Source organism: Gossypium hirsutum, chromosome D09 (genome assembly GCF_007990345.1).
Source record: "Gossypium hirsutum isolate 1008001.06 chromosome D09, Gossypium_hirsutum_v2.1, whole genome shotgun sequence".
Taxonomy (NCBI): domain Eukaryota; kingdom Viridiplantae; phylum Streptophyta; class Magnoliopsida; order Malvales; family Malvaceae; genus Gossypium; species Gossypium hirsutum.
The window spans coordinates 42963816-43033043 of NC_053445.1; the positions used below are offsets into that span (position 1 = coordinate 42963816).

Consider the following 69228-nt stretch of genomic DNA (forward strand, 5'->3'; position numbering starts at 1 on the left):
TTTTTTTTTTGTATTTAATATTCATTTCTTCGGGTGATGTGTTCTTTGGTATTATTTTGTGTTATATTTCGATTAAATGATGAATAATTTTGTTTTTATTATTGATTTTTAGTCTTAAATTAGCTTCTTCTTTTTTTGTGAGATGGTGGTTTAAAAATGGAATGTGAACATAAATTTGATTTTATTTTGCTTGAACGTTGAGTAATGTTTTAAATTTACTTTTTTTTTAAATTTAATTAACTTCTTTTTAACATGTGGACTTAAAATGGAACGAGGATGTTTAGATCTATTTTGAGTAATGCATTTAAATGTGTTTAAATCTATTATTGTAATAATAACGATGTCTATTTTGACATATCTGACCTACCTCTTCTATGGTATTTTAATACTACGTGTTTTAATTTTTAATGCTTTTGTTACCTGCATTGATAGTTAATTCCATAATTTAAATTCATGAAATAATGAGAAGTGTTGAATTGATTATTTAATAAAATTAAAATTAATTATATATATATAAATGTAACAAAATAAAAAGACTGGACTAACATATTTACTATACTTGGTCTTTGCATAGACTGAATGTTGCAAATGAATGAAACAGTAAGAAAGAAAATTCAAGTCCATGTTGGATCAAATCTTGCCTCCCAGGACCAACAATTCTACATACCAACCAACCATTAAATTATATGCCCTTAAATTCCTGCATTTTAATTTGTTGAACAATACAAAAACAAAATTCCAAATCATGTTTTGAAAATTCTTCAAGGTTAATTGGATATTAAATCATGGGTAAATTCTTAATTTTAAGAAGACAAATTCTAAAGTTCTGGAAATTTGAATTTTATTTATTAGGTAAATAATAAGAATGAAAAGGAAAATTATTTGGTACAGTTTTGGTAGGTTAAAGGGTTTACAAATATTTTATAGAGACACACTAAAATATTAAAAAAAGAGACACATGACAATTTTATAAGATTGTTTGTGAAAAAAATAATATTAATTGAAAAAAATATAAATACATAGATTTTTCAAATCTAAAACTATTTAAAGAATTTACATCAAACAAATTTAAGGGAATAAGAAATTATCATAAATATTAATTTTTAAATAATCTATTATTTAATTTATATTATTTTTAAAATTTAAACCCAAACATTGAAATCCTAATTTTCAAACATTACGTAAAGAAATTTGAGTTAGTAATATTTGCTCTTTTATGTGTCTAAAAAATTGAATACAGTAGTAATCAGCGGTAAAAGTTTTGTAGTTGACTTGAAAATATGGATCGCAAAATGGGAGAATAATCGGGAGATTTAGACCAGTTCTTGAAGCAAAGGATTGTGCAAAAATTATTAAAATCAATTACTTGGATCATTGTTTTAGAAAATAGTTAGCAAACATTACTTAAATTTTAAAATGATAAAAATACTTTAATCAATTGTAATATTTATAAGATAATTAAATGATGTTTATGAATATGGGTTAAGTGGATTCTATATTTAATATGTATGATTATGTTAAATCTGTTTATAAAATATTATCTAAATTATGGAAAGAGAGAATAAATTTCATAAAAGAAAAAACAGAAGCTAAAACAAACCCAACCATAATGATTTATAAAGTAAAGGTGGTCGTATCTTCTCCTTTCCTATTCTTTCTCTCTCTCTCTTTTTATTTTCTTCCTATTTTATGATTGGGTTGTTCTTTAATGGACCTTTAGCATTCCCTTGGGGTTAAATAAATAGGAAGAGAAGGGGAATTTACAAAAGCTCTAATTTTTGTCTTTTCGTGGCATTTCCTTGATTCCTTTCCTTTCTCAAGAATTCTCCAAAATCATATTTTTGGAGGTAAACCCGTGTTTTTCGTCCTTGTTGTTTATGCATTTTTATCTTTTCTTTAATTTTAGGACCCATTTCTCATCTGGGTTTCATTGTTTTATGTGTAAAAAGGTTTAATTTTTGTTTAATTCAATGGATTGTGTATCGGTTACACCTGTTCATGGAATATTGGTTTTATTATTTTGCTCATATTTGTTGGAATTTATATCCGTTATAGTGTGTTTTACGTTTAACCAAATTGTATATATTTCACATGTATGTTTTTTCATTCAAGACAATTATTCAGGGCCCGATTTTGAATGGTTGGAGTGGAATACTTGTGTAAGATTATCCTATGGTTGAAGTTTCTGAAACATATTTTTAAAACTTGTTGCTTCATTCGGATTAAATTTGTGAAAAGACCAAACATAAATGTTTGCTAATTTTCAAAAAATTGGATATCGTTTCTGTTATTTGTTGATCTTGTCTGGTAAGGACAAAGAAGGTTGAATTAATCGGCAAGGAAAAGAACTGTTCACTAATTTTTGGGAAAAATAGTGTTTGGATGTCGACATAGTTTGTATTGTGGTTTAGTTGAGTTGAGATTTATGATTTAGATGATAGGTATTGTTAGCGCATTGTGCTGATCACATGAAGGTATTATCCTCTTTGGATGTCACTACATTGAAGAGCCAACATTGAAGAGCAACAATCCTCAAGCTTTTGACTCCGGCTCTAGAGAGAGCCTAGGGGCACCTCTTGAAGCTATTGAGAGAGGAATCCATGGCCATCAAAGTGCAAAAGTGCATGTTGCTTTGATCTCAAGACCTCTAGGAATATAGAGGTACTTTGGGCAACCATGTTACCACTTGGACTCCAAGTTAGAACTACCATGTACTCTGCTGTTCAATGACCATGGATTTTGCTCTTCAGCTGCTTAAGAGGTGCCCCTAGCCGGAGTCAAAAACCCTGTGGGTGCATCACTCTTCAGCAGTCGCTATGTAGCACGACACTCAAAGAGGATAATACCTTTGTGTTATGAGCATGGTGCTTATTGCTCTAACAGGTATAACAACTTTCTTGTCTCCCTCGAGAATAAAACCTTTTTGTAAGGACATCTTTTTTCTGTATTGATATTTAGTCTATTTTAATAATATTAGCTTTAGCTTTGCAGCTTATGAATTTTTGGAAGTTAGATGTGGTCAGGTTTTCAATATGATTAGTTGCAGTCATGAAGCTAAAGAAATAAAAGAAGGTTTTATGTTTTAGCAGGATATAATTGAGTTTTATTATGCTTTCTATAAATTAAAATTTTTGGGGTTTTTAATCATGAAGGTTCTGAGAATGGAGACGCAGAAGCTAGACAGTCATATGCAATCAGCTGCAGCTTTTGTGCAAGGGGGAATCCTGGATGCCAATGACGATTCTTGTAGCATATGCCTTGAGGAGTTTTCTGCTAGTGATCCTTCTACGGTAATAGCTAAACCAACAGATTCATTTTATTAACCCCTTACTTGGTAATGGGATCTTATGCGCTATTTTCCTTAATCTTAAATTTGTGTGCAAATGCCTCATCTTGAATTCTTTGCTACCTTTTCTTGCAGGTGACTAATTGTAAGCATGAGTTTCACCTCCAATGTATTCTTGAATGGTATGTATCTTGTAAATCTCAAAATACTTATCTTTTTCACTCTATTTGAATTCATTGTTCATGAATTATATATACTAAGTCATGTTGTTGCTGGGAAAAGAGGAAAATAGAGACCTCTAGAAAAACCTAAGAACAAATGAATGCTTTCTGCTACATTAAAGGTTTAATTTTTATGTCACAAGTCACAATATGTCTGGACAGATAAACTTGACATATAAAGTTATACGGTATGACTATGATCAATTGACCGTTTAATGAATCCGGTTTAGATGTGACTATATGATGTATATCATTCTTTGTTCCATTTTTTATATTTATTTTGAGTTTGATTGCCTATCCCTTGTTAACTATAGTGTCAGTTAAATTTTGCTCCCCTCTCAGTTTTTTCTTTGTGACAACTGTTACCTGAGTTTTGATTGATGAAGATGACTTAGTTTCTTGTTTGATTTATCCTGAGTTTTTTTTTCCCTTCAACTTCTAGCAGTTAGTATTAGACGTTGCTTTAAAATCTTTGACAGTTTTTAAGATTTTAGGATATCTCTTGTACAACCACGAATGGAATGTCAAATTAATACCTATGTTTCCAACAAATCAAGCACCAATAATAGCTGATACCCTGTTTTAGAAAGAGAAAAAATATAGATACAAAATTTTAACTTTAGGATTTATAGTTCATAATTAATTCACCATTTTGTTTGTTATCATTTACCACATTGTGTGAACATGTTGCTGATTTAATCTGGTCTGGAGACGATGTCTCGTCATGCAAGTTAAGTTTATTTGGATTTCGGAAGTATACACTCTGGAGAAGGAAGAGTTCTCCGAAAAAAAGCTTAATATTTAACACATAATTTTTTGATTTGTAGGTGCCAGAGAAGCTCACAATGTCCAATGTGCTGGCAAGCCATTAGCTTGAAGGACCCTGCAAGGTTTAACATTTATTAGAACACGTCTTTAGTCTTGAAAGTTTTTTCATTGTAGCATCTATGGAGTAAGCTAATAACTTGTAAATTGTGACAGTCAAGAATTGCTTCAAGCAGTAGAAACGGAAAGGAGCATTAGGGTTACTGCACCAAGAAATACTGCCATATTTCACCATCCCGCCCTTGGTGGTTTTGAATTGCAACATGTATGCTGCCTTTAAGTGTTCATGTCAATAATTTATTATTATTTGGTGATAAACTTGTTATGACATTCATCCATTAAACTGAACTTACACAATCTTTGCTTTGTAATGCAGTTGCCGGTTGGTGTAAATGACCCTGAACTTGAAGAGCGTATAATTCAGCACTTGGCTGCTGCTGCTGCAATGGGAAGGACCCACCACGCTAGTAGGAGGGAGGGCCAGAGAAGATCTGCTCATAGTCACCAGCACTTCTTGGTGTTTTCTCATCCCAGCACACAGCACCCTGGTTCTGGATCATCAGCTCAGACACAGACAGCAGGAGAATCTGAAGCACCTGCAATCACCGTAGCCAGGCCATCCGGTCTACTATCATCTAGAGATGAGGCTTCTCCTTTTCCATCTAGTCAGAATACCTCAGCTTCTGGATCTACCGTCAGTCCTGTGAATAGACGAGGATTTTCCTTTAATAATCAGTATTTATGAATTATCCTTTCATGCATTTTAATATAACATGTATTATTTTTTGTTTGCAGCACTTGTAGTCATTTTCTAATGGTGCGTGTATTTATTATTTGTCTTTGTTTGTAGAAGCACTTCTAGTAATTCCTCATTGCCAAATCAAGAGGGAGCAGGACCATCAGAGTTTCAGTCATTTTCAGAGTCTATAAAATCCAGACTTAATGCAGTGTCCTTGAGGTATGGTGGAAGAATCCAAAATTCCTCTTATAGCAACTCTTTAGAGGTATGAAACTAGAGAATGCATGATTTTCCTCATACGTTGCTAATTTATTCTTAAAACATCTTGAAATGAAGATATAGGGAGTCAATTTCAAAGAGTACAAGAGGCTGGAAGGAGAGGTTGTTCTCACGTAGTTCTTCTATGTCTGATATCGGGAATGAAGTTCTTCGAGAAATGAGTGCAGGAATAGCTAGTGTATCTCGTATGATGGAGCGTCTTGAAATCAATGGAAATAGCAGAGAAAACCAAGCTGCTTCTCTGTCACAACATTTGTCTGAATCTTCTGTTACAGAGCAAGACAATCAGCGTAATACAGGGCCGCGTGGCATTATCCCTTCACGACCTCCGCATGCCACTAGTTCTCTTTCTAGATAAGAAAAATTATTTCTGCAAATTGAATCTATCCTCAGCTTTTCATCTCTGTAGGTGAGTTATCAGGTTGCTTTGCATCATTTTGCGCATTATGTTATTATTATTATTATTCAGGCATTGCGACCCACTGATAAAATATATTAAACTTGCTTCCACCATCCCTATTACTATCCAGCAGCCACCTTTTTTAGTCCTGTAATGTTTCTACCGCTTGAATCATGTGATTTCAGAGCCATAGGTGACACTGGCAGAATTTTTTGTTCAGACCATTTTTGACCTACATGAGTAGAGTAGCATGATTTTCTAGCACACTGCAATCTTTTTATTAGCTGGAACCGATGCATCTTCCCATGATTGTTGATTCACTTCAATCCTTGTCGAACATTGAAAGATTTTCGTTTGGGTTTCCAGGTTCTTGTTTCTCCAGAGATGACAATCTGAGGAAAAGACGGTCTGCATTTTTTTATTCTCATGGACAAAGATTCCTGGAGGTTATTAAATGGAAGAGGGCATTTCCATCTCGATATATATAGAGAGAGAAAGCGAGACTTTATATGATTTTATGATGTATCTGTATATGTAAAGCCTGCTTTAGTGCAATATATGTATTTATGTCTGGTGACTGATGGCTAATTTGAGTGCGTGAAAGTTGGAGGGAAACAATGATACTTGATGGATTATGAAACAACATCCTTCAAATAATTTGCTAAAAGGTCTCTCTCGCTTTACATTGCAATCCATAGCTATGTTTAGCCCCAGTTTTCTTTCTCTCTTTCTTGTCAATACGTTTATTAGTTAAACCTTCTAAGACATTCCATGGCTTGTAGATTCTGGGTTTGGATTTTGGAGGGAGGTTTCAAATTTTCACAAATTTCCCACCCAACTCAGAATTTGCGCTTGAACATGTCTTTAACCTTTATGTATAAATCTGGGGGTTTGAGCTGGAAATTGAATGGCATATAAAAAAGAGACAAAGAAAGGTCCAGGTGGTTGATTAGAAAATAAAAGAAGAGGAATATGGAAGTGGGGTGTGGGTGTCTTTCATTGCGGAATCCGATGAATATGGGACCTTTAAACCTTTATATGTTTGTCACTAACCTTTCTAGTTATGTCAAATATCAAACAACATTCCACTTCTTCAATTATTGCAAAAAAAATTTTCACATCACTTTACTCAACATAATTGAATATTGAAATATTAAAAAAGGATGTAAAAAAAATGAAGAACAGATTCTGTACTGCAGTAAAACATTTAGACATGATATAAGTTTTCAATTACATTTTCACACGTGGGTTTGAAAAAATATATTCTATTTTAGCCCACCAACTTAAAAAGATGCTCAAATCTCATCTTTTAAATGTGGATTTTCTTTTTAAAACTATTAGTTATCATCATCATCATAATGCACCGTCATTCACGAATGAGCAATAAAATAAACTAGGAAAATAATGTATCGAAATTTAATTGCATTATTTGAGAATGAAGGGTTTGATATGAAATTAGGCTTCACTTGTTAGGGTGTCTTTGTTCTAAGTGTTCAAAAAAAAATTTTTGAGAAGAAAATATATATTTTAATAAAATGAAAGAATCATCTCAACTTAAATCTACGCGGCTGACTTGAAATTAAAAAAACAAGCAATCTATTATAAAATAAACTTAGTCTTATGTAATTACTATTTCTTTTTAAATGATAATAGTAATTATATTCTTGTTTCCTTAAATAAATTTTAATAATGTTTATTTTATGTGTTACTGTAATTTTTAGGATGGAAATCCAAATTTCATAGTTAGGTTAAACATATTTATAAACAATGTTAAAATTTATACATGATTGGGTAGGTAGTTTTAAGAGAGTGTGGAAGAAGGTGCAGGAACTGGGAGTGACTTGGAGGGGAAACTGAAGGTGACACCCAATCTAACGGTGGGACTTGGGAGAGGTTGACGCCACCGGCAAGACTTTGATATATCATTTAGGTAAAATTCTTCTATTACCCCCTCTACTTTACACAAGTTATGGATTTAGTCCTCAATTTTAATCTTTCAAATTTCGGTCCTCTAACTATTAAATTTGTTAACTTTTGCTATTTCAAAAATAGGATGTGGTAATATTATGTCAGCTTATTGTTTCTGTATATTAGTCATTAAAAATACAATTAACGGATTGATGATTGTCTATCATTTCGAAATTTGGAAAAAGTATTGAGACTTAGAATGATTCAATTGGATAATATGGATTCAATATATAATTGTACGCATAGTACTAGACTAATAATTACAGTACTAAAATATCAAAATCGAAAAAGAAAAGAGACTAAAATTGACTAATTCGAAAAATATGATGACTAAAATGAATCAAATTAAAGCATAGAGACTGAATCCACAGATCTTTCAAAGTACAGGGACTATTTCCAGAATTAAACCTATGATATATAAAATAATAGCAAGACTCTTACTTCTCTTTGCGTTAAAACAAAGGGGCACCAATTTTGTATTTCCCCTTTTTCAATTTTTTCTTCGTTTTGGGACACCGACAGCTTGCTATTGCCTTAGCTTGAAGCCAGCCAGCTTTTGTGTCGGGAGCCTTCTCCTTCACATGCCCCTTGTTTTTTGCCCACCGCATTTATTAATTGCTTCATTAACAAAATGGGCAAGCTCTAATTAATTGCTGTATCTATTAATTATCAACTCTAAATATTGGATGTTGATTAAAAAAATACATTTTGATGGACGAGGTATGCATAATTTGGACTTTTCCAAAAGCTTAATAAACTAGCTAAGTAGGTTATCCTCAAACCCAGAATTGAGTACCAAAAACGATGGGAGTTGTGTTCAACTCCTTTCTTTTTACATGTGAAAATTCTTGTCTAGAAGAAGAAAAAGAACTTAAAAACCTTGGATGCTCTTATTTGATAATAATCCTTAACCACAGCCACAAAAAATAGTAGAAATGCAAGCAAAAGGTTCCAAGAAAGATAAACCCCACCACCAACCTAACTCCCTATCAACACTTTTTTATAGTCAAAAGAAGAAAATAGTATCAAGTAAGAAGGCATGGCTCAAAGAACTAAGAAGCCGAGCCGAGCGAAACAAAGTCCTGACAAAGTGACAGAAGAGGTCGCCTTCTTCCCCCGTGTGGTCCCCTCTTCCAGGCTGTCTTTAGCTCAACCCTTAAAGAAACTTGTCTCTCCCTCTCTTTCTCTCTCATTCACAAGCTTATTCTCTCACTTCCCCTGCGCCAGCAAACCCCCAAAAAGCCAGCCCACATCCCTTCTCTTCTTCCTCTCCATTGCTGCATTATTGATATTACCACCTCTTCTGTTTCTTTATTTTCTAAGCCAAAGCAAAGCAAAGCAATAGTCAGTCCTTCACCAACCTCCTCACTTCACTCCTCCTCCTCCTTCACCACCCTATCTTCAAATATCTCTATCTTATTTGAGTTTGTTTGTTTTTCAGTTCCCTTTTGAGCACCATGGGTTCTTCCATCTATGGTGTCTCTTCCTCCCACATCTCCCTTTTCCTTTTCTTCTCCTTTCTTTCGCTCTCCACGGCTGCATTGCCTCAAAACCCGTCTGGGAAATCCTCACCTTCTGGTCAGATCAACTCCAACTCCGTCCTTGTTGCTCTTCTTGACTCGCATTATACTGAGTTAGCTGAACTCGTCGAGAAAGCTTTACTTCTCCAGACGCTTGAAGAAGCGGTTGGCAAGCACAATATTACCATTTTTGCCCCTCGCAATGAAGCCGTGGAGCGTCAACTCGACCCCGAGTTCAAGCGCTTCTTGCTTGAACCTGGGAACCTCAAGTCCCTCCAAACCCTTCTTATGTTTCACATTATCCCCAAAAGGGTTGGATCCCATCAATGGCCTGATCCCAAAACCGGTCCTGTCAAGCACAACACCCTTTGTAACGACCATATACGCTTAACTTCCCAATCCACTGGCAAAAAGACTGTTGACTCAGCCGAATTGGTCCGACCTGACGACGTGATCCGACCCGACGGAGTCATCCATGGGATCCAGCAGCTTCTCATTCCCCGTTCTGTCATAGAAGACTTCAACAGGAGGCGTAATCTACGGTCAATCACGGCCGTATTACCTGAGGGTGCGCCGGAAGTGGATCCTCGCACCCACAGGTTGAAGAAGCCAGCGCCGGTTCCAGTTGGAGCTCCACCGGTACTCCCAATCTACGAAGCTATGGCTCCAGGTCCTTCTCTGGCGCCGGCCCCGGCTCCTGGTCCCGGCGGACCTCGCCATCACTTCGATGGTGAAAGCCAAGTCAAGGATTTCATCCAAACTCTATTACATTACGGCGGGTACAACGAAATGGCTGATATTCTAGTAAACTTGACATCTTTAGCAACGGAAATGGGGAGACTTGTTTCAGAAGGATATGTTATAACAGTCTTGGCTCCCAACGACGAAGCCATGGCAAAGCTTACTACGGATCAGTTAAGCGAGCCAGGGGCGCCGGAGCAGATTATTTATTATCATATCATCCCCGAGTACCAGACGGAGGAGAGTATGTACAATGCGGTTCGGAGGTTCGGTAAAGTGAAATATGACACACTGCGGTTGCCGCATAAGGTAGTGGCTCAGGAGGCTGATGGTTCGGTGAAATTTGGGCATGGTGAGGGTTCAGCTTATTTGTTTGACCCGGATATTTATACGGATGGGAGGATATCGGTTCAGGGAATCGATGGGGTTTTGTTCCCGGAAGAAGAGACCCAAACTGTTAAGAAACCGGCTGCTGTTAAGGTTGCCTCCAAGCCCAGGAGAGGTATGTTCTTTTTCTTGTACTTTTGATGTTAACCCCATAACTCTTGTTTGGTAATTGTTAATTAATTATTTTTAGGATATAAATTCATAAATGTAATAACGCTGACACATACCCCCTTAAGCATATATACGACAGTCTCTTAGCTTGGAAAAATTAGTTAAATGGGGTTTATATTTTATAAGAGGATGAAAAGAATGGAAATTTGGAACTTGATAGTGGGAATTCAATTAGTGGTATGGAATTGGTTCTGGGAGTGATTATTAAGTTAGAATAATTTGGGATAGCGTGCTTTTTCCGATGGTTGATGTTGTAGGTGGTGGGGACATATAGGCATCATGGATTACGCGTTTATAAATCGTGGCCTCCTTTTGATGATGATGGGGGGGGGCGGGTTAACCTTTAAGCATATGCGAGTGTATGGAAAGGAAAGCTGGGAGCTATCTTTGCTTAGCATTGCAGCAATAAGCCAGTACCGCTATGCCATATTAAAGGAATAATTAGATTAATTTTGTCAAAAGTGGTGGAGGATGACACAAAGTCGATAGGTATCGGCATCCTTCTCTGGCCGGAAATGCTCTTAGTTGTAGTGGTGAAGTGTACAAAGTTTTGACAGGAACTACTTGGTTTCACTTTCGAATAAGGGATTGGATTTGGGCAAGTGGGAACTTGTAAATGGTGTAGCAAAGCTTCTCAGTGCTTTAAGCTCCAATATACTAGTTATTTGGTACACGTATAGAAGTGGTTAGTAGGAGGAGGATCTTTAACTAATCATTTCTTGTGCTCATTGCCTTGGCCACCGACGAGTCCATGTGAAGTAAAACACCTAAACATAAAAGCTAAAAGTCCAGGGATGCCCAGCTGTTAGCCACATTTGTCTACCCCACCACAACTTCATTGCCAACAATACCTGAAATATAATTAATTCCCATGCCGTTAGTATCATATATAAATTTTACTTATCATTAAAGCTTTTGCAGCTAGCTGGCAAGATTTGTTGTCTGATTGCTCTCTCTATACTATTTTGTTATTTGACCTTAATTTTATATAGGAATTTGGTGGTTGCTAAGGAATACCATTGAATTATTCAATTTATGCCACTTAATTGCCTGATTTAATGTGATGTAGATGCTTAATTACGAGTTAGACATTAACTGTGTTTGGTAATTGATAAAGCAGGTAAGTTGTTGGAAGTGGGATGTTGGATGCTTGGCAGTCTTGGAGGGGGCTCAGGATTCCGATGGTGTCAATGAATATAAAAAGAAATTGGTAGTGTGGAGGTGAACAATACTTTTTCCGGGTAAAAACATGCATTCTCATCTCATCTGCGGTTTTAGGGTTAAGATTGTGTCATAATACAGTGGAAGGGAAGGGCCTAGCCTGGTGAATGCTCGTTTCATATCCTCAAAAAAGCAGACGAGAAAAAAAAAAAGTCCCCAGAAGCAAAAGCGAAAAGTTTGGTGTTATTTTGTCATAAATACTGTAATTACATACCATTTTTTTAATTTTTTTTTTGTGTATGAATCATTGCCTCTTATTATATAATGCATAATGATAATAAATATGAACAACCTTGGAAAAACCTAGAACTTTTTTTTTATCATCACATCAAAGGTTCTTTTTATTCTTTGTTGGCCTGTGTTGTGCATTTTGTGCTAGCTTTACCTACTATTCTCATTGGTTGCTTTTCCTTGCAATCAAATAATAATCATCATCAATTATGAAGACTTTTTGACAATTTGGAAAATACTGGACAGTTTTCTAACTTATCTATTGGGTTAATAGGCATTTTCAGCAAGCGTTACCTGCACGGTGGGGAAAAGAAAATTTTTAAGTGAATTTTGGGCTATGAATCTGGCTTTAGTCTTACCTTTGGCAAATTTGGTATAATAACAAAAGAAAAAAATAAAGGCAAAAATAAAATGGAACATGGAGTTAGTGATGCAAAAAAGAAGAAGAAAGGGAACATGGAGTGTTGGTAGAGCGATGAGAGTCAATGCTGCTTTGCCCAAAATGTGGCTGGAGACAGGCTGTAGACATCGGCTTGGCTCATTGGGTTTGGCTGTCTGTCGTGTGGATATTAAATCATAACCCGCCCCCCCCCCCCCCAGCTCACATCTCACGCCTTGGAAATTTGCTGACACTTCAGACAAATGGGTCGAATCTAAATCACAGTATTGTTGGCTCCAACATGAATTAGCTGATTTTTCCTAATAAATAGAAAAAAGCATTTGCAAGAAAAAAAAAGGATATGTAAAATCTCATATATCAACAATATTCATACATTCATGGATGGGATTTGTGACCTTGTGCCTGCGTCCTCTGTTAGAGTTTCGAAGCTTACATTATATGTCTATTATTGGCTCTTTAATCACATGTTTGTCGAGATTGAATTTTCAAATCAGCATCTTTTCTATAAATTGTAAGAATCATTGTCACTTATAGATTGTTGGGTTTGGGGAGTTGATTTAAATCCATCCACCATACATTTTATTTTCTTTCTAAAAGACAATTACTTTGTATTGAATTTTAATACAATTAGTATAGCATTTGACACATCTGAATTTTCATATAAAAGAATCGTAGCTTAGAGTATAAATTTAGGATGTGTCAAATGTTACTTGGAGTCTTGTTTTGTAAATTCGGCTTTTAGGGTGGCAGCAGCCAATGCCTTCTGCACAAGAGACCCTTTGGGACCAAAAAGAAAAAAGAAAAGGAAAGAAAAGGGTTTGCACCTAACAATTCATACCACAACACTAATAATCAAAACATAATAAGTGGGGGTTACTACCTTTAATCAAAGCTAGGAAAAAGAAGAAAAAATTATTGGGAGGGTCCACCTTCCCCTTAGTTGAGCTTCTTAAGGAATTGCAGGGGGGTTTATTTTATACAAAATGGTCAAAATTCATGTGCTTTATATCATGAGAAATGGTAGGTAATAAATTGCCAAAAAGTTAGGATCACGACAACGTGAACTCGTTGAATTCTAACCCCTCTTCCATTATTAATGAAGTGAATTTGATATTAGATATTAGGCACCAAAGCCTTTTTTCTTCTTCAAAACAGCTTGAATTGCCATCAAAGTTGCACTACTTTATCCGTCTTAACTCCTAAACATTAATAATTATTTTGTAAATAAAATACAACACAAATAATTATAATATTCAATAAGAAAATGTATTTTATTAAATGATACAAAATTTAATATAAATTCAAGGGTTACATGTCCATATCTCATCATACAATAGTATTTCATTAAAAAAAAGTTCCAAAAAGTAAATTTTAACAAAATTTTCGATATTTACCTTCTTAGTAACCCTCCGAAAAAGAATGCCATCATCAACTTACAAATGTTATTCACAACAGCATGAAACTTGAATCATAATTATGGTTTTGGTAGAAGCATTATGTTGCTGGTTCAAGGATGGGGCTTGAACAGTCACCATCTGAAGGGTTGTTTTTGCAGCAATGCTGGTCTTGTGCCTTCCAAGCTTGGCGATATAGCACGCCTTGTTGGCATCTATGACAATTACAATAGATGTTATATGATTGTAGTATAGATGTACATTATCCCCAGTGCACGTGAAGGTAATAGTTTGTATGTTAAAGAAGCAAGTGATGGGGTTAGCTAACAACCTAACCTAGCCAACAATACATCGTCTCAGTTCAGGCCACAAAAATTTAACCCGTAATTACAAGACCACATTGTGAGTGAATGCAGAGTACTTTTTATGAAGTTGTTCAAGGATATAGTATGAAATAAAAGTTTGTTGATGTAGCAAAGATACCTAATGATGACGGAGGATCAACTTTATTTAAAAAATTCAATAATGAGATTTTTTTATAAAAAAAAATTAACATTAAAGAAGTATTTAGATAAAATCATACATGTAAAAACCATCTTAGGTCGGTGATCTCAAAGTTCGTGCCAAAGATGAATGCTTGAAGAATTGTTTTGTAGAATTGATTTTCAACACATTGAACAATGCCTTATGCACAACGGACCCATTGGAACCAAAACAAAAACAAAAGGGGTTTGCACCTAATAATTCAGATCACAACACAAATAAGTGGGGATTTCTACCTTTAATCAAAGCTAGGAAAAAGAAAATAAGATGATTGGAAGGGTCCACCTTCCCCCTTGTTAAGCTTCTTAAGGAATTGCAGATGATAGTAATAAATTGCCAAAAAGTTAGGATGATGACAACGTGAACTCGCTGAATTCTAGTTAGATTAAGAAATCTCCCATTAGTAATGAAGAGTTGATTGTATTTCAACAATGGAAGTTTCAAAAGCATAAACTGATTGGATTTTCTTATATTTAAGTTGTCGATTAGCTTTAGTTCGTGCTATGCCTTATACCATAGGTTTTCTTGGAAAGTTATTATACTTGTATGTAGGGTCAATCTGAGGAAAGTGGGTGTAAACAATTGTATATCATGATATTGCTTTTATCCTTTTTGGGTGATTTAAAGCTTTAAGTGTGTTTTGATAATTATTTAATAGATTCCACCCAAAAAAAGTTAAATCAATTTAAAATTAATATTTTCAATAGTTTATTTTTTGAACTTATTTGATAATTTATAATCAATGTAAAATGATAGAATTCTTTCATGTGAAAAATGATAAATAGATAAGAAACTATTTATCATTTAGTGTAGAATATTTTTTAATTTTAATCTTATTATAAGTTTTTATCATATTTGTTTTTTTGATACAATGTTTAGAACTGCTTATAACCCCTCCTCAACACTTAAATAAGAGGATAATGCGCTTCAGCACACTCGAACCCATGTCCTCCTATACTGGCAACAATGTCGATACTAATCGAGCTAAAACTCAATCGGCTATTTTAATTTTTCTTTAACATTGCAATACCGTTTTAAAAAATTTTTAAGTTTAAAATTTATATTTATTTAAAATAACGTGAAATATTTCAAAAAAATATAGATGAAAACAAAAAGTAAAAGTTTTCATAATTTAAAATTTAATTTTATCAAATATTAAGTATTTAATTTTAATTAATATATGAATAAACTTTATAGCTTAAATTTAATAATTAATTTTTTATATAGCTATATATGGTTTCGCTCTTTAGCAATTTGGTCTGTAATTGCTTCAAGAGATAACATGAAGTAGGGGAAAACCTTATGGCTAGAACTATTAACAGGCTGGGCTATCCGTCCAAATTCGAAGGTCGGTCCGAAATTTGAGAGTGTTTCAGTAATAATATTAGGCACATTTAAAATATAGGTTGTGCTCGGGCTTGAATATTCAAGGCTCAAGTCCGGCTTGACCCGACCTATTTTAAATTTATAATACTTTATATTATGTTATTTTTATATATCATGTAGTTCGTGATTGCTCCTTTTCTAAAGCTATATGGGTAGTAGTGGTTCCAAGGCAAGATCAGAGTAACTTTTTTTCTCTGTTGTTTAAGGAGTGACTTTTATGTAATTTGCAGAATAAAAGCAACTTGAGTAACGATAATATTGATTGGCAAACCCTATTTGTAATATTGTGTTGGCTAATTTGGAAAAATAGAAATATGGATGTTTTTTTTTCTAGTTGTCACAGGTGTACCCAAGCCATTGTGGATATAAGTTAAAATTGGGCCAAAAATTATTTGAATTCGGATGTGAAATGAAACCGCCAAGATCCATAAGGGCATTTTCGAGTTGGTTGCCTCCTAAAATGGGTTGGATAAAGATTAATTCTGATGGGGCGGTGTCAATTAATGGGCAAAGTGCTTCTATTAGAAGAGTGTCAAGAGATTCGAATGCAAATTGGTTGTAGGGTTATACAATGAGCTTTGGTAAAGAATCAATTTTTAAAGTTGAGACAAAGAGCGATGTTGGAAGGCCTTTTTATAGCTTGGGAAAAGGGGTTTAGAAATGTTGAAGTTGAGTGTGATAATGCTCTATTGGTAGAATTAATATTGTTTGGTGGAGGAGTCAATAGTACCTTAGTGGAATTACGGTTATTACATCAGTTGTTGCATCAAAGATGAGAAGTTTGCGTCTGACATATTCCAAGGGATTAAAAAGGGGTTGCGGACCACATGGCTAAATGTGCTAACATAGGAGATTCTTTGCTTCGTTTGTCTGTAGTTCTTTCGGTTTTTGTTAGAGACTTGTTGGGTGAAGACCGTTATGGGTCTAGATCCATTTAACTTATGAATTGGTTGTTGTAATCGCTTAGTATTGTCTCATTTCTACAAAAAAAACTATACTAAATATATAATATTACTCTAATGTAAACACTAAAATAATCTTAAGATGATTATATAAAAAATTTCAATAAATAAAAAATGTATAAAATTATTAAATATTAAAATAAAATAAAATAAATATTTTTAAAAAAAATTAAAAAATAATATGGGCGGGCCTAAAATGAGCTTGAGTTAGTCTTTTACAAATATGGGCGGGTTTAGACAAAATTTTAAGTCCAAATTTTGAACTGGGCAAAACCTGAACAAGTATAAAGTATTTTAATATCATGCTTAAACTCGACCCGAACCGACCATAAGCACCTCTACTTAGCGGTGCACTTTAATAGTCTTTTTTTAGCCCAACAACATTCAAAGAGACTTCAACCTTGTTTTGTGGCAAAAAATGAGACTTGAATACTACTATCTTTCCTATATGATAGGCTGATTCGGATGTGCATTTTAATCATTTGGCATGCATCGAAATGTTTTAACCTTTCTAACATGTTTAAGTCCATTTTAGTCCTTATGTATGGTTTTTTTTTGTTGTTTTAATGTTATTTTTTTCTATTTTGCTATAATTTTACTATTATGGTACTATTATTTTATTGTTATTATTTGGTTGTTAATTTTGTTATTATTTTAGAAGCATTTGCTTGTTAAGTTGCATCTATCTTAGTGTTATTTAAATATATATATTTTAAAATTTATTTTCAATTTGTTGAGAAATATTTATTTTAATGTTTTTAGTATTTTTGATATATTATATATATTTAAAAATTATATAAAAAAGTTAATAGGGTGAGTTAAGTCAAGTTTAAATTTTAGCATTTTTATCCGGACCGATAAAATTTTAAAACCATTTTTCGAGCAAGGCCAACACCTCTAATTATCACATAACATTAATAATTTTTTTATTATTTCAATTTTATAATATAATTAAGTCTGCAATTTTTATTTTCCAAATTTGTGCTTATATCTATATCTATATATAAGAGCATCGAAACACTTAAAATAGCAATATGAATTTAAAAAGTGATACACTAGAGCATAATTTGTTGATTCATACACTCCTATGAGATCAGCATCTGGCTCTCTTCTTTCATAGTGAATTGCGGTAGTATTTTACCCTAAAAAACAAGAATATGAATGGGTGTAGGGAATGGCAAAATATGTACAAATATATGTAAGGAAACCCGACATCTGGTCATCAAAGGATTGCGCCTGATAATCCTCAAACTTTGAAGAGCTAAACTAAAGCTAAACTCTAAAAAGTTGGGAAGAAACTAAAGAAAAGAAAAGGCCCTATGTGACGCCTATTTGTCAAGAACCTGGCAATGCCTCCCTAAATCCAATGCTCAAACCCTTACCCTCACGACCCCTCTTACCAACTTCAGGATTCCCTTTCTGCATCATCGCTACAAATTCGTTGTAATCTATCCGGCCGTCCTGAAAAAAGTACACAAAAAATGAGTCCAACACCGAAACTTGTTCAATAGAAAGGAATACCACTATTTTCATGTTTTGAATCCTTCTCGTTTGGCTTACATTGTCCTGATCGACTTCACGCATCATTTCATCCATGCGGATATCCTTGATGCCAAACTCTTGACAAGCTTTTTGAAGCTCATCTAGAGTGATGTAACCACTGCCGTCTCTGTCGAAATACGAGAAGGCAGCCATCACATTATCTTCATTCTGGATCATATTTAGATGCAACGTTGCAGCTATGAACTCCTGATAATCGATTGAACCACTGTTATTTACGTCCGCCTGCCATTTCCAAACAAAACCAAAAGGAGGTTGATTAGATTAAGAGGGATGCACAAATAGCATAATCTTGTTGTCTTCCTGGTAAACAACAATTTCAATCAAAGAATCTTTTCTTTTTTAACTATTTGATGAAGCATTAATGAATAAGGCCTAAAAAGTGACAGGATTCTGAAATGAAACTTACAGCCTGCATTAGAGCTTGAAATTCTGATTCAGGAAGACTAGCACCAAAGCTTTGCAATCCAGCTTTGAGTTCTTCAAACGTGATTTGACCACTATTATCCGTGTCTATCATCTTAAACATTTCCTTCAATCCCGCTATTTCTTCTTGAGAAAGCCTTTGTGCAATGACCTAAAAAGAAAAAAGGTATAAGTCATTTTAGCTACTGAGATTTGTGCATTGAAAGAATTTCACTTAATATACTCGGATATGTTTTTCTAACTTCTTTCCTTATATTTGGAGGATCTTACTCCCATACCCATATATATGAAAGAGATAGGCCTATTCTCACGGGTAGAAACTTACTCTTAAGGCCATTTTCTTGAGCTTGTTCATTGAAGAAAATTGCTTCATGCGTCCTAGGACTAAAGAATCAAGTGGGCTGTCCGGTGCCACCCCATCAGCCTGAACCCAACTGTGTCCTGCAAGGAACCAAAATCGAGTTAGCTTCGCCATTCTGATAAGTAATATATTCTTTCATACTTTGTCCCTATAGCAACCTAACCCTAATAATCAGGCATCCTTTCATTGACAACAACTCTCCCACAAGAATGGTGAACAAACAAAGATATTGATTATTTGGGTTATCAACAAATAAAACTATATCAACTAAGTTCAGAACTACTCATCCAATGCTATATAGTAAAAGGGGACTTACGTAGTACTTCGTGTGCAGTTATCCGCTTCTTGGGGTTTCTAACAAGCATTTTTGCCAATAGATCTTTCGCACTTTCAGATATACTAGGCCAAGGATCAGATGTGAAGTCAGGTTCACCATTCAAAACCTCATCAAATATTTCTTCTTCCGTTTCTGCACCAAAACAGCACAAATACACCAAATTTATCTTAAAACTGCAGTGTTGAACAAGAACGATCACATATTGTCTCAAATTGATAAGTCTTACCACCCCAAAATGGAGGCACCCCACACAGGAGAATGTAGATGATCACCCCAGCACTCCACACATCAGCTTCTGGACCGTAACACTTGTTTAAAACCTCAGGTGCTACATAGTATGGGCTTCCAACCACAACAGAAAAGGTATCCCCTGAAATTTTAACACCTTCATTAACAAAACTACTCATTGCTTATTGCATACGCAGCTTCACAATATTGTGGAAATTCCTCTAATTTTGTTTTCCTGTTGGAACCAATTCAACAGGCTACCAAGAATACTTAATTCAATTTGGTAGATGTAAACTAACATCGAAGTCTGCTACATCCAATCCTAAACATCATTTTCAACTCTTACAAGATTTTTAAAATATCACTTGGGTACTTCAATATTTATTTGTTTTTATTCCATATATATAATAATGAAAATGAGTACACAAATTTAAATATAAATGTTCGTGTAAACCTAAATATAACATATGTTGTTATTCATGTAAGTTGAGAATTTTCAAAGAAAAATTTTCCTTTCATCAAATGCAATCATCAAATACAAGTAGTTTAAGAATAACAAGAAGAAATACCTGAAGTTGTGAAACCAAGCTTTTGAATAGAGATAGATAGATAGATATAGAAGAACGCATGCAGTTTCCATTCTAATTTTAAGCTAGCCAATTCATGGAAAGTGAGCAAATTAAGCTTTAAATTCAACATGAACCATTCACCTACAAATGTTTACTACAAATTTCCCAGGGTGACGTAAGGCTAAATTAATCTTTCAGAACAGCAATTGAGATGGACTAAAAAGAAACCAAAAAAGCAAAGAATTTAGAACATACCAGGCTTGAAGAATATTGATAATCCAAAATCAATGGCTTTAAGAGGTGAATCCTCCTCGTCATTGACAAAAAGAAAATTTTCAGGCTTAAGATCCCTATGCATTACACCCATGGAATGACAGGCTTCAACAAATCCAACAATGACCCTTGCTAATTCTGCCGCCTTCCTTTCAGAATAATGCCCTCTCTTAACAATCCTATCAAAGAGTTCCCCCCTGCACACAAATCCATAACAACATGAACCGCCATGGGATCTTCATAAGCCCCTTTGATGGTCACAACATTAGGGTGCCATGACATGTGATGCATTATCTGAATTTCCCTTCGCACGTCTTCAACATCATCTAGAGTTGCCAGTTTCCTTTTAGCAATCGATTTGCAAGCAAACTTATTCCCAGTACCTTTCTCCACACATACAAAAGTTGTCCCAAACTGTCCATTCCCTACCTTGGTCCCCAAGCTATAGTATTCCTTCAAATGACCTGTTTTGGTCTGTAACACTGAATCTATCTTCAGTCCTGCGCATGACTGCCTCTTAACATTATGGGGTCTCCTTGGTGGTTTTTTAGGCTCAACCTTATGCTCTTCCTCGTTCTTTATAGCAGTCTGTGGTGTTACCTGTGTTGATACCTGTGCTGGTTTGGAATCAAGTCTTTGAAGCTCACACTTTGATTGTTGCATCTGGGTTTCTTCTTTAGATTTCCCTTCTTGTTCCCTTTCTGTCCCTTCCTTAACAATCTTTATTTCTTCAGGGGCTGGTTCTGAACATCAGAAGCTCCTTTTTCTTTACTTTCTGACTCAGCAGTTACATTTGGAACCTCTTCTTTTTCTTTCTCCTTTTCTTCTTCAGATGGTCCACAAATGGAATTTGAGATTGTTTTAAAACAATTATTTCCCATCTAAAACTACTCTCGATTCTAACACCTTCTCTTATATATGTACATCTATAAAAGAAAGCTTTCTTCTATCCCTTAGGCTTTTAGCCAAAATAAACCAACCCTAGCACCTTCAGCACCATGCAACCAATACCAATGATTCAATGATCTATGATCAATAAAATGTATCAAAGAGATGAATTATCCCACACAAAAACAATTTCATCAAAGCCCAAATAAAAAAAAGAAGAAGAAGAGAAATCTCAGAAAACTTCCCACGTAAATAGAATGTTCAATGGTCATAAAAAAAGAAGATGAAGAAAGAAACTTCCAATAAGGCAATGCAAACAAAAGATCACAATAGGAAAATTCAATGTGAAAAGCAAATATTTGGAATCATAAATAATGGGAAAAAATATAAACATCTTGGGGAGGTAGGGATTGAGGTTTTTGGTTAATCCATTTGTATATAATCAAAGACAAAAAGGAAAAGAAATGATTGCTGAAATTTCTGCCTTATTATTTCCCGGGGAAGAAAGAGAAAATAAGGAAAGGCAGGTTTATAAATTGGCGTTAGATAAGTTGAAAATTGAACGGGTTAAAATGGGTTCCGAGAGGGTTTAGCTAACCAACAGTGAGGGTTTGAGTGCTTATTAGTTATTACAACATTACTGTTGGCCTCACATGGTGATGGACGGCTTACATATTTTCAGTTTTGTGGGTTGTTGGACCGGCAGTAGTGAACCGTCACTTTCTTTCTAATTATAGCAAATCTGCATATTACAAACTAAAAATTGTTGGGGCTGAAGCAAGGGATAAACTATAATCAAGACACAATATCTCTATTAGTGCATGATAAACCAACAATCTATTTATCCAAGGAGACTGTTGAAGCTATAGAAACTATACCCATTGGTCAAGAAAGGGGAAACAATGATGGGCAGTATTCATGCTGTGAACTTAGGAGCCAAAAATGGGGGCCATCTTCTTCTCCTACAAACCATTTAAGGGCTAATGTTTCTGAGCTTTGGATGTGATAAGTGACACAATTCAAATGAAAGTGATTCAAAACTTTATAAAGGTTATATATTATAATTTTATATTCCTTTTTACCTAATTTAGTTCTTATAAAAAGCTTTATAACCTATTATAAGTTTTTCTCTAAATTAGATTTATATAAATTTTTATAATTAAAGTTAGATAGATCATTTGCGTCGTGAATCCAAATATCATGTGATAAATGCTAGTTAATAGTTATGCAAAATACAAAAAGTTTTCTTATACCATATCGTGGGGTACGATACCATTTTAAAAAAATGGATACAGACATAAGCACCGATTCGCAAACTTTTTTAATTTGAGACATTTAAAACTTCGAAATGTGTTTGAGAGAGCATTTGTTGTTTTAAAAAATATTTACCATATTAACAACAACACCTCAATATAACATAAAAAATGGAATTATATTTGTATGTTGCATACTTCATAACTTCATTCTAAGGTAAAATTGAGATTATCTATAACTTTGAGGAGCACATGGAAGAAATAGATATTTATAATCTTAATGATGATGGTCAAGGACAAACAAATGATGAATAAAGAGTATATGTTAAATGTTAAAAGAGAAAATAATTCAACAAATATGGAAGGCTTGAACAAGTAAATAAAATAATAAAATTACATACGATGATTTGATTTTAATGGTTGTTACTCATTTAGAATTTTTTATAATAAATAATATTTTTAAAAAATATAAATGATGTAACTATATAATTACAATTTATACGGTCAAACATGACTAAAAAAATTTAAATATAATTATACTTTATCAACAGAATACGTCTAGAAAATTATAATTATTTATAATTACAAGAGAATGTAATATTCATTAAATTTAATTCTTGATTTATTTTATTTCTGTCATGGTTTTTTTCTCCAAGTTCAATGTACTTTTATTTTGTTTATTCATAGATTTTTTTTCTTCAAAATGAAACATGTAAGATTTTTTTCTACACGAGGAGTTTGTCAGGTTTCTTATAATGTGTATGTGTATCTTGTATGTAATAATTATTAAAATTCAATTTATTCTTATATATTAGTATAATATGAATTAAATTTAATTGCGTTTTATTATTGTTTTAATTGCCCAATAAATATTTGAATTTAATTGCATTATCATTTTAGTGTGTGTGATACTTATAGGTTAAAATAAATTTTTAAAAAAATAGTACAAACCAAAAGCAGGCAAAGAAAAATGCAAGAACGTGCCATCACTGCCATGGAAGTGGGTGTTTTGTAAGGAGGTAACCAATGGTTTAGCTGGTCAAGAAATTAGAAAATATTTTGAGAGAGAGAGAGAATATTAAGCATAGGGATGGCATAGTCTTTGTCTGAAACACTGAAAACATATTTCCTTTCATTTATGGTATACCAATTCTGGAAGCCATTTATGACTTCGATTTTTTGGCAGACTGCATTGCAAAAAAGAAAACAAGAAAACTTCAAGTCTAATACCGTGTCTGTTGAGAAGATCCCTTCACCTTCATACCCCACAAAATAATATGGCACAAAGCTGTTTAAATTGGTACTTAAAAACATATTTAGGGTTACAAATTACAACATATTACACCATATACTAAAAATCACCGAAAAAACTAGGAGTGATTTATTATTGTATAAGATGTTACAAAATCCACTCTATTAGGTCTTATTAAAATGAAATGCCTTACTTTCATCCATCTAAGGTCAGTCTTCTTCAGGGGTGGAGGCTAATACCTACCCTGAATTGAAACCAAAGCAACAGTACCTATGCTTTCTCCACTTATTTGGCTTTTCAACATCATTTACACCCTTTTCATGAAACCCATTTGTCTTTATGATTCCATTCCCATAAGAATTCAAACCAACCTGGTTACCATCCATTGGTAGCATTGATGCATTTTGATGAGGCGATGCCGGTACTACTTTGTTATGGTGTACTTCCCTTGACATAGAATTTGGTCCACCAGACCTGCAAAACAGATGTATCCCATCATTTTGGTTTTGACATTAAAATAGGGGAATGGTGAAAAAGGCCAAAGGATGACGGGGTGACTCTCCTACTCCCCTCAACTTGACTATTCAAGTGGATACATGTGAAAATATCTTAACATGATTACCTTGTGTTGTTTATGTCATTGCTATTCTTGGAGTTATCCGAAGTCATCTCCAAATCCTCCGCGAACTTTTTGGAGCCAGCTTCATGACCAACCTCGACTTTTGAACAAACATTGGCTTCTGCAGAAAAAGTTGAGTCTTCTACAGCACCCTCTTCAAAATTCGGAGTTTCTTCATCAGAGAAACTAGAAGATCTGCTTTGGGCATTAAATCTATATTGCCGTACAATTGAAATGGCCTTCTCCAACGTTCCCAGAGCTTCTTCCACCTCTGGACAAATAGAAACCCTTTGTTTAGCATTTACGCCACTTGAATCAGCAAAACTATTGGTTGAAGGTTGATTTGCAGCCTTAATGCTCTCCTCCAAGCATGTACTCTCTTCACTTTCTTCTTCCTCGATTTCACCAAAAACTTTTCTCTTTGCGTCTTGTGCTATCTTCGGTGGAAATTCACCAGCAGGTTCATTAGCATGAATCTCTGGTTCTGCATCGTGTGTGCCATCTTGTATGTCTACAATTACATTCTCGTTAGGCACAATTTCATTCTCCTTAGGCAAAATATCAGGTTCCCTTTTAATTTCTTGTGCTTCAGGAACTTCGCCTGATTTGTTATTGGAAAAAAGAGCTCCACGAATTAGGCAAAACAGAGGGTCTCCCAAGGCTTTGCTGTAATCCTCATCGCTATTAGTGACAGAAGCCGCAGTCTGTAAGCATTGTAGACAGGAAAAATGTGAGAGATCAATCGGTAGGGTAATAATAATCAGCATCATGAAAAATGAAGTTCCTAATCTGGAAGCTCTCAGCAATGGAACCTTTTAAGACAAATGATGGATTGATTTTTACCCATTACTTCATTGCATATGTTGACGAGCCAAATGAGTTACACTTAATAGGTAGCAATTAAAAAGACAGATAATCATAAACTACTTGCAGGAAATGAAGGTGCCATGTCAGAAGAATGTGTGACCTTCTGATAGAGTCTAAAACCATTTCCAATAAGCTGCCTTGCAATGAAGTTTATAAGGGATGGAGGGACAAAATCCAGCTTCATATCCATATTTGCTATTGTCCTACAAAAAAGGAAGAATCAAGAGAGGAATACGACCTTCAAAAGGTGCTATGGACACGGTTTCTACAGCCATGATTGCAAATGATCCTCCCGGTATCTATAGATAGTCACATTTCAGAAAGAAAATACTTGGTAATGCCTATTTGACACTCAATGCCACATAAGGGAGGAAAAATAAAGCAGCCATTTGAAATAAACTCCCAAGTCCTTATGATTGAAAATGACCTGAATTCAGATCCAAACAAGAAAAAAGCTGGTTGTGTAATACAGTTGGACTGACTGCCTTAGCAGATCCAATGACCCTAATTCAGGCTCTCCTAATCAAATCTCCGATCAAATGGAATCATCGAAGACCAGTATTTAGCCAATGCCAACCCCAAATATATTAACATCTCCATTAATGTTTTACGAGTCATACTCTGGGATATTTGAAAAATAAGCTCCTCAAGCATATGCCCTATTGAGATTTCAAGCAACAGCAAGAGGCAAAGCCACATTTATACAAGGCATCTGCTATCTTTGCAGGTAAAACTCTTTGGTGCTTGTAGAGGGGCCTAAATCTGTTGACCCTTTTCTCGCCCAGAAATGCATATGGCAACATTTACTTGCCTATCTTAATATGACAGCTTAAACTATTGCAACTTACCTAAAGTAGCTTCTCTCGTTGTTCACCTTCTGCAAAGCAAAGCCTCCAACTACATCAATCCTTACAACATCTTTTGCTTCAGGGATTCCATCATTAGTAAATCCATGAGTTGCTTTATCAATGTCGTTCACATCTGATATCTAAAAGCATAAGAACAGAAGTATTTAGATAGATTTCCAGTATATGGGAAGAACGTAAATTGCAAAAGAGGGGAAACCATATTCGAGTCTTTGAAGTGACTACCGTGTTCACAAGAATAACAATCAGATCATCTTGAAAGTACTCAAAGAAAAAATAGTGTACTAGAGCCTCCCTAGCTGACAGCGGCCATGCAACCTTCACCCTTTCTTCCGAAAATACAAAGATAAGTAAGCATTTTACAATTTCAGACTTCAACATACTACTGAAAGAAGGAAAAATATCTAAATGAACTGTTGTAGTTCTAGGCTTGACAAACCTCACTAGAGCTATCTGTTCACCAATTCGGATCTTTTGCAAACAGGTGGAACTAGTTACTTTGAAAGGTGGAAAGCTAGACTGAGGCCACCTAGGAAAAGCAAACAAAGATTATTTCCGAAAACATACACATTTTCACTTGAACTGGATGAAGTCTTAAAATCAGCTACATGTTATTGTTAGATATCAAGTATCCTCTCCCCTGTCTGTCAACCTTTTGTGACAAATTCTCACCAATTATCCATTTATAATTATACAAGTGCAATTACATAGATATTGTACTAGTGGTGCAAGAACAGAATAGAAATAGGTGTCTACAAAACATTCTGATTTGTAGAGAGATTTTCTGTAACAACACACAACCAAGGTCATTGGTACACAACATATTACTTCAACAGAGGATATAAAAAAGAATGAAAGCATGCAGATTACACAGCTTTACCAGTCATATAGAGCAATGCTAATTCTACATTAGAATCAAGTGCAAGAATGAAAACAATTCTCACCATTTCTTGTATAGGGGTGACTCCCAAGAGATACATAAACCTGCAATTAAGTTGCTCATGAAAAAGTTTCTTATACAATCATGAGTAGTATTTAAGTCTTAAACCAATTGCAATTTCATAGTCTTCTGCTCATGATTGAGGAGGAAATTCAAAAATAATTAAAGCATGGGCAGAACTTACAAACATCCAAAGGCCCATCTACATAGCCTTCAACAAGTAAAGTATGAAAAGGGGTGCCATGAGGTCCTTCACGGTACATAACACGGAACTCTTCATTATCATGCTTCAACTGTAAATAAAGGTTGGCAATATATCTTGGTGAACAATAATTATGATGTAGAACATAACATGGTTCATTCCACCAAGATATGCTCAATAAAGGCATTGATATAAGAGAAATAAGGGAATCTAAACTGATAGAGCATACCTTCCATTCCCCATGTGATGTCTCACTGGATTCTGACACTTGATGATCATCAACAGAAGTACTCCTTAACATGTCGAGAAAATTGGATACTTCCTGAGCCCTTTTGTCCAATAAATGTTCACTAAATTCTGTTGACCAAAATAAGAAAGAAGAAAAAGTTGGACAGTATATACTTGAAAACAAACACTTAATTTAGTAAGGAATGTACATAGAGGGATTCAAAGTACACATATAGCAGCTTAAACATTAAAGTGGAATTAATGCTCTAAAACCTTCTTTCTCATGTTGTGCATATCGTAAAATCTGATTCTTGACAAGGGTTTTAAGTGTCTCGGGATCAGTCAGTTCAGCAGAGGACAGAGTGTCGTCCAGCCTCTCTCTGTATTGAGAGATTGCCTTTTTCTTTTCCATATTAACATGTGTAAGAAAACAGCATCCAGCTCCCCCTCAATCACTCCAAGGATCAACTAACCTTGCAACTAAAAACCAATTTTGTAAACACGTGCGTTAATTTCCAGACAAAACAGCTAAGGACAGCTGCAAAAAAAAAAAGAACAAAGAAAAAAATAGGTTTCTATCTGCAAATATGCAAGAGTAAAATACAAAGTTCGTTAAAGTTCTCATTCATTAAAACCTCCATGTGATTGTACAGGCAAAAAACCTCATCTGCAGAACAAACTAAATAAATCAAACCACGAAACTGACACAGAAAAAAACTGCAAAAGCTACGGCGACCACGGCTAAGGAATTCTATAAAACAAGAAAAAAACATTCATATCTCTAACCTCATAAGATCGACAAGTCATATTATCAGTCAAGGCAAGCAATGAAAGAAGTTCAACTTACATGAAGCTCAATGAAAATCAAAGGAAAAAAGAAATTGATCTCCAATGAAAATTATAAGAAGGAATAATCAGAACCAGAGAAAAGTGAAATTACAGAAACCGAAAAAAGAATGGTACAGATCTCAATGTTAAAAGCTCCAACAAATCTCTATATCTTGATGGTGGTAAACAAAGCAAGAGAAGGTTGAATGGGAAGCGCCTAGACGCAAAATAAACATGGGCTTTTCTTCTCGGGTATACCGGATACACGACAGTCGGCAGAATCACTAAATCAAAAAATTACAGCTTTTAGTTTCTGTTAAACAAAATTAAAGTATTTGGATGCGTGACGGATTTTAGGACAACTAAGAAGGCGGGTCCCACAGCACTTAAAACCTCCACGAAACCTTATTACCAAATAAAGCTTTGTTACGACTCTACTCTGCACTAATCCATTTTTATTATTTTACTGTGTTTCGTGGAAAATAAATTATTAAAGGAAATTATTTTTTTAAATGAAATTAAGACCTTTTTAAAGAAAATGTGTTACTAAACTTTTTTTCTTTTAACACATTTTTCAATTGATAAAACTTTGATTACTGTTTTTATTATCGAAAAAATAAAAATGGGAAGTTTTCAGAGTAATAGAGGAGAAGCTCTCTTCATTGTCAAAGAAAACGGTCCATTATATTCTAATTTTATATTTTTTTACGATTTAGTCCCTAAAATTTAAATTCTTACTATTTTACAATTTAATTTCTCAAAAATTCTTATTCTACACTTCAGTCCTAAATCTCGTTTTGTACAATTTTGCAAAACAATCCATTTTTTAAAATTTCCAAATTTTATAATTTAGTCCTTACAACTAAATTTGTCAAAATTTTCAAATATTAGTCCTTGATTTTTGAACAATTAAACTTTCATATTCTATTTTTTAGAATTGTAAATTCTCAAATAATGTAAATTAGTCCTAAACCTCAAGTTTTGAAATCTTTACAATTTAACTCATATAGTTTCAAACTTTACTATTTTATGCTCAACTTTCTAAACTTTCATATTTCATAATTATAAACTATAGAATTCAAAAATTTACAAATTTAACAATTTGTTCCTTACATCAATTTTTATTGAATTAAATCATTTTTCAACTTACTCATCCAAATAATATTCAAAATAAATATTTACCACTTTCTACTTAATTAAACATAAATTTATATTCCCTAATGTATGTGTAAATGCCCAAATTTGACCGGGCTTACAACCCAAGCCCAAATCTAGCCCATGGCCCAAAACAAAAATAAACCCTAGCCCACAAAAAAACTAAACGCATTTCAGCCAAGAAAAAACCTAGGTGCGCCGCACCTAGGTCTTCAAGCCTCTGCTCCTGTGCGCCGCTCAGCCTCCCCGCACGCCCCCTAGCCACTGCCGCGGCTCGCCTATCGCCTCATCCGCATGCTCTGACACCACCTGCAAAGAGCAATAAGCACGCAGCAGAGAGATAAAAAAAAAACAAAACAGAGATTAAAGCGTTTGTAATCGGGTTATAAAAGCCCCAAGCACTGCTTATATTTCTTCTTCTTCTATTTTCCTTGTAAAAAATCCACATCAGAAATCAAAAGCTGAATAGAATTTTAAAAGGTTGAATCTTTGCTATTTCCTCTTCATTTTCTCTTATTTATTTGTTTTATCTTATTTTATTTTTTTCTTTTGCACATCTAGTTTAAATAACTAAAGGAAATCAAAAGCAAAAAAGAGAAAAAGGAAGAAAATACCTAGGCGCCCCTCGGCCGTGTTGTCGGAGGCCTCTCCGTCGCCGAAATCGGATCAAAAGGCGGGATGAAGGGTCCTTCCTCTCAGCATTCGAGCTAAGAATGCTCGGCCTCCAAACGGGGTTTGAAACGGGCTGAAAAATCACTTTTTGCACTACGCCGGCCACCGGCCACGGCAGCGCCGCGGTGGTGGCCATGGCCGAAACCCTATGACCGGAGGAGAGAGGGGAGAGTGTTGAGAGGGTCTGCTGGTTTTGTTTTTTTAGGTGGGATGAGAATGAAAAGTTTTTTAAAAAAATTGAGCCTTTGTACATTCCCTAAACGACGTCGTTTAGGGCTTGGCACCATAGCCCTAAAACGACGTCGTTTAGCCTTTGGACCCGATGACCCGACCCGCCTACATGGGATCCGCGCGTTTTCTGATGCGAGGGGATATTTTCGCATGCAGTCCTTCTAGCTTCGCAGCATGGCGCAATCTGATCCTTTCTCATTTATTTTGATATTGGGCCGCAAATTTTGCCTCTGTTTCAATTCGGTCCTTGAGTCATGTGTGACCCCTCGGTTTAAAACGCTGCGTTTCTAGACTAGGGGAATATTTCTCTATAGGTCCTTCGAACTTTGAGCGCGTTTCAAGTCCAGTCCCTTGCAGCCCTTTTTTATATTTTGCGATTTTGACCCCAAAATTTGAATCTAGATGCGATTCGATCCTCGGCCTATTTAACCGAATTTTTAGTTTTTTATTTTTATTTATTGTTTATTTTTTTATTTTTTATTTTATATTTTGTGTCCTTTTTAACAAAAATCAGTTATTGAATGTTTTCTTCAAGGTTATTTATTTATTTATTTTCAATCTTTGGTAAAAATTACATTATTTTATTTATTTATTAATTCATGATTTTTTTTAAAAATTTGGCTTGTTTATTTTATTTCTATTATCATTGCAATTTTATTTATTTGTATTATCAAAATACTTTTCATATTTAGATTCCTTTGTATTACATTTATTTGTTATTATATTATTGTTATCTTTATATTGTTGCTTACATAATTTATTCATGCATGTTGACATTAAAACTTTTATACACCAAATGTTTGTATTTTTATGCACATCATGCCACGGTTATTTAAATGCATGTTTATAGCCATGTATGATCCCTTTTGTGTGTCAAATGATTCTATTAAAAGCATAATGAATTAAACGTTTTATTTCACTATTATTCCACTCAAATTCGTAACCAATTTTAAAATAAGGCAATGTTTCGCATTTTAGAAATTCTAGAAGTTGTACCCTAACTTACTGGGTCTCAATTTTCTCGTTAAACCTAAAGAGCAAAATATCCTTTTAAATCCCCAAACGCATAAAATTTCAAAATAAATGTAATATTCTGATTTAGAAAATTCGAGAAATCGTGCCCTAACTTACTAAGCTTCAATTTTTCTCGTGTTGATTCTAAATAACTGAATATCCTTTTAAAAATTAAAACGAATGAGGTTTTAATAAAAAACAAAAGGCAAGCTTACTCTCAAAAAAATACGAGGTGCCGTGTCCTAACTTACTGGATGTGACATCTTGTTAATTCGAGATAAGAAGGCATTTTTCATTTTGATTTATCCAAGTAAATTTTTTAAAATAATGTAATATAAAGAAGGATCGTATTTTTAAATTCTTTTCGAGTTTTTAATTTTCGACATAAAGACATTAAATAATCAACTAAGGTACCAATTTTGGGCGTATCGAGGGTGCTAATCCTTCCTCGTGCGTAACCGACTCCCGAACCCGTTTTTTTTGGATTTCGTAGACCAAACTCGTTGTTTTAATAAAATCAAATCGTTTATTAAAAACAACCATTTTACGAGGTGATCCGATCACACCTCATCAAAAAAAAGATTGGTGGCGACTCCCATTTTCGTTTTTATCCAAATCGACCCCGTTTTATCAAAAAAATGGTGTCAACAGTATGAAATTAACAATTAAGCTTAATTAAGTAAATTAAAATTAATTAAAACTAAAACATGATTAATTAAAATATAAATAAGCTTTCTGAAATAAACTCAATTAAACAATGAAAAGATAATAAAATCCCAAATGTATGTTTGTTTTATTGAAAACAACTTTCATGAAATATTTTCAAGAAATTTACCAAACAATAAAAAAATATTTTATATAGGTTCATCCAAACACCGAAAATTATTAGTTTTTCTAGAAAAGTAAATCATTTTTCAGAAACCAATTTTAATGAAACAAACAGAGGCTAAATTAAACGTGTTAAACATTTTCATTTATTAAACACTTAAATCTCCGTCTACCCTCCAAATTATACTTTTTTTCACTTTAGTATTTAACTACTTTTTTTATTTCATTTTAGTACTTAAATTATTATATAATTCGGTTCAATACATTTTATTAACACATTTTTTTTATAGATATTAAAAAATACATGTAACCCTTATTAAAATCTGCTATGTAACACCTTTCAACTATTTAAAACGTGAGACGCGACATTTTTATGATTATTCAAATTAAACTATATGTTTTAAAAGAAATTCAAAAATTATATTAAAAATATAAAATGTTTTAAAATTTTAAGTATTTTAGAAGATATATCATTGACTTTAATTACAATTAAATTAATTGAATTTTTCAAAATTTAAGGAATTTTTTTTATAAAAACTATATATACTTTTTTTTAAATTATTACAATCTTCAGGAGTTTATCTCTTTTTTTAATTATTTTTCAATTTTTTAGTTAAACTTTTTGAATTTTTAGAAATTTTGATATATGATGTGGTGTTTTAAAAAAATATTTTTTAAAAAATTATTACAAATTTTCTAGATTTTTTTTTTGAAATTTTGAGGTTTTGGTTTTTTTGTACTTTTATAAACCTTGACTTTGATTTTTTTTTTATATTTTTACATAGTGAGTTAAATAGTGCAGCGAAATACTAGTTGAAGTATTAAAAGTGGGACAAAAAAATAGGTGTCAAAGTGTCAAATTGAGCATTAAACTTAATTAAATATTAGAGAAAGAAAGGGAATGATGTTGAATGATAGAAAACAACCACCATAGTCAATCACCGAGGTTGGGCAATCACGACCAACCTCTAGAAGTAGGCAACAAGGAGGATCCACCTGATGCCTAAGACATGGTCATTATTTCTAATACGAGTGAAGATTTTGTTTCTTTCTAGGGTAAATTGTTGAACAGTTCGGTGGAGACAAAAAAATAATGAGCCGATGTCTCACCTTTTTTAGTCGATAATGATAAAATTGTAGTTTTGATCTCTCTATCACGTTCATATTTAGGACTTAATTTTTATATTTTAATTTGACGTAATTTGGTCATCTACTTTTATAATGGCATTGATTTGTCCAAATAATTAACACCCTTAACTATTGCAATTACAATGATGATATGAATTTATCTAGAAATCACTTTTCTAACACAAAAGACTATATACATATTTTTGCATGGAGTTGGGACGGGTATTTTAAAAAAAATTCGACTGCAATATTTAACCGGAATAAATTAATTTAAATAACTAATGATATTACATAGAGGAACTAATGTATAGATACTAAATCTTAAATTTAAACATAAAAATCATAAACATAATTTAATCTAAAATAAATTTTGTCTAACACATTATTTTTCATGTGATTCAATAAAAGGTTTGATTTTTTAAAGATTATTTTTACTTTAATTTAATCTAATTGATATATATTAAAGCATAGAAATTAAATTTTAAATTTAATTAAACATAGAAAAAAGAAATACAGAAACGTATAAACAAAAGGAAGTCCCTAAGAAGTATCAACCTTGTTTTATATATAGTTATATAGGATTAGATGCACGATGAATGGATTTTTGTATTTCTTTTTTTAATTTTATTTTTCATTACTTGAATAATAATGAAGTGAATGCCATAATGGCTATGACCCGACAAATACGTAGTTGGCGATTTCCACCATGTTTTTCATTGATTTTACTACTCTTGTTTTAATCAATTTAAGATGGGTATTTGATGGGATTAAAAATAGTGAAATATTATTATTTTTTATTTCTGAATTTGATTTTTTATATAAATTAAGATATATTATATTTATTTTTTGAAATTTGTTACAAAATTGGGTGGATATTTTTTCAAATTGAAATTCATTTATGTGAAACAGCAATGCATGGAGGCAAAGGTGGTCCATAGGCAGTGACGAATGGTAGGGGCTAAAATTCAAAAAGAAAAAAATTATAAATTGATCATATATGTTTTTTTAACACAATATTTAGAACTACTCATTGTCCCTCCACAATTTATAAATAAGAGATAATACACTTTAGCGCATTCTAATCCACGCTGACAATAATACTCATGCTAATTGATTTAAAACTTAATTGGCTGAACTCTAATTTTTTAACCTTCCAACCTTGTTACTTTAAATCTCATTAATTTTCTTAGCTCAATATTTTTTTATTATTTTCAATCTATCATATGAAAATATTTGCAAATCCAAAAAAAATTATGAGAATTTTTAAAGTGTAATAAGTATACAATCAAAGTACAAATATAAATATACGTCTGAGTAACCACAAGTATTAAGTTATTAGATATAGAGTGTATGAGTAATTACAATATAGAATCAAACCATTACAAGCACAACCAGACTTAAAATTGATACAATCCAAACTAAAACCAACAAACTAGACTAATTAGACCAAAACTCATCCATGGCAATCGCATATGATGGAAATCAAAGATCTACGCATATAATTGCATATGATAGGTCTTGAACAGAGATACTCAATACTCAAAATCTCCACTTTTACCAATTGAGCCAAAATTTTAATTTTTTATAACAAATTTAAGAGATGTAATATTTAAATTTAATATGTTGTCTTCAAATCAAGATAAACATTTAATGTGGAAAGGTAGAAGTTGATACCTTAAAAGACTTTCTTACAACCAAAAAACAAACTGATGACTTAAGCAAGAAAATAGGAGATATGATCTAATTGAAAGTTTTTTGAAACTATATTATACGACAAAGGTTAAGAGGAGGGGATGAGCTCCCCATGTTTCCCAAGACCTACACAACGTACTTGAAACATTCAGCTTGGGCGTCCTCACTGGGAAATGGGGTGGGTAAGAAGGACCAATTTCATTGCCAAACTGATAAAGAGGATCCAATTGGATGTTGAGGTTAGGTAAATATTTCAATCAAAATGACTCATTCGTTTTCAGGGACTTCCAAAGGATTTGTAATGACGATAGTAACTTGGAAGATTATGAATGTAACACATGCACGTAATAAATTGTGTTCTACGTGAGCTTGCTTCTTGTAAGGGCGTTCAAACGGTCTGTTCGGTTATTAATCAAATCAAATTATTCAACATGTACAAATCTTTCATTGTTAATCGAATCGAAATTTTTTTCAAATGCGTTAACTAAACCGAAATATTTCAGTTATATGTTTTTGTCTTTTGGTTAAAATAAATATAAAACATATAAAAAATACATTGCTAATGTTCATTTCTTGTTTTTTAATAAGTCAAAAAAAAAATATATATATAATAAATATTATTTATTTCAATTAATATAAAAATATTCAAAAAATATATTGCTAATATAAAAATATATTATATAATAATATATATTATTTATTTTAATTAATTCAGTTAATTGTCCGATTTCGAACCGAATTAATCGATAACCAAAATTTTAAAAAATTATTAACTGACCTTCAATCAAACTAAATTCGGTCACCAACTGATTAATTAAATTAAATTAATTGTATCAGTTAATTCGATTTTAATTGGACTATGAACGCCCCTAAATTCTTCCATCCTACATCATAATTAAATGACCGGTGCCATTAACATCATTTTATGATGGAAAAAAATAATAATAATAATTCCAGAATACTTTTAAAAAATTACATGGCTCTGCACTAATAATAATAAGAAGAAGAAGAAGAAGAAGAAAACTAAAGTGGAAAAAAAATAAATGCAACAATGTTTGAATAATTTTAAAAATTAACAAAGATGTAAAATTCAAAAATTAATAATAATTCCAGAATACTTTTAAAAAAATTTAAAAATGTTCTAAAAATTAATAACAGTGTAGATGATTTTTACAAATGGAAGTAGCTAACATCCTATTCAATTATTCTTTTTCTCACAATTAAATTGCCCTATTAATTTGAAATACTAAACTATTCTTTTCTGAGTAGTTTATTAATGAAAATAATTATCATTTTTTTAGAATATATTTAGGAGGAACTAAATTCCTCCAGAGTAGATATTCCAAAAGGAATAACAACAATTAGAAAAAAAATTTCTCACATTTCCGGTTGAGCCCAGGCTGACAAGCTGACTCCTCACTAACTCTCACTAAGCTTTACACCATAACCAATCTGTACATTAGCAATTCAATCCAAAAACAATAATTAGTTAGCAAACTCTAAAATCCTATTTCTTTCAAGTGTCAGCTTTTTTTTTTCCTTTCTAGATTTTGAAGATTCAATTTTCCCTTTGTTTTTAGTTTGATCTTCAAAGTTGTTAGTTGGGTCTTAAGAATTCTTTTAACTTGTTTGTTTATGTTTTATGGTTTTTGTTGGCTTTGGGTTATTACCATTGTGAGTGTGACTTTGGGTTTGTTTCTTTACCCTCTTAGCTGTTTGAGAAAAGTCCTAAAAGAGTAGGCCGTTCCGAAAAACATGGTGAGGTGGCAGAGGCATTTGCAATGTGCACTCCGTCGAATTCGAAGAAGACTGGAACACAATTATCCTCTGTCTTCCAATTACTCTTCCACTTCCACTTCTCGCTTGAGCTCCTCCCTTTTACCTAGAGAGTTTGAATAACTTGGTTATTGATACTTCATATATTTAGCTTCTTTCATTCTCATGGGACCTCTGTTCCACTTCGTTAATTGTTTTATTAGTATTTTCTATGTGAAGTTGAAGTTGAAGTTGAAGTTAAATTTGAATTTGGTATTGGGGAAGTAAGATTGGCAACACTTCTTAAGTGTTTTTTTTTTTTTTAATTTCAGTATTTAAAATTATTTGAATTATTTATGCAGGCGAACTGCCTGGTATTCAGAGATTGTGGAAGCCACCTTCTGCTAGCATCTCATCGCCTTTATATCAGTATTTCCAGCAATTGGTAATGCTAACTTGTTCTTTGCACTTGGATATGATTTTGGTAAATTTGATGTTTTTGGCTGTTTTCTAGTTTCTCTTGGCAATGATCACTATTTCTATTTCCAAGAGAACCGTGAATTTTGTGTTTTGCAAGTCATAAAAACTAGACATGTAATCTAATGCAACTTTTCTTGTGAAATCTGAAGTAGAACTTGTGACATTTCATGTATGCTGATGCGAATTTTTGGATGCCTCATTTGTTTACTGATGAATACAATACAGGGGTAAGAGAGGAGGATATTGTCATATATCTTGGAAAGCAATAAGTTCATGTGCTTTCTCACTTTTGATGGTGTAACTATTATTGATTTATAAATGCTTGTTTTCTTGTATTTAAGATGCCATGTTGCTTTCATCTTGATGTCATCCCTAATCAGTATGATTTTTATTGCCTATGGCACCTATCTGCAGAAGATCAGGGTTTCTTTTCTGTTCACCATTGTAAGATGCCCTTTGTTTAACAATATCCATTGGAGACAATGCCAATGGTTTGAATTAGTGTCAACATATTGAAGATCAACAAGACGCTTCTAACTGATGAATAAACAATTCTTAATCAATGTCACAGGAGGTTCATAAATGAATTTCTATATAATGTTTGTGCCACATGGATGTGTCATTATACGCTGTTATAATATTTATTCCCTCTGGCAGCATCATATTAAAGTTATTAAGGCAATACTTTTTAGAGTATACTATCAGTTGATCTGAGCCAAAAGAATTTATTGAAACAATGGCTTGTTTTTTATTCCATTTTTAAACATTCGGGTTGCTATTGCGAGCTTTTTCAATTTTTTCCTTACTTTTATTTTTTGTTGTTTTCCATTCATAAGTTGTCTTATATTTTCATGCATTGGGAATTTCCACTTCAAGGAAATTACTAGCAGGTTCTTCTGAAGAGACACCCATTTCATCACCATTAACTCCTGTTTTGGCAATAGATATTGGAAAGAATGAAGAGAAGAAAGGTGTTGCTAATCGCACAAAAGTTCAGGCGGTTTTAAAGAAAATAAAACAGGTAACCACCCGAACTATTACCAGAAATTTCTAACTTCATTCCATTTGCTTATTTCGGTATTCTGCAGTCCCACTTGAAGGTAAGAAAAGAGGTATATAACTTAAACTGGCAGGGAACTATAAAATATCTACATTATTATTGTAATGAAAACCCAAGGAAGTTGGTGATGTTTCATGATCAATGATCCTCTACATGCAATAGTTTCCAATGTTCAATAACTACATGAAAATTTACATGGCTCTGGATCAATAATAATGAATGGAGCATTCTTTTCCATGCTATGCCCTTTCACATGAGACTCTTGCATTTTGCAAACCACTTCTGTAAGTTATTCAAACGTGCTAGAAAGAGGAATGTTTCCAGCTTTAAATGAGTTTGATTTAGCTTAATTGATGGGACACAATATGTTGGTCTTGACTTCTGCACAAAATTCTCTTTCCTCTGATTAGTTGAAATAAATGGATATTTTGAGACCTTTAGTGTGATAGAAACTTACAATCTTTTGTGGATCCAAAGCAATAAGTCAAGTAGATGAATTTTTCTAATGCAAAAACCTAAAACTGAGATGACTTGCCTTTATGCTTTAGGAGATTTACAGAAAAATTAAGCTGAAACAAACTTTTTTCTGAATTCTGTGTGCTTAAGCTTGTGCTTGAGCAGTGAGAACATACCATGGAGCATCCGTGCAACTAATTGATTGTTAGTAATTCTTTGTTAAATTCAATAGAGGCTGGTTTATAAAGTTCCAATATCATCTTCATTTGCCTCAATTTCTGCATGAGTAACTCGCCTTTTTTGCTGCATCCAAGTTAGTTCCTAATGATAAAGCTAGTGAAATTTTAGGATTAAATCAATTGACCCTACTTGAAACTGCTATTGAGCTGTAATAACAAGAACAAAAGGAAGTAATATTTTTTAAAAAGAAAAGAAGCTATTATTGCATCTTTAATATGGCCCCCTAAAACTGCCTTTATGATGCTGCATTGCCATTGCTTCTGGTGTTGCTTTGGTCGTAGAATTTACATATGGTTGACTTGCTTGTTTTAGAGTCCTAAGAAGGTCAACTTGGTTGCTGCACTAATTCGTGGTATGCGTGTCGAAGATGCATTATTGCAGTTGCAGGTGACAGTAAAGCTAGCTGCTAAAACAGTCTAGCAGGTAATTCAACTGCTCTAATCTATGAAGTAGTTGCGTAGTTACTTGCTGATGTCTGGTCTAGAAACTACCTAAAACTTATCTTATAAGCTGATATAGTTATGTGCCACAAAAAGGAAACCCAGAAAACAGAAAGAAACAGAAAGTTGTACTCACTAAACTATTCATTAATGGAGAAGAAAGATGCAGTTTCTTGAAACAGATTGAGGGGCTGGCTTGATCAGAGAAAAAAAAAAGAATGAAGGACAGGCATGTGTGTGCGCCTGTGCTCTGTTGCCCTTTACTTTCTTCTATATTGGGTCTTGTCAGTTGAATTTTTTGCTTTGTCAGTGAACAATAGAGTTTAACAGTTTATAATGAAAACATTGCTATTGTAGGTTATTCACTCAGCTCGAGCAGATGCTACCCATAATCATGGATTGGATCCTAGACTGTCTGCTAGTTCGTAAGCAGTGGAAATGAACTTACTTGTATAACTTTGGGAGTATTTGTGCTTGTATTCATCCTTCTTTTATTTTTATTTTTTACTGTTAAACAGCTGAGGCGTTTATTGGAAAGGGAATGTTTCTGAAAAGAGTGTCGTTCCATGGGAAAGGACGGTCCGGCATTAAAGAGAGACCGGAATGCTGACTAACGGTGGTAGTGAGGGAGACGACAGCGGAAGAGGAGGCTGAGATAGCCAGACAGACTGAGAGTAAGCAAGTTTCGCAAGCTTACTAAGCGAGAAAGACGACTTGTACCCCATAAGCTTATTGAAACCACTCCTATTTGGAACCGCAAAGGTAAAGCCAGCAGCCAGCCAGCCTTGAACCAAATGGCTTGACTCCATGAGATTTCTTCCCCCCATGTGTGTTTTTTTTTTTTTTTTCATTTCAGCAGATGGTTTTTAATTTAAGTAATAAAAGGCATCGTCGAAATGTAGAATTTAATCATTTTCAGTGGCTGGATAGATTTTGGGGATTTTTTTACCATTCATTTAGAGTCAAAAGCTGCTTTTCATTAGTATATGAAGCTAAGATTTAGAACTAACGTGCCATGGGTACTTGTAAGTCGGATATACAAATTTATTGATTTTTTATTACTATTTAATTTCTAATAAACCAATCGAATATTTTCATGCCTCGAAATATTCTATATCTTCAACGTGACAAATTGCGGCAAAATTTGATGTTCCATCGATGTTGTACCTAGATTCTCATCAGTAGTATTTTATAAACTAAACAAATAAGCATATAAATCCGGTAGTTAAATTGAGTGATTTCTCTTTGCTTTCCGCAAGGTCCTCAACGAGTATCTTTATACAAATCTTCATCCGGTTTGCCACTAAAATAAGTTTAATTTAGCTGCTGTCAAAAAACCTGTAAGATTATCAACTCTAACAAAGCTTCATAATCACAAGTTTAGAATTCACACGTTCAATAGAAACCAAGGACGACAAGAGAAGCATCCCCTTCTACAACAAAATTGGCGTTGCTCCAAATTTTTGATTTTTTGGATAATGCTTATGTACATGTAAAAAGACAATTTGATCATTGAAAGAACTTACTTCTTTTCGATGCTAGTTTCTGAATCTGTAACTCTGATGTGTTTCTCTCCTATTTTTCCTCGAAACTGTAAACAAAAACAGTCTTGTTTTTGATACCTTTGACTTTCAGTAGATTCTGTATTGGCTTTCATGGGGTTCGCACATTTATTAAAACCCCGGTTTGAGTTCTGCCTTTAAATTCTGATATATGTTTCACTACGTTAAAATTACATCTCCCGGACTCTTCTATAGAAAAGGACATATGCAGCAGATGATTTAATTCTGTCTTCACTGATGGGGAAAACTCTGTCGTCGTCAAACTCGTACCATCTACCGTGCCCGTGCTGAAAATGCAGAAAGAGAATTAGAGGATTGACCATAAGTCATGTAAGAATCAACACCAAGTTAGATGAGAAATTAAAAGAAAAACTTTAGAGCTTCCATTTCTACTGCTACAGCCTATAAAATATTGAACCATCGTCGTAGTACAAAACTGATTTGCCGAGAGTAAGCACTGCTGCCATTATATACACTCTTTTTTTCGGTCCACCTTTAAAATGACAACCAACCAGATACTGACATATAAGTCAATAACAATAAGCCGATAATAGACATGATACCCCTATTATTTCATCTATTGCTACAACGGTACAAATACATGCTTTTGAAAAGTATAGCATCATAATTAGGATGCATTAGTTTTCGAGAAAATGAGTAAATCACAAATTTTTATAACCTATCATTCATGGGTAGCTAGATGCAATTTCTTGTCAGTAAAATAGCAGGACTCAATGGCAGTAAATCTTTAAACACATTCAAAGAACATTAGGTAGAAAAGATTTGAAACTTACATCAATGAAAGCAGTATAATGACCGCCTCCCATGCGTCCATAGTGATTAGTTACTGCATATAATTGATAACAATTGGACAATTGGTTATCAATATGGGAAATGTAATTGGAGAGATTGAGATCATGAATTGGAAAGTCCACATATGTTTCTAGCTTGTTCTTAAAAAAACGGCTATATGAGAATCTCTTCAAATGAATTACTAAAATCTCGGGTAATCTCCAAAGATCTAACTTTTTGATGGCTTGCTGATGCTTCTTGCACCTGGGGCAGTACCTAGATATGACCATAACCCTCACTATCAGGTTCAAGACGAGTATTATTACTTCATAATTTAAAATAAAATAAATTAATTCTGCTTATAACTTAAAAAAAAAATGTATATTATAGATGGAAGAGCAAATATATAACTTTGTCAAGAGTAGAAACAAAGGATCTATTAGAAAAAGAAACAACTAACCACATATCATCTGGTCCTAAAGGTTCTTCTTGCAAGAAACCTTCCAGACATTTATACAAGGAAATGGATTCTTCATGCCTTTTTGCAAACAACAGAGGCTTGAAAACCTCAGGCAATGAGCTGAGAAGGCATGTATCATACTTTTCAATCATCTTATCTGACCAGTGAACAGTCACATCCAAATTCTTGGTTAAACTTGAGATTGGTACAGGGTCATTCATCTTTATCTCTGATGACCCTGGCTTATCAACCAGGTAGAATTTGAAGTCAGCATTCAGATGAACATCATTCTCTTCTCCACTGTCTGGACCTGCATCACAATATGAAACTAAAGGGCTAACAATACCCTCCACCTTAGAATTCTCGTTAACAGTATTCCTTGTCTCATCACCATCATAATCATTTACCACATCTTCAACTGGCATTAGAAATGGGCGAAGTAATTTTAGAAACTGGTAATGGATCTCAGATCCACTTGAAAGATTTTCTATCCTTGCTATAAGAGGAACACCGAATAACTTCCAGTTTGGTGCCATCGCACCAAAACCATAAGGCCTGATAACATAGTTCAACTAAATAAGTATATAAAATATTACCAGAAATTGCAAATTTGGAAAAGAGAGTGATGCAAAAAGGAAAAAAGTAATTTGCACCCTTTTTCTTTTATAAATGGCAATGAAGATGTAAGATTAGCTGAATTTAGAATAATAGGAATATGGCAAAGAGCAGCTTGTTTATCCAAATTAAGAAATTAAAATCGTCCAGGCCACAAGAATCATGACAATAGGTAAGCAAACTCACCTTTCCAGCTGCTGATGTGAGAACACGACCAAGGGGCATGTCTCACTAACTTTTGGTAACCTATAGGCGACAAGTTTATCATCATCTCTAATCAAGGCTACAGAGTCTGATGGACCATCCAGTAAACGAAAAATCTGATTTTTGTATATCTGCATAGAAGTTCAAAAGTTAGTTTCTATAATGAAACATTAGTGTAGAACTATGGATGCTATCTCTAGGCTATCCAAATTGCTAAAAATTTTCTTTAATAAACAGCAAAGTGGGGTAAAAGCTCCCCCCCCCCAACATTGAAGTCCTGTCCATGTAAATAAAACGGTTAAAATATGCTTCAAGTTCCTGTACCTTTTTAACATTTGGAATTTAGTCCCTCTACTTTTATTTTCAGGTATTTAGTCCTACTTTTCATATTTCAAAACTGAGGTTTAATTGTTAACACCATTAAAATCTTTCTGTTAAATTTGCTAGTGTGACATTTTTATAACAAAAGAAATAGTTAACAAAAGAAATAGTCACTCAGTAGACATGTAACAAAAAACAGGTGTTGTAATGAACTTGAATTTAACAGAAAAATTTTAACCATGTCAACAATTGAACTTCAACTTTTAAATCTGAAAAGTAAAGGGACTAAATTCCAAATATGCAAAAAGTACAAAAGCCTACAAGGACCTATAGCATATTTTAACCTAAATAAAACACAAGTTTTTAGGAGTTTTTGTGACGAGTAAAATGGTCTAGGTCTAAACTCTCCAGAAGACAAATGGAGAAACAATGAAAGATCCACAGGATAATACTAGTGAAACATCCACAATCAATCTAAAGCTAGAAAAATGACCTAACTAAAAAACATTCAAAATATTTATTGTTATTGTGATTTATTAACATCCTTAAATTAGCAAAAGTGACTAAAGACATTCGTGATGCTGGTGAAGAAATGCCATACATCTGTGATATTGAAATCATTATTAGTCATTAATAATGACATACAACAGAAATAACATTATTTCATATGAAAAAGCAAAAAATGTCTAGCTGCATACCTCAGCCACAAGCAGGGTTTCATCATCTTTTAAAGAACATGCCAAACTTAACGAGTCAATGAGATCCTTGAGCCTCCCACCCTTGGGAACAGTAATGGTAAATGGCATGGGCAACATAATCCCATCAGTACTAAAAACCGTCAAAGTCATCGTCCGCATAGTTGTTGAAGGTAATGGCAGTGTTAGGTACATAAATGGATCAAATGTCACAGAGACCTTCTTGCAAACAGGGCACACCAATGTTGACCGGTACTGACCCTAGAATAAAAGAAAATTTGAACATGATTTAGTTCACTTAAACAAGTTTCTTTGTAAAGGTAAAAAAAAACAATCCACCTAGAACATAAAAGCAGATGAAGATCCACTGCAACTTCGAACAGTAATTATAATTAAAAAGCAGAAACTCAAGTTATTTCTGATGCTAATAAACAGCCATTTGAGGAAGCTTTTAACTATAGAGGAATTTAGCCAAAAATATTTTATATATATATATATAGAGAGAGAGAGAGAGGAATACTTGGAAAATTTTATAATAGTATAAATTCCAAAATCAGTTACAAGACGCTTCAAACTCAAAGGACTCACTTGGAAGATGTCAACTATGATGGAAGCATTGCGAGCCAAGTGATTTAGCCAGTGTTCATCAGCCACTTCTTCATCTGGACGCCCCTCTGCATCCTTGGCTTCTATATATGGCTTGCATTTTACACAATTCAAATCTTCATGAAGGCCATCCAGCAGAAAAGCAAGAAACTCCTAAGTCAACCGTAAAACATAATTACTATTGGCAGGGAAAAAGGAACCTTCACTTTTCAAAGAAAAAAGTAAAAGTTGGCCTACTCATTACATGGACAATGAGGTTGTTAGGGGTTGAACCCAAATCACAAGAACTAAAAGTCTGGCACACAGTATATACTCATCCCTTTTTATTTACACAATATGTGAGAGGGGAAATGGGAAAAATTACATTTTAAAATTATCAGCAAAGCATATTTTAGCTGTTGAACTATGAGGAGTTTCATAATTGAAACATTTTCTTTCTCATGCCACAGGAAGTAAGCCATCATTAGCAGAAAAGCAAATAAGAAAACTGAAACCACAATTCTTTTAAGCAAGTAACTTTACTAACTTGTGAGTCGTGCTGATTATATCCATCAAATTGGGGAGCAAACTTAGCAAGTTTAAACTTGAACATTCTTGGAGCCACTGGCATTGCACCTGGAGCCCATAGCTTTCTTAACAGCTCTCCAAATGCTAAAGAAAGTTCACCCTAAGCAAGCAACAGACAATTATGAGAAAAAAGTAAACAAATCTGAAGAAAGAAAATTCTTGAATGAAAGATGCAGTATCATACGTTCATTCCCAGAGAGTTTTCATGATTTATATCTTTCTCATAGTCTCCAAGGCAGTAATCAACAAGCTGTGTAGTATGCACCAAACACTGTACTGCACTGTTCATGAAACAAGTATTTCCAAGATTTTGTAGTCCTGCAAAGCCCAACACACCAATGCCCCTATAACCACTACCAGACAGTGATGTGTTGGTTAGCATTAATTGTGAGCTCAGGTTGTCACTATTCATATTCATCCTTACTCGACTCTTGCCAAAGCTATTTTCTGTCTTCATCGGTTCTGCCAATCTCTCATCAGTCTTGTTTGTAAAAACAAAAAACCCATGAACATGCAATTCAAGAAGTACCTGGATGTGAAAAGGGCAGGAGGCAAAAAAAAAACAGAACAGAGAGAAAAAAGTTTATAACAGCTTCCAGGAACAGAGATACACACATAAACAGAATCTCCAAATTATTAAAACCAAGGAACTTCCGCTGGTAAGAGTAATGGAAGTAGATTATGAGTCCTAGCCTTCATATATTTTTAGGATCTATTGAAAAAGCACAATAAATAGCATAGGAGCAGGGTTTCAAGCAACTAAGTGTATTGATGCTACAGCTATATGATAATACTAAAAAAAAAGTAATAGATCAACTAGTCACACCTCTTTCCCCTGTTTCCCAGGAGAAAATTTGGGCAAATTGATAATTTCATTCATAACAAACTGGCTTGTCTGCCCTGAGAAGTCCCAAATCTGCAACTGCACAAGAATGAAAGAAAAGCATACATCACTTTCACTAAAACATGGAACCATTTTAAATGAAGTATTAGTAGCTCATAACAAAACCTACCAACTCAGATTGGGAATTGAAAATACTGCAAGCTCTCCTATAAAAATCGACTGCATTGTCCTGAAAATGCAAACCACTGTCAAATAGAGGACATGACAAACTAAATCAAAAAGCAAGAATGGCATGAGAGTCAAGACCTATAAAGAAAGAGAGACCAATCCCTGACATATTTTACAGATAGCATGCGTTTTCACCAACCAAAACCACATTCCACTGCCAGGAAATGGACCCACAGATCAATACTGGATCATCACCATATTCTAGTAACTATATTTATATTTTACAAGCAGCATATCATAACTCAATATGATAGAAGATGCAAATAATGAGTGTTCAAGGACAAATGGAAGTACTATAATGGGATGAATGATGAATAAAAACAACTGCAATCTGCAAGTAAAAAAGGGCTCATGCTCAAAAAGTATCATGCAATGCTTGTTCACAATAATACAAACATGTTATTTTCGGGCCAGTTAAATTCAATAGATAGGCCAATTATTATTTATGTAGTACTGCTTCAAAGGATTTTAACATCACTTCAAAAACGACCTAGAAGGAAAAAAATTCCAGTCAATGAGGTGAGAAAATGTGAACACGGATATTAAGATAATAGCATCAACAACCATAAGAATCCAATTAATTGTTCATGGGTACGACCGAAAACCATATTTTGATTGCATATTCATTCAGCAAGATAAGCCCTAACCTATATAGTTAGGACTTATGCACATGTGTGTTTTTGTGTGTTTGTACTATAATATTTCAAGTAATCATCTACGGCCTTGAGAGTTCACAAGCTAATACTACCCAACTACAGTTTCATCACCTTCAAATAAGTCATATTCATCTAAGTTTGTCAACTTAGTAGCAAAATAGATATCACAATTTAAACTCGCCTATTTCAGTAGTGAATCTGATAGCCATTTTCTCATAGAGTACACCTTAATTCTAGCACCAAAAGACATCTCAAGATGACATGAGCCTAAAGACAGGACTAGCATCATAAGAAATGATCTCTTCCTCTAGATTGAAAGGGAAGAGGAATTTCACCCAAGATGAAACAATACAAAAAGAAGGAAAAGGGTTACAGACAGCATTGATTCACAGACCAAAATCATGCAGCTCAGTTACAAACACTCCATAAAAAAAAGTAATAAGGGATTGGAAAAGGGAAATGACCTTTAAACTGATCTTTACTAACAATGAATTTGTTCCTGGTGAAAAAGAAAGCCTTATCTGCAAAGGAAACACTTCTTGTGATTGACCCTCGGCAACACAATGGTACCTATCATCTTCCTCTGATGTTTTGGAGTCATTGTGCCTATAAAAGACGAGCACACGAATACTCAAAAAGGATTGTAGAATCAACATCTCCTTAGAAAACAAAAGGTAAGTACCAGAAGTTGTCACTAAACCATTTTCTCCATCATAACACATTCAAGAAAATGCTTTCCATGAAACAAAGGCAGCCATACCAAAACATTCATAGAAAATGGTCAAAACTATTTCAGCTAGATAAGATTTTAGTTTATTTCAAAACCTATACTACATAAAACGGAGGGTGTAGAATGGAAGTATTAGACTAAATAAATATCAGAAAAGCTGAAACATAAATCTCTCTATTACAGTCTAGCAAATTTCTTAGCATGAGCATTCCCGTAAGTCTTACTAGACTAGATAATGAAACACTAATAGCATTGTGAAACAAACTTGCCTCACCATTTAAGAGTACGCAGCCACAATGCTTCCTTAACCAAGGCATATTCACGGCTTGAAACCCCTTCGTCCATCTTAACCCTAGTCCCTGAACTCTCTTCCTTCCTCAAGTCCAGTACAATTTCAGAATCGGCATTGTCATAGTTGGATAACACATTGTACAAAATGCCTACTATTTCATCAGCAACGCTTCTTTGAGCCTCCTTCCACCATCTGAAATTAAAAGGAATTTATAATTGCAAAAAAAAAAATGCAAATAAAGGGAAAAAAAACCCTATGAATCGGATTTTTTATAGCAAGCAAGTGAAAAACAGAACCATGCAACTGATTAAAACTTAATTCAAAATAAAAATAATAACAATAATAAGCTATAAAATCATTCCAGCAAAGAAGATAAGAAAAAGTATAATTTCTTTATTCCGACATTTTCTAAACCCAAAATCCAGTTCACATTGTGTCTCTTGTTCTCCCGGCCACCAAACAGAAGAGGTAAAAAACAAAATTAAAGACGCACCTATACGGAACTAGGTAGAGTTTCTGGCGATTAGCCTCCTCCTCGTCGGTTTCATCATAATCGTCGCGATCGAGGCGGGAGGAGAGAGGGCGCTTGCGAGCGTAAGGGTTGTAATCGAGGTCGAAGAGGTGATCGTCGTCCTCGGAGGAGAATAGGTCGTCCATGGAGAAAAATAATAAGGCGCGTAGGGCTTTCCACAACACCGCCTTGAAGAGCCTGAGAGTGAATATAGAAAGATACGCGAGCGTCACCGATAGCAAACGCGTTGTTGTTTCGGCGATGATTATTGAGATGTTTGAGCTTTCTGAAAAGACCGTTCATAACAAAACATTGAAAATTTTAATTCCTTTTTATAATTATTAAATAAAAAAGATAATTATGACAGCCCCCAAGTAAGTAAACAACCGCATTTTTCAATTATTAATTAATAAAAATTTAAAATAGAAAAATATAAACCGCAGAAATTGAAGAAGAATGACTGCTTGTTCTTCGTGTTGCGTCGTCGGTTTTTTTTTCTTTCCACAAAATTCAAATGGTTCTAAAAGCCTCCGGCGTCCGGAGGAGAGAAGTGGGTTGCACGCGCCTCTGATGAGATTGTGGGTGGAGATTGTGGATTATGTAGAGAGTTCTTGGTGGGGGCAGTCTGATTGATGGACTAGTATTTGACACGTGGCATGTAAAAGTATATGAGCCCAACTTAAGTTGAGATCGTGGCGAACCGGTAATTTTCTTATTTTATTTTAATATAATGATTTATTCTATCCTTTAATTTTATTTATAAAAAAAAGTCAGTTTAGTCTTTTATTGATTTTCGTATTTTTTAGTTCTTAATTTTATTTTTTGTCAAATTATCTCAATTATGTTTTTATCAAATTATCTCAAAATAGATAGAAATATAATTATTGTCTTTTAATTTTATTGATGTGAAATATACGTGGATTGCCACGTGAATGACACATCAACATTTAATTAATTTTTTAAAATTATTAAAATTATTTTTAAAATTATGAAAATATATTTTTTAATATTTTAAAATTTTTTAAAAAGTGATTAAATGCTTACGTGCCATCCACGTGGCAATTCACATATATACCACATCAACAAAGTTAACAAATGTTAACTTTTCTATCGATTTTGAGATGATTTGACAAAAAAATATAAGTTCAAAAGCTAAAATATTTTTTTTGTAAAGTTAAAGTGCCAAAAAATCATTATACCTTTTATTTTTTATAATTAAGTTTTTGAACCATGCATTTTATCTCATAAATATTTGTATTTTTTTATAAATAATAAAAATTATGATAAAAATATTAAATAGTAGAATTTGAAAAATAAAAATATTCAAAATAAAGTTGAAGGTTTAAAAGCATATGAGGAACAACTTAAAAAAAATAATCATAATGTGAATTTTAAGGAAATGTTTACATTTTTTGTTAATTTGGTTCTTATTTTTTTAATTAAATTTGGCCGTAACTTTTTAAAAAAAATCAAATTTAACCATCAACCTTTTGAAAAAAGTTGAAATGGTTTTCTTTAACAAAAAAGACTAATTAAAATGTTACATTTTTAAACATTGCAACTTGCATGACAATTCATAAGTATTCCATGCTAATTTTTTAGAATTTTTATTGGTTTTTTATATTTATCAAATTATAGTTTTGCTTTTTTATTTTTACAATTTTTTAATTATTTGTTGATGTAAAACATAAAACAAGTGATATCATTAGCATGATGTGCACATAAACTGTCATGCAAGTTGACAAACCAATAATGTTAAAAATTAATGTTTTAGTCATCATTTTTATTAAGAAAAGTAATTTGACTATTTTTAAAAATATTAAAGATTAAATTTAACTAAAAAATAAGAGTTAAAAAAATAGAAAATATAAATATTAAAGGTTAAATTTATTATGATCTCAAAAAGTATAGGAGGAAGGTTTGAAATTTGACAAACCACCGGTTGGACTGTTTGCCCGGTTTCACATATCAAGCCTGATTCGACCAGTTTTTAGGTCTTAGTCTCGGTTTTGGACTCCTAGGCCCAATTTATGATATCAGGTCCAATTTTCAAGTTCAACTACTCATTGGGTTAATTGTCTGAGTTGAAAATTAATTTCTAAAAATATCATTTTAATTTGATTAATTTAATTTTATTAGATCAAAATTAAATTTCTCAAAAATTACATAGATTTTCCAAATTAATTTTTCAATAAAATTTTTTAATCAAATTCTCTAGTTGAGTAATTATTACGATCTCCCAATTTAATTCCACATCGAATAAATCAACTCAATTAAATTATTTCCAAAGTCACTAAATTTACTTCTAGTTCAAATACAGTCCGATCGAGTTTTTGTTAAGCTAGCGGAGGGATCAATTGAACTTATACAATTAGGCTCTAATAATTGCAATTATGTCCAAAAGTATCATTCCAATAACTCGCAATTACTTAATCATGAGGTCAGTGCATAAGAAGTACCATGATTGAAAACTCCTTATTGTATACTCTTTATGAAAGCAATTCATCCAACTGCTTAGTCCAATGGCCTCACCATGTGTGTATTACAATCATATGATATCCTTGATTCATTTGAGTTAAATCTATTCACTTAATACTTTCCTATTTTATCTCATTGTCACCATTGTGTCTTATTAATCATTAATATGACCATTGTCAACAAATGACTGTGATAAATTACTTGTTCGAGAACAAACTACCCGTGACCACATTCTATATTTATCAATTCACATAATACCAATGAGAGAATATTATTAACTCTTTAATTGAGTTATGAATTTCATTGTTACTAATAAAGCCATGCCATACACAAGTCATATACCCAACATATCGGCTATTAGCTCGATCAAGCATAAGCCTCCACTTATATCAAAGCACATAAGTTACACATACATGGTCAGTAACAAACTTAAGATTTAGGTAAATCACACAATGAATGTTACAAGTAAATTAATTCTCAGATGGATTCAGAATTAACTCATATTGGGTCTAGTCTAATGTATCATTTTGCCAATGAATACATCTATGTTTCTACCCGTGGAGTCAACTGCTCCGATAGCCAATACTAGTCATATCCTCAATTGGAATTGTAGACGACATAATAATCCTATTCAGTATTTGAATCAAATGCTCGATTTGATTCTTTTATAGGATTACGGACTCGTTTAGATTATCTACTGAAGTAAGTTGTTTTTCTCGTAATATAAATGCTCTTACAATGTCACTCATCATCAGTTTAAACTTAGACAATCAATGAGCTAATATTTGTTTGTCACAATTTCATTATACACGCAAAATATAAATAACAGAAATACAAAAGACATAACAGTAGAATGCGAAATTTATTTATTCATTGTTCAGATATATAGAAAACAATTACTTGATTATATAAAAAAATTATATATTTTGGTATCTAAAGATAATAGTGTTAACTTTTAATGTTTAAGTAGACTTTTAAAGTTCATTTGATGAAAATTAATCAGTAGTTAATAATATTAGCAATTAAATTTTATCAAATCATTCCTAAAACTCGAACAAGTCACATCTATCATACTGTATTTGACAAATTAAATGAAAAACTAAACAAATTTACAATTAACACTAAATTTATTCTATTAATAAAATCATGAAATATTCAAACCTAATTACCAATTAACATCCATCAAATCAACCTTAGAACTTGAATTAAACACTAAAAAGTTAACATAGGTACCACGTTACTTTTATCAAATATAGGTATCAAATTGGACCAGAAAATAACATAGGCATCACATTAAAAAAAATGTCAAACTCGAATACCAAATAATATATAAAACTAAAAAAGTATATATACACAAATGATCCGTATATCGCACAAGAATACAAACTAATTTATCGTAAAACTTTTTGTTCCCATTTATAAGAAACGGGTTGAGAGTGGAAAGATGAAAAGAACCTAGGTATCATTTGTAATTTGTAATTTGTAATTTTGATGAAATTTTTGGTCTATGATTTGTAGGGGTGTGCATAATTCGGGTAAAACCGAAAAAATTCGGTTAACCGACCGAATTCTGTTAATCAGTCGGTTAACCGAAATTTTTCAGTTGGGGTCGGTTAATTTTTTTATGATTTTTCGGTTAACGGTTAATTCGGTTCGAAACCGGTCGGTTAACCGAAAAAATTAATAAATAAAATTATCCAACCCAACCCAACCCAATAAAACTAAAACTAAAGTCTACCCAATTACCCAACCCAATAAAACTAAAACTAAAGTCTACTCAATTACCAACCCAATAAAAATAAAACTAAAGTCTAACTCTTAACTATCTACCCAACTACACATGTTTTTTTTTTTAGGTTTAATGCAAATGGAGATTTTTTGGAGAGAAGAAATGGATATAAATGGAGAATATTAAAGACTTACATTTCAACAAAGTGTTAATTTCAAGAATTATGTAATGTTTTTAATTATGTAGTGATTCAAAGACTTATGTAATATTTTTAATTATGTAGTGATTCAATTCGGGTAATTCGATTAATTCGGTTAATTCGGTTAATTTTTAACCAAAAATAAAAACCATACAATTTTCGGTTAATTCGGTTAACCGACCTAATTAGCCGAAAAAATTTCGGTTCGGTTAATTTGTTTTTAAAAAAATTTGATTCGGTTAACGGTTAAAAATTTTGGAAGGTCGGTTAATTCAGTTATAGCTATTTCAGGTCGGTTAACCGGTCGGTTAACCGAATGTACACCCCTAGCATTATGTATATATCTTTTTAAATTTATTAATATTATATTTTAATTGCATTTCCACATATACAAACATACATATAATGTGCATATATGTATATAGAAGTGAAAAGTTTAACAATAGTAATTCAATGGAAATAAAGATATAATAGTGCAAATGATAATAAATATGATAATAAATACAAAAATAATAAAATTAATATATAGTGAAAGTAACATTGACAACTCATATTAAATAAACATATCAGTGCTTGTAGCCAAAGACCCAAAGGCTCCGGATTGCTCCAAATTGTGGAGTCAGGACTTAGGACCAAGCTTTTTTTCCCCTTCGTTTTGGGCTGTTCAAGACAAGTTTAGAAGCCTTATAGACGGCTCGAACAACTTATGTTAGATTGGGTTTGCCGTAATTGAATAAAGTTGTAGCAAAATGATGATTATATAGGAATGTAATATAATTGTAATGGAATGAAAAAAGTATAACAGTTGGGTGGAAATTTAGAGGTGATCATGGGCCGGACAGCCCGGCCCAGCCCGATGGCCCACCTGAAAAATAGGAGGGTTCGGGTAAAAATAAAGGCCCAAAATATGGGCTTGGGCACAAATATGAGGCCCGTTTTAAAAATAAGCCGGGCCTCAGGCAAAAAATTTTGGCCGGGCCCGGCCCGAATATATATTAAATATATAAATATATTTTATAGTTTTTAAAATATGCTACTTTTAAGTTTTAAGTTAAATGTTTTAAATTTGTTTCACTTCCTTCTTCCACCAATCTTCCAAAATCCCTAACCTATATCGTGCCGTCCTCCCTTTTTTTCCCAATTCCAAAATACCGATCCACCTCCACCGATCCACCTCCGATCCTCCACCCAATTTAAGGTAAATGGAGCTCTATTTTGAAAATAATTTTGTCAAAATAAACCATTCACAATCGTTGTATTTTGTTTAATTTTTGCGTCTGAATCTTTTAAGAAATCATTAACAATGGATCCCTTGATGATTCCCTTCCATTTTCTGTCTGTTTGTTTCTGGTTAATCCGGGTAACTTCATTTTCTGTTTGGCTGTTTGTTTCTAGTTAATCCGGGTAACTTCATTTTCTTCTTCTTCTTCCATTTTCTGTTTGTTTCTGTATGTATTTTGCTTAATGTTTACTAATTAGTAATTAATTGATCTCTTTTACTGGAATTTGGTGCGAGTACCAGATGCGGATATTTTGCCGAATTCTTTTTTTGAGTTTCTGTTTCTGTTTGTATTAATGCGAGTACCATATTTCTGCTTAATGTTTGTTTCTAACTTTCTGTGTGTTTCTTTTTTTAACATAGACTTCAATAATTAATGGATTTGGCAACATGTGGTAGTGTTTTTCTTAAGATGTTGATTTGGTATTTCATTTCCTATATATATAAAATCATCCATTAAGTAAAAAAAATAATTGATAGAAATATGTAGGAAATTCTTATCTAATATTGTTGAAAAAGTAACTTAGTTAATTTCAGAATAAATTGAATAGTTTAATTCTTATACTATTAAAAAAATAAGTAGACAAGAGCGATTCATGATAATGTTAACTATTTGCATTATATGTTAACTATAGAGCTGTCCATGGGCCGGGCGGCCCGGCCCGACGGCCCGCCCGAAATATGAGAGGGTTCAGGTAAAAATATAGGCCCAAAATATGGGCTTGAGCAAAAAAACGAGACCCGTTTAAAAAATGGACCGGGCTCGGGCTCAATTTTTTTGGCCCGGCCCCGGCCCGAATATAATAAATATATATTTTTATTTTTATTTTTTATTTTTTAATTTTTAATTTTAAAATACTTTAAAAATATTTTTTTATTTTTAAAATATTTTTTGTGTTTATTAAAAATTGGGCCGGGCTGGGCCTGGGTAAAATTTTAAGCCCATATTTCGGGCCGGGCCGAGCCTGGGCCTAAGAGTCGGGCCAAAATTTTTTCTGGGCCTGGCCCGGCTCGGCCCATGGTTAGGTCTAGTTAACTATAGCACTATTTAGTTGTTAGAGACTTGTTTGAAAAGTCGTTCCTTTCACACTTTGCATTAATTAATATATAAAATGTGTTGGCCAAAAATTATATACAAAAAATTGTTCTTAATTTTTTTTAAGTAAACAAACAATACAGACTATTTTTTTTAGTGATACACTTAACAACTAGATTTATTTAAGAGTTAATTGGTATAACTTGTTAATCCGGGTAACTACATTTTCTTCTTCTTCTTCTTCCATTTTCTGTTTGTTTCTGTCTGTATTTTGCTTAATGTTTACTAATTACATTGATCTCTTTTACTGGAATTTAGTGCGAGTACCAGATACGGATATTTTGCCGAATTCTTTTTTTTAAGTTTGTTTGTATTTTGCTTAATGTTTGATTCTGTCTGTTTCTTTTTTTAACATAGACTTCAATAGTGGCATTAGGCTAGATCGTTTTAGATGATCTGTTATGTATGTTACTTGCAGTTTCTAGTTATTTTTAATTGAAAAGAGTTTAGCTGAGGAGTAGGAAGTAGGCAGCACTTATTTGATGAGGGGTGTTATAAAATACTTGAGTCATATTATGACAGTATACTTGTGCAAGCTCTAATATAGTGGCTGGAGTTGATATTGTCATATCACAATGAAGTTCTCAGAATTTTGAAATTGCATGGGATTCGAGTTTAATGAATTTATTATAATGTTTATTGAGATCATAAGCTTAGTTTCTTCATTTAATCTCATCTTTTTTTTCTTTTTCTTTTTTGCTTTGTTTTATTGCAGAAACAAGCAACATTGAAATTGATTTGGCTTACCTTAGCTTCCTTTCCCGTAAGCTTTCATTTACATTTTCCTTTTAGAATTTAATTTAATTTGATTTTCTTTTATTTTACTTTGTAAAACATTTTGCAATTAAATGCAGGATTAGCCGATTTTCTAGATGATAATTTGTGTCCTTATCTCAAAATATTGTTATGATTATTGATTCCTCTGAAAAAGAAGTGAACTTCCAAAATATTAGAGGGAAAGAAAAACTTAAATTTTGATTAAATTATGGTAATGTTATGCTAAAATTGTTTATCTACTAGTAGGAAAATAACGGGATTGAGAAATAGAGATGCTTCTATTTATGAATTTGGATTGGATTTATGCAGTTTGGATTGGAAAATAATTGTTCTTAGCAGATGAATGATCATAGAAATATTTGTTTTTTGATTAAAATTGATTTATTTTTTTATAGAGCATGTACTTTGCATTTAATTGAAGTCTAAATGAAATTGATTTATTTTTTATGTACCACCTTTTATTTATTTTTATATTATTTCTCAAATTTAATATTTAAAGCGATTGAATTTTAGATATTCTTTTATTATACAATATTACCATTTGATATTAATATGATAATATCTAATTTTTCAAGTAAACTTTGACAAAATGGTATTTTTTTTTAAATTCGTTAAGTTGGTTTATTAATAAGGTATTGTTAACAGATTGCAAAAAGTAAAAACAATTATAAATATACGGGAAAATAATGGGTCGGGCCGGGCTCGGGCTTAGTATTTTTCCTCAGGTCGAATCTGAACAAAATTTTAGGCCCATATTTTGGGCCGGGCTCGGGCCTAGGAAGTGATCATATTTTTTAAGCTCAGCCCAAATCTGGCCCGACCTAGACTATGAGCACCTCTAGGTGGAATGAAATGAATATTTTATAAGTATTATTATCTTTAGTTTAGAAGAATGAGTACTGTAATAACATAAAAAAATGCTCAAAGGACAGAGATTTCGTTTAATAGTTTCTTTTTAGTACAACCACATACAGTTCTCATCCATTTGATTGTTTGAGACTAATTTTATTTGAATTGGGAATGATATTCCAATAATACTATTATCTAATAACTTTTTAATAAAAATATATAAAAAAAACTCATATTAAAATACTTAATCAGCAGTATATACTTTAATAGGCAAGTTTGTAGTCTTTGGTAATAAAAATAAATTCAATTTTGAAGAAGCTGTAAGAGAGTAAAGCAATGACTAGAATTGCATTGACCATAGCAAATATGCTATTGGAGTTGTTATTGTACCCTTCTCCTTGTATTTATAATACATATGAAAAATTAATATGAATATTTATTTGAATGAATTTTTTTAGACATTTTGATGAATAACGAATTACCTTTTTTATATTTTTAAATTTAAATTATTTTATTTTATAATTTTAAATGATTTTTAGCTTTTTTTTATTTTGATATATTTTAGAAATTTTTAATAATCATTAATAATTTTATTTTTAATAACTTTTATAGCTTTTTTAGATTAAATTTATTTTTTAATGATAATATTCAAACTGAATTTGTACATATAGTTGTTTAGTCATTTGTTCAAGTTCATTATGAATGTGCAATTTTTTAAAAAAATAATTTTTTTTAATTTTTAAGTATATTCTAATGTGGAATTTCACTTGGCATGTCAAATGTTAGCTTCTCATTCCTTCTGTTAGTGTCTGTTAATGGTCAAATCAGTCAATGACCTAAATGTTTTTTTTCATCACTAAGAATATGCTTGGTTAGGTGGAAAAGTGAAAAGATGTGAGAAGGAAAGGATAACTGAAAAAAAAAAATTCTAAATGTGCTTGGTTAGGAAAAAGAGTGAGAAGAAAGAAAATATAAAAATCATCATTTTGCATCCTAATGCATAAAAATCAATCTATAGAAACAAGGAGATACTTGCTTTAACAAACAAAAACTATGGCTAAAATAGTGCTTGGAACCGCTGCCACAATTTCAACTATGAAATCAAAAGTACATAAACGTAAATGAGAACACTGAGATTATTTACGTTTTGACATCAGTCTATGTTTGTCGGGTTTTGCCTAGAGCAATGATTACTATCTTTCTCACAGTACAACTAATTATTTAAATCCTAACATTGAGCTAACTTTCACCAATTTAGCGACCTCACCATTGTATAAATATTATTCTCTCACTATGTAACACCCCAAACTCGGTCTAAACGTTATGACCGAATCTAGCGATGTCACATTGTAACACCCTTTACCTGTATTCGACGCCAGAATAGGGTACGAGGCATTACTAGAAGACATACATTTGCATATGTATTAAACCGAGTTACAAAATTTTATCCGAATTAAAACTTTTAAATTATTAACGTGCTTTTATAATTCTTTACAACATATCCTTGAAATATTATCTTCATAACAAATAGGGCCTACGAGACCCGATATTTACTCATGTAATTCAAAGCTTCATTTCCATTTCATTCAATTCACAATTTCTCATGTTCACAATTCAAATCAATTTCTCAATTCAATATATATATTTCAATCATCTAAGAATATAATTCAAGTTACACGAACTTATCAGGCTAAATTGTAGAAATACCAAAATTCAGGGACATTTTAATAATTTTCTATTTTCCTCAAATTTTCACCCAATCTTGATATAAATTAATATTTCATTCAATTTATTAATTTAAATAATAAAACAATTCATTTATTGCAATTTGGTCACTTTTTGACATCTTTACCAATTTACCCTTAAAATATTATTTTTATTCAATTTAGTCCTTGAATCTAAAACATGCAAATTGGCAATTTTTGATGAGAACTCATGCTAATTGAATAATAATTTATTTTCCTCCTACTCCTCTCCATTCCACATCCATAATGTATAATATGCTTATATGTAACATTATCTATAATTCCACCATTTATTTATATATTAATTCAAAGCTATCAACTTGAGTCATAGTCACTAAATTATTTATATCTTGAGCTACGGAACTCCAAATTAAGATCCGCTAAATTCCTATGAAACTAGACTCACATATATTCTTACCATAATATTTGCAGAATTTTTGGTTTAGCCAATAAGTACAGTTTATTCTTTAAAGATTCCCCTATTTCACTGTTTGACAGTTCCGACCCCTCTTCACTACAAATTAATTATCTCTTTATACAGAATTTGGATGATGTTTCTGTTTGTTTCTATTGAAAATAAACTCATTCAGGATTGTAAACATATAAATTTAAGCCTCTAATTATTTTTATTCAATTTTTTATGATTTTCCAATGTCAAAAAAGGGGAATCCGAATTCATTCTGATTTTGTCTCATAAAATTTATTATATCTCATGATTTACAATTCCATTACTTACACTGTTTCTTCTATGAGAAACTAGACTTAATAAGCTTTAATTTCATATTTTATTCATGCTCTAATTCAATTTCTACAATTTATGGTGATTTTTCAAAGTTAACCTACTACTGCTGTCCAAAACTGTTTTAGTGCAAAATGTTGATTACTAGGTGTATAACTCCCTTATTCCCTTTCTCTATAATATTTCTCATCACTTTCACTTATTTCTCTTCACTAATATATCAAGAACTTAAGACATTATATAAGAAAACTCTACTATAACATTATTTCCATACTTTTTCAATAATATCAAACTTAAAAATATATTAAAATCTTGATGTTCTTACCTTGTACTATTGATTTCAATCTTTAACTTGATTTTCTCTCTCCTCCAGCTTCTATTTCTTGAATCTAACTTGATATTCTAGCTCCCCATTGCCTCCTTATCAATTTAATCTCTTGGTGGCTGTTGACACCATTTTTTTTGGATAAAAATGGGGTCGACTTGGATTTTGAAAACGAAAACGAAAACGAAAACGTGAGTTGCCACCAATCCTTTTTGATAAGGTGTGATCGGATCACCTTGAAAAGTGGTTGTTTTTAATAAACGATTTGATTTTTTTTGATAAGGTGTGATCGGATCACCTTGAAAAGTGGTTGTTTTTAATAAACGATTTGATTTTATTAAAACAACGATTTTAGTCCACGAAATTCAGAAAAACGAGTTCGGGAGTCGGTTACATACGAGGAAGGATTAGCACACTCGTAACGCCCAAAAATTGGTGCCTAGTTGATTAGTTAATGTCTTAGTGTCGAAGATAGAAAACTTTAAAGAAATTTAAAGAAATTTACGGGAAAATGACATATTTTACGTTAATCGAGAAAGAAAATTATATCCAGTAAGTTAGGATACAATGTCTTGAATTCCCGATGCACGAATGAATACCAAAAATTTACTTATTTAAAAGATATTCAGCTATATCGGATTAAAAAAGGGATCGTGTCCAGTAAGTTAGGACACGGTCTTTTCTTAATTCCCGAGATCATTTAAAACTTGAGTTTGAAAAGATTCATGTATTTAGATTTATTGTGAAAATCGAAACCCAGTAAGTTAGGGTACGACCTTCTCAAATCTCAAAATACGAAATGCTACTCATTTTAAAACTACAATTTATGAATCGGATAAAATTAATTTAACACGAAATGATAAAAGACACGATGTTAATATGTATTGCGAAAAAAAAATATGTATATGAATTATAAAATATAGAAAATACGTAAGAAAAATATGAATTTTTGAAATATAAATAATATGTATAAGTATGTGTATATGTAAATAAAAAACACGTATGTATATATATAAATTATGAAATACAACAATATAAAAGTATAAATATGTACACATATATATAAATAAATAAAATAAGTATATATGTATATGTATATATATTATAAAGCATAAACATAAGTATATATATAAATAAAAATTATAGGCGTATATATATATTATAAGAATGTATGATGGATATAGACATATATGTATGTATAACAAACGTATGTATGTATATAGGTTATAAAAATATGTTTATAAAGAGATATTTATATATATAATAAGATATAAAGATATATATAAATAGTTTTGATAGTAATAATAATAGGACAAATATATTTAAATTTAAATAAGTAAATTAAAAAAATATGTATAACAGTAATAATATAAAACTAATGGCATAATAATAGTAATCGTAAAAATATACATATATATAAATAAGTATAATAATAAAAAAGATAATAATAATAATACTATATTAATGATATAATATAATAGTAGTAATAAGACTAAAATAGCTAGTTTAATAATAAAGCAGCTGAAATAACAAAAGGGGGGATTAAATTGAACATAAACAAAATCTTAGAGGCGAAATGAAAAAAAAACAAAGAAATAGAAAGAAGCGTGACGCGCGTGAAAGGAGGGGGACCAAAGTGGGAAATATCCCAATCCACAAAACGCAGCACTGTAATGCGGACTAAAATGAAATCGACAAGAAAATAAGCGGCTCAATTTAAAGAAGCAACAGAAATTGGATTGAACCAAGGTGCAAAAGTGGAGGACCTGGCGCGCAAATAGTCCTCCCCATACCAAAACGCTCGGATCTAGCCGCGGTTGGATCGGGTCATCAGGTACAGGCCTCATACGACACCGTTTTAGAGCCACTAAAGCAAGCTCTATATGGCGTCGTTTAATCCCCTTTTAAAATCAACTTAGAAAACCCTAAGCCCTATCCATCTTTAAACAATACTCAGAAACAGAACTGGAGGCACCTAAGAGTGCCGTTTTGGCGCAAAACCTTCCCCTTTCTCTCCGATCCGAGTAGAGGAGATGATGGCTTCGATGGTGCACCAGTCCAGGTAAGGTTGCTTCTTATTTTTTTTATATATATTCTTATATACATATATATACATAAATAATAAAAAGAGAAAGACAGGAACAAATCATAAAAAACGGAATGAAAAAAGAGAAAAAAACCTTCTGTTCAAAGATTTTCGATTTTATTGATTTAGCAATATTTTTTCAATCGAATTCCCCCATTGATTACATTTCTTCATGGCTTTTATAGCCTAAAAATCTGTTCTATTCTATTTTATTTTTATCATTTCTGTCTATCATTGCTACTGTTGTTGCTGTTGTTTTCATCTTTTCTTGCAGGTATCCTTTTCAGCCTTCTTTTGCAGTCGATGGCGGTCAACGGAGGCAAGTATTTTCCGTTTTGGTGCAAGGCGCAGCTGGAGGTGGCAGACCTCGGGCGTGGTGCACGCTGAAGGCGCACTTGGGTAGCAGCAGCGTGAGGCAATGGCAGGGAACCCTAGGGTTCCCTGTGCTGTTTAGTTTTTGGGCTTCAATGGGCTGTTTAAGGTTTTAAAGATTTGGGTTGTTTTGGTCTGTTGTACATGGACTGTTTTGGGCCCGGGCAAATTGGGCTGTACAGTGGCTATGGAAATTTCCTTGATTTCTAAATAAAAAAAAAACAAAGAAATAGATCGAAGCGTGACGCGCATGAAAGGATGGGGACCAAAGTGGGAAATATCCCAATCTACAAAGCGCAGCACTGTAATGCGGACTAAAATGAAATCAGTAGGAAAATAAGCAGCTCAATTTAAAGAAGCAACAGAAACTAGATTGAACCAAGGTGCAAAAGTGGAGGACCTGGCGCGCAAATAGTCCTCCCCATACCAAAACGCGCGGATCTAACCGCGGTTGGATCGGGTCATCGGGTATAGGCTTTATACGACACCATTTTAGAGCCACTGAAGCAAGCTCTATACGGCGTCGTTTAATCCCCTTTTAAAATCAACTCAGAAAACCCTAAGCCCTATCCATATTTAAACAATACTCAAAAACAGAACTGGAGGCACCTAAGAATGCCGTTTCGACGCAAAACCTTCCCCTTTCTCTCCGATCCGAGTAGAGGAGATGATGGCTTCGACGGCGCACCAGTCCAGGTAAGGTTGCTTCTCATTTTTTATATATATTCTTATATACATATATATACATACATAATAAAAAGAGAAAGACAGAAACAAATCATAAAAAAACGGAATGAAAAAAGAGAAAAAAAACCTTCTGTTCAAAGATTTTCGATTTTATTGATTTAGCAATATTTTTTCAATCGAATTCCCCCTTGATTACATTTCTTCATGGCTTTTATAGCCTAAAAATCTGTTCTATTCTATTTTATTTTTATCATTTCTGTCCAACATTGCTACTGTTGCTGCTGTTATTTTCGTCTTTTCTTGCAGGTATCCTTTTCAGCCTTCTTTTGCAGTCGATGGAGGTCAACGGAGGCAAGTATTTGCCATTTTGGTGCAAGGCGCAGCTGGAGGTGGCAGGCCTCGGGCGTGGTGCGCGCTGAAGGCGCACATGGGTAGCAGCGGCACGAGGCAAGGGCAGGGAACCCTAGGGTTCCCTGTGCTGTTTAGTTTTTGGGCCCCAATGGGTTGTTTAGGGTTTTAAAGATTTGGGCCGTTTTGGCCTATTGTACATGGACTGTTTTGGGCTCAGGCAAATTGGGCTATATAGTGGCTATGAAAATTTCTTTGATTTTTAAGTGAAAATGGTGAATTTTTTGTGGGAGGACCAAATTGTAAAGAAAGGAAAACTTCTTTCTTTTCCTCTCTTCTCACATTGGTTGCATGGAAAAGATGATGATTTTTTTCATAATCTTTCCTCCCTTTTATATTAATCATTTAATAAAAAAATAATATTAAAATTTTTAATAAAATATTAATTAAATAACATTGATCTAATTAACTAATTAAAAATATCACAAACATCATCATTACCTTCTAGAATTCTCTCTCTCTATATGACCATTTTGCCCTTTATAATCTTTTGAAATTTCATCCTTGAGTCATCATTTAATTTGGTAAAATTACAATTTAGTCCCTCAAAATTCTTCACCTTTTCAATTTGGTCCTAATCCATCCATTTTCATTAGTTTCTAGATTATTCCACTCTTAAAATATTTACACTATTGGTCCTTCAACTTTTTTGTATTTACACTTTAACCCCTCAAATTTTGAATATTTACTCTTGGGCAACAAAACTTTTCTCACTTTTGCAATTTAATCCTTTCTTAAATTAATATATCATAATATACTTCCCAATGTTGAGATAACTCAATATTACCCTTTTTATCACTTTATTTTCTTATTTTACTATATCAATGATATTATCTTACTTACTTACTGTAGTAATTTTCGGGGTATTACACACTAAGTTTCCCTCTTGGAAACCTTTGTTTTGCAATACAAGAGACTCTCTTGTTTGCTTACAAAAACAATGTAAACATAAAATATTCCTAACTTGAATAAATTTGTGCTCTCTCAATCTCTTGGTTTCACTTTAACCTAAATAAAACTTAAGTTTATATTGCTACTTAAGTTTTGCTTACATAAAAGTCATAGTCTTATCACTTTTCTATAAAGTAAAGGTAAAAATCAACATAGAGGATAATCTTGGCATAATTCCATAAGAGTCTCGGTGCAATTCAATGTATTCAAATATAGAAAGTGACTTACTTGATTTGCAAATAACCAATCTTCAAGTCTTCAATTTTTATTCAATTGGTCTTCATGTTTTAGGCTTTTAACTCATCCAAATATCTTCAAAGCAGATAACTCAGTACTTTTATTCTAAATTTTGGCAACTCTAAAAATAGACAAATAAAGCAAGGAAAAAGTGTCTCAAGTTATGGCCACTATTTCAGCCACAGAAACAATCACATAACTTTTCATTGCCTTCAAATGTGTCAACACAATCCTTCCAAATTGAAATGACAAGAGGGGAGAAAATAAAAGAGATGTGCATGTTAGTTCTAAATTATGTATTTTTCAAATGTTTTATTTTTATTTTCTCCCATTTTCACCTCTACCAAGCAATGGATGGAAAGGAAAAGTAATTTTCTTTCCATTTTTCCATCTCTCCTACCAAGCACACTTATGAAAAGAAATATTATATTTTCCATCCTTTTAGTTTTTTACCCCTTCAATTTTCTTTCCACTTTACTCAGCAAAGTCTAAGGGTGTGCTTGATTGGGTGGAAAAGTTGAGGGACGGTAAGAGGGGGTGGAAAAGTGGAAAGAAAATAAATTTTGGGTGTGCTTGGTTGGGAAGAAAAGTGAGAGGAAAGAAAATAAGAGCGGTGATCATTTCCCATCTTAATGCTTAAAAATCAATTATTCCAAATTGGAATAATGGGAGGAGAAAAAATGAGAAAGAAATGCATGATAATTCAAATTATGCATTTTTCAATTGTTTTTATTTTATTTTATTTCACTTTTCTACTTTATCAAACAATTGGGGAAAATAAAATTGAAAAAAGGTACCTTATTGGTGGAATTTAATTCAACATTCTTAGTTGCTAAAAATTTCTTTTCAAATCACATGTGAATTTTTTTTAAAAAATCACTATTTTCACCAAAGTAAGTCTTTGATGTAAATAAAATTTTTGTTCAAAACAGTCATTGAAACACATCCTAACGATGATGGTACCAAATACCTCCCAAAAGGAAAAGACTTTTCTCTGTGGGGATAAGAAAATCATGATCGGGATAGCAGACCCAAAGCTATGGAACTTGGGCGTGAATCTTTTGCCGAAATGGAGTAAGTGTGGTCACAATAGTAAAGCAGGGCTAAAAGTTTGACAAATTTGTGTGTGATGACTGCCAATGCTACACAATTTTGAAGCAATTGGATTTAGTTCCTCGGAGAAATTTTATCTCATCATTTTTCCTCTATAATAATTCAAAAGCTTTGATAAAACGATGCTAACTCGGGAGAAAATGTCTAATTTTACAATAATGTCAATGGTTTTGACTTCTTTTTATTTCCCACTCAATAGAATGAATACCATTTCCCTTAGGTTGTTTCTTTCTGTTTAATTCATTGGTTTTCAAAGATTTATATGATTCTCCATTCCCATAATCAATATAACCCCTTTTTCACAGGACAAATTTCTCTGTTTTTTAAAAGAAAACAATAGAATAAATGAATAACAAAAATTTAATCACAGAAAAACATTCTAACCTAAGTCAATACATTTAATCTTAAGCTCTTCCCAACTCATTGGAATAAAGTACATAACGTTATTAGCTCTCCTAGTGAAAGGAAATCGAACTAAACAGTGACCTTAACCATGCCGGAAAGAACCTATTACCTCAGCTATTTTATTTGTTCACATTACCGAATCTTTTGTAAAATACAAAGATTCCAAACACTTCAAAATTAAACCAAATAGGTTAAACAAAACGTTGATCGTTGCTCTGAAAATAATAATGACTAGTTATCCATTCATATCACAGTTGGTAGGGGCAAGAAGGGCCCTAACATGCATCAACATTGTGTCAGTTACATTTTTTCCTCATTTCAGAACAAATGGCTTTTCATGACCAATGAAGTAAAGGTGTAGTGGGTTAAAAAAAAAGAGCTATCATTTTGTCTGCCTATAATATGATCTACAATTTCAAATAAACCATCAATACAAGGTCCAAATTAATCTCTGCTCAAAAGATAAGCAGCAATATATATATATATATCCAGACATGCGTTTGCAGAAATAACAGAGCTGTAACACAGATAGACGACAAGACAAATTGTGATGGTGGAAGTTTGACAAGGCAAAAAGATGTCCCTCCAGGTTGACCTCAATCCTAGCCTGAAATTTGTTTAAATCAAAGTGGGGGTTGATGCGTGGCCCTCCTAAGTTATAACCCTTCATTTTTCCCCCACTCATCTTTTTCATAGTCAAAATCCTAACCCATCATTCATTCGACTACCATTAAAGCACTAGCTTTTTCTTCTCCACCCACCGCCTTTCCTGTTATTCAGATTTTTTTTTTAAAAAAAGTACTTGTTTCTGATATCATGTATATATAAAAAAATGATTAGTATACTTATGTGAAATATATACTCATTTATAACCTAACATAAGTAGGCATGCATCGATATCAACTAAAAATCTAAAAGAGAAGAAAAAAAATCAAAATCCATAACCATAAAGATAATTATATTGCTTGTTTGGTCATTTGGATTTGGTCCCACTTCAATTGGCAAATTATCAACTAAATAGACATACAATTGGATCCCAACACAACTTAACTTAAACCTAATACATAAATTATTTGCAATATTTCTTCAGTTATGATTAGCATTTTTTTAATTTCAAATATCATCATTGATTCGTATACATATATACTAGATTTTTTTACTAATTAAATTGCATTTAATTATTTCTTGAAAATTTCATAAAATTTATAACGTTTCATTAATAATATGGTTGCAACATTAAAAAATATATAATAATATATAAGTTTAATTTTAAAAACATGATAATTGGTATTAAATTGAATTCAAATAAACAATATTTTAAAAATATAAATATTATAATAAATTGTGTGAAATTCTATTTATATATATAGTTCCATACTTAATTTTAATTATTAATTAATGAATGTAAATTATTAATTAAATTTAAATATCATGAACACTAAATGATTTATTGTAACATTAATAGTGTGTTTAATTTGTAAAAATAGTAATAAACTTAAAAAAATTGTTTAAAATGATTTTAAAATTTACAGTAAGTTATTATGTAAAATTATAAGTTGAATTATTAAATATAAACATATGGAAGTACTTATTATGAAATAATAGTTTACGAAACACTATTAAAAATTGTTTAAAAAATCTAAAAACTTTTGTGTTTTTTTCTTCAAGCCGTTTGCTTCTTATCTTTTGTTTTGTTTAGTGGCAATATCAGTCTTCAGGCTGGCTATTGCCCACATTTTTCCTCTCCTATCAATTTTTTCTTTTTTTCTTTCTTCTTCTCATTCATCTTCTTTCTTTTCAGTTTGTAAATCTATTTTATGGGTATCTTTGTTGTCTTCACAAGTTGTGACGGATAGATGACGATGCCTGTTGTTTGCTAAAACTCCATCGGCCACCAGTAGTTTTTCTTGGAACGTGGGTGGCTCTTCATTAACTTCTTAATTTGTTTCTGGTTTGAGAGTATTTCAGAATAATAAATGATTTCACATGTCGATTTGGACCTATGTTGTCTTAAGTTTTATATTTTTTTTGTTTATTTTTCTATTGTTTAATAAGTCTTCAGTTTTAGAAGTTTTTGCCTACTCTTGTAGCATGTTTTTTAGTCTTACTTATTCATGTAATTTTAGTTTTACAAGTGATTTTAGGGATGATTTCGTTGTCGTCCTCTCTAGTTTCGCGAATGCTCGATTCTTTTGTCGATTTTTGCTTTCCGCTTTAGACCATACGAGACTAATTTCATTATCTTATTAAGTGTTTGCAATCACTCCAGATATGTCTAGCTTGAGTTGTGACAAAGCCATTTGTCAACGTGTCATAATGTTCTATTGATGCTGAGGCTAAAGCCTTTGTTATATAAATGGAGCTTGTTCTTCACCATCTACGACGAGTATTTGCTATTTTTTTAAAAAAATACATAAATAATAGGAGGGATTTATATTGCAAATGTTCCCTCCATAAATGTTTACTTTCTCTCTTTTACCACATGTCAAAGTTTGTATAGTGAACACATTAAAACTTAATATATAACATATATTATAGCATAAAGAAAGGAAGATGGATATATGAGTGGAGGGGCAGAAGTGATGCAGTGCACAGTCTGGATGTACAGTATTTTATGTATTGCAAAGAATTTTGGTTTTCATTTGATGATGCAATACTGCAAAGACTACAGCCATTCATACTTCATCTTTTTTTGGTCTGCTTGTGGTGCTGCTGCTATAAAACTCATGTGTATATCCACATGCCATTGCCTGCCATCTTCTACTTTACATCTTCAAATATTTTTACATCATCTCACATTCTTTTTGTACCAAATGCAAGCTTTCGACGTGCACATTCAATATTAAATATAAGATATTTTTTAGATACATTGTGTTTTGAATAATGGAATGTATGTTTGAATTTTAAGAATAAGGTTATTAAGAGGATAGCCATGAAATTTTAAGGTTAAAAATATATATAAGATTTTTATAAAAATATTGTAAATTAAATAATCAATTAAAAGTAGGATAGATATTTAAAATTTAAGATAAATTTTCTCTCAAATAATAATCTCATCACATCAAATGTGTTTGTGACACATGTCATACTCTTGATTTTCTTAAAAGAAAACAAACCTTTCAATCCCTTAATTAAAAAAAATTCAATG

The 69228-nt window shown here is 32.5% G+C and overlaps 4 protein-coding genes, 1 long non-coding RNA gene and 2 pseudogenes across 13 annotated transcripts; 4 read left to right on the forward strand and 3 right to left on the reverse strand.

The window, feature by feature from the left end:
- The first annotated feature begins 1548 nt into the window (after positions 1–1548).
- Positions 1549–6463, forward strand: LOC107891205 (E3 ubiquitin-protein ligase RHF2A). 4 transcript variants are annotated; one of them, XM_016815923.2, is made up of 9 exons: positions 1549–1847; positions 3153–3290; positions 3422–3468; positions 4335–4397; positions 4489–4597; positions 4709–5067; positions 5183–5290; positions 5408–5759; positions 6117–6463. In XM_016815923.2, the coding sequence occupies exons 2-8, from the start codon at positions 3162–3164 to the stop codon at positions 5706–5708; spliced, it is 1116 nt and encodes a 371-aa protein (XP_016671412.1). In that variant the 5' UTR covers positions 1549–1847; positions 3153–3161; the 3' UTR covers positions 5709–5759; positions 6117–6463. The 4 variants fall into 4 exon arrangements, with proteins under 4 accessions (XP_016671412.1, XP_016671415.1, XP_016671410.1 ...); XM_016815926.2 differs by having other exon boundaries at positions 1597–1847; positions 5186–5290; XM_016815921.2 differs by lacking the exon at positions 1549–1847 and having other exon boundaries at positions 3147–3290.
- A 2287-nt stretch (positions 6464–8750) lies between these two features.
- LOC107891204 (fasciclin-like arabinogalactan protein 17) lies at positions 8751–12060 on the forward strand. Of its 2 annotated transcripts, none has more exons than XM_041100757.1 (2): positions 8751–10481; positions 11655–12060. In XM_041100757.1, the coding sequence occupies exons 1-2, from the start codon at positions 9176–9178 to the stop codon at positions 11729–11731; spliced, it is 1383 nt and encodes a 460-aa protein (XP_040956691.1). In that variant the 5' UTR covers positions 8751–9175; the 3' UTR covers positions 11732–12060. The 2 variants fall into 2 exon arrangements, with proteins under 2 accessions (XP_040956691.1, XP_016671409.1); XM_016815920.2 differs by having other exon boundaries at positions 11658–12060.
- A 5649-nt stretch (positions 12061–17709) lies between these two features.
- Positions 17710–21979, reverse strand: LOC107891203 (calcium-dependent protein kinase 1-like; annotated as a pseudogene).
- A 1826-nt stretch (positions 21980–23805) lies between these two features.
- Positions 23806–28801, reverse strand: LOC107891202 (uncharacterized). Of its 3 annotated transcripts, none has more exons than XM_016815917.2 (11): positions 28484–28801; positions 27817–28023; positions 27545–27672; positions 27298–27406; positions 27118–27157; positions 26613–26702; positions 26399–26498; positions 26156–26295; positions 25408–25510; positions 24444–25144; positions 23806–24295 (listed from the first exon to the last, which is right to left on the reverse strand). In XM_016815917.2, the coding sequence occupies exons 2-11, from the start codon at positions 27953–27955 to the stop codon at positions 24061–24063; spliced, it is 1785 nt and encodes a 594-aa protein (XP_016671406.2). In that variant the 5' UTR covers positions 27956–28023; positions 28484–28801; the 3' UTR covers positions 23806–24060. The 3 variants fall into 3 exon arrangements, with proteins under 3 accessions (XP_016671406.2, XP_016671403.2, XP_016671404.2); XM_016815914.2 differs by having other exon boundaries at positions 28391–28694; XM_016815915.2 differs by having other exon boundaries at positions 28330–28684.
- Positions 28802–35264: 6463 nt separating this feature from the next.
- LOC107892526 (uncharacterized) lies at positions 35265–40629 on the forward strand (annotated as a pseudogene).
- A 115-nt stretch (positions 40630–40744) lies between these two features.
- LOC107891201 (ubiquitin carboxyl-terminal hydrolase 8) lies at positions 40745–49191 on the reverse strand. Of its 3 annotated transcripts, XM_016815912.2 has the most exons (14): positions 49044–49191; positions 48588–48891; positions 48077–48286; positions 47537–47678; positions 46358–46417; positions 46171–46266; positions 45529–45873; positions 45304–45444; positions 44760–44930; positions 44175–44432; positions 43138–43286; positions 42337–42891; positions 41879–42152; positions 40745–41371 (listed from the first exon to the last, which is right to left on the reverse strand). In XM_016815912.2, exons 2-14 carry the CDS (start codon positions 48749–48751, stop codon positions 41255–41257), a joined length of 2682 nt encoding a protein of 893 aa, XP_016671401.2. In that variant the 5' UTR covers positions 48752–48891; positions 49044–49191; the 3' UTR covers positions 40745–41254. The 3 variants fall into 3 exon arrangements, with proteins under 3 accessions (XP_016671401.2, XP_040956692.1, XP_016671402.2); XM_041100758.1 differs by having other exon boundaries at positions 48588–49155; XM_016815913.2 differs by lacking the exons at positions 48588–48891; positions 49044–49191 and having other exon boundaries at positions 48072–48288.
- A 4855-nt stretch (positions 49192–54046) lies between these two features.
- LOC107891199 (uncharacterized) lies at positions 54047–56501 on the forward strand. Its single transcript, XR_001682146.2, has 2 exons — positions 54047–54209; positions 56102–56501. It is a non-coding gene; the product is annotated as an uncharacterized lncRNA (long non-coding RNA).
- The last annotated feature ends 12727 nt before the right edge of the window (positions 56502–69228 follow it).

Bases quoted from the DNA above. Each gene is read 5' to 3' on its own strand.
- LOC107891205 (XM_016815921.2), top strand. From the start codon at position 3,147: ATGAAGGTTCTGAGAATGGAGACGCAGAAGCTAGACAGTCATATGCAA. The intron at 3,291-3,421 runs GTAATAGCTAAA...CTTTTCTTGCAG, and splicing joins CTGCTAGTGATCCTTCTACG to GTGACTAATTGTAAGCATGA. The intron at 5,291-5,407 runs GTATGGTGGAAG...CTTGAAATGAAG, and splicing joins CTTAATGCAGTGTCCTTGAG to ATATAGGGAGTCAATTTCAA.
- LOC107891204 (XM_041100757.1), top strand. From the start codon at position 9,176: ATGGGTTCTTCCATCTATGGTGTCTCTTCCTCCCACATCTCCCTTTTC. The intron at 10,482-11,654 runs GTATGTTCTTTT...TAATTGATAAAG, and splicing joins TGCCTCCAAGCCCAGGAGAG to CAGGTAAGTTGTTGGAAGTG.
- LOC107891201 (XM_016815912.2), bottom strand. From the start codon at position 48,751: ATGGACGACCTATTCTCCTCCGAGGACGACGATCACCTCTTCGACCTC. The intron at 46,418-47,536 runs GTCATTTCCCTT...TTGCATTTTCAG, and splicing joins TAGTAAAGATCAGTTTAAAG to GACAATGCAGTCGATTTTTA. The intron at 45,874-46,170 runs GTGTGACTAGTT...TTTCACATCCAG, and splicing joins CTGGGAAACAGGGGAAAGAG to GTACTTCTTGAATTGCATGT.
- LOC107891202 (XM_016815917.2), bottom strand. From the start codon at position 27,955: ATGGAAAAGAAAAAGGCAATCTCTCAATACAGAGAGAGGCTGGACGAC. The intron at 27,407-27,544 runs GTATGCTCTATC...CTTTATTTACAG, and splicing joins CATCACATGGGGAATGGAAG to TTGAAGCATGATAATGAAGA. The intron at 25,145-25,407 runs GTCACACATTCT...CAATGCTTACAG, and splicing joins GTTTTAGACTCTATCAGAAG to ACTGCGGCTTCTGTCACTAA.